The sequence below is a fragment of the Punica granatum genome, chromosome 4 (genome assembly GCF_007655135.1).
Source record: "Punica granatum isolate Tunisia-2019 chromosome 4, ASM765513v2, whole genome shotgun sequence".
NCBI lineage: Eukaryota > Viridiplantae > Streptophyta > Magnoliopsida > Myrtales > Lythraceae > Punica > Punica granatum.
In genome coordinates this window covers 12450546-12509117 of record NC_045130.1, presented here as the reverse complement: position 1 = coordinate 12509117, position 58572 = coordinate 12450546, and the positions used below count along the sequence as shown (strand labels likewise).

Below are 58572 nucleotides of genomic sequence, written 5' to 3'. Positions count from 1 at the left end.
ATTGGTTAGGTCAGGGGGGTCCGTATTTGATCAATATATTGCCTTATGTATTAGGAACACGCTTTCTCATATAGTCGTCTGCGTTTAATATAAGCATAGTTTTCTTGAAAATCAATATGTATTCTCATTTCAATTTTGTGAAAGATAATTTACGTAGCACAAATATAATATAGCTGGAATGCAGAACTACCACATCTAAAGCACAAAACACAGTTATTTATGCGTCTTTTCGAGATTCGCGATCATCTAATTTTCGAAAAGCTGCAGAAATGATAAGGGCGTTTTGATAATTTGGGTTTATGGCTTAGGCGGTTAGGGACATTTTGTGCATCCTAAAAAGTCAATAAAAATAATTATCGAAAAAAAGTGACTATGAAAATGAAAAGGCGGATCCAGAGAATTTTTCTTGGGAAGCAAAAAGGCTATTATTTCAAATTTTTATATATAGTAATTAATTAATATATATCAATTTGGCCAAAAAATTAATACATACCAATAAGTTGTATGGATTTTTACCTAAAAATGGCCTATGGTTTGTCCATTTTGTCAAATTTATCCTTTTTTTTTGTCAAATCTATCCCATGGTTTACTTTTTGTATCAAATCTATTACGGCGTCATCTTTTCCGTCAACATCTAACGGCCGTGTTGACGTGGCACGTGGAGAGATAGTGGGGCACACTTGCCACATAGGCCCCACGTCAGCACAGCCGTTAGATGTCGACGAAAAAGATAACGCCGAGATAGATTTTATGCAAAAAGTAAACCATGAGATAGATTTGACAAAAAAAAGTATATGATAGATTTGACAAAACGGGCAAATCATGGGTCATTTTAAGTAAATACCCCTAAGTTGAAGGGACAAAAGATAGATTTCGGGCTAAGGTCATCTCCTCTTATGTCAGGGAAATTATTAATTGAGTATTACTCATCCACTTTACCAATCAAAATATTTATACGTGAAAATTTGTGGACCCGTTTTAGGGCTAATTTTTCACTTTTAGATATTCTAGTTTGGTATTACACAACTAAGTAACTCAGCAATATCCTCGGAATATTTGCTCTTATGTAGAGGTTGGTTAGCCTTACTTTTGCTTGTCAACGAGTTAAGCATTGGCCAAAAATATACTTATTATCCGCCAGACAAAAAGGCATAAACTTGTGCATCCTGAAAAGTCACTAAAAATGATTATCGTAAAAAAGTGACTATAAAAATGGAAAGGCGGCACCAGAGAATTTTTCTTGGGAAGCAAGAAGGCTATTATATTAATTTTTATTATATTTAGTAATTAATTAATATATATCAATTTGGCCAAAAAATTAATACATACCAATAAGTTGCAGGGGCAAAAGATAGATTTCGGGCTAAGATCATCTCCTCTTATGTCAAGGAAATTATTAATTGAATATTACTCATCCACTTTACCTATCAAAATATTTATACGTGAAAATTTGTGGACCCGTTTTAGGGCTAATTTTTCACTTTTAGATATTCTAGTTTGGTATTACACAACTAAGTAACTCAGCAATATCCTCGGAATATTTGCTCTTATGTAGAGGTTGGTTAGCCTTACTTTTGCTTGTCAACGAGTTAAGCATTGGCAAAAAATATACTTATTATCCGCCAGATAAAAAGGCATAAACTTGTGCATCCTGAAAAGTCACTCAAAATGATTATAGAAAAAAAGTGACTATAAAGATGGTAAGGCGGATCCAGAATTTTTTCTTGGGAAACAACAAGGCTGTTATATTAATTTTTTATATATATAGTAATTAATTAATATATATCAATTTGGCCAAAAGATTAATACATACCAATAAGTTGTAGGGGCAAAAGATAGATTTCGGGCTAAGGTCATCTCCTCTTATGTTAGGGAAATTATTAATTGAGTATTACTCATCCACTTTACCAATCAAAATATTTATACGTGAAAATTTGTGGACTCCTTGTTGGGCTAATTTTTCACTTTTAGACATTCTAGTTTGGTATTACACAACTAAGTAACTCAGTAATATCCACGGAATATTTGCTCTTATGTGGAGGTTGGTTAGTTTTACTTTTGCTTGTCAACGACTTAAGTATTGGCCAAAAACATACTTATTATCCGCTAGACACAAAGACACAAACTTGTGCATAATGAAAAGTCACTAAAAATGATTATCGAAAAAAAGTTAATATAAAAATGGAAAGGCGCCTCCAGAGAATTTTTCATGAGAAACAAGAAGGCTATTATAATAATTTTTTATATATATAGTAATTAATTAATTTATATCAATTTGGCCAAAAAATTAATACATACCATTAAGTTGCAGGGCAAAAGATAGATTTCGGGCTAAAGTCATATCCTCTTATGTCAGGGAAATTATTAATTGAGTGTTACTCATCCACTTTACCAATCAAAATATTTATACGTGAAAATTTGTGATCCCGTTGTTGGGCTAATTTTTTACTTTTAGACATTCTAGTTTGGTATTACAAAACTGAGTAACTCAGTAATATCCATGGAATATTTGTTCTTATGTAGAGGTTGATTTGTCTTACTTTTGCTTGTCAACGAGTTAGGTATTGGCCAAAAATATACTTATTATCCGCCAAACACAAAGGCATAAACTTGTGCATCCTGAAAAATCACTAATAATAATTATCGAAAAAAAGAGATAATAAAAATGGAAAGGCACATCCAGAGAATTTTTCTTTGGAAGCAAGAAAGCGGTTATATTAATTTTTTATATATATAGTAATTCATTAATATATATCAATTTGGCCAAAAAACTAATACATACCAATAAATTGCTGGGGCAAAAGATAGATTTCGAGCTAAGGTCATCTCCTCTTATGTCAAGGAAATTATTAATTGAGTGTTACTCATCCACTTTACCAATCAAAATATTTATACCTGAAAATTTGTGGAGCCGTTATTGGGCTAATTTTTCACTTTTAGACATTCTAGTTTGGTATTACACAGCTAAGAAACTCAGTAATATCCACAGAATATTTGCTCTTATGTAGAGGTTGGTTAGTCTTACTTTTGCTTGTCAACGAGTTAAGTATTGGCCAAAAACATACTTATTATCCGCAAGACACAAAGGCATAAACTTGTGCATCCTGAAAAGTCACTAAAAATGATTATTGAAAAATAGTGACAATAAAAATGGAAACGCTCCTCCAGAGAATTTTTCTTGGGAAGCAAGAAGGCTATTATATTATTTTTTTATATATATAGTAATTAATTAATATATATCAATTTGGCCAAAAAATTAATACATACCAATAAGTTGCAGGGGCAAAAGATAGATTTTGAGCTAAGGTCATCTCCTTTTATGTCAAGGAAATTATTAATTGAGTTTTACTCGTCCGCGTTACCAATCAAAATATTTATACGTGAAAAATTATTGATCCGTTGTTGGGCTAATTTTCCATTTTTAGACATTCTAGTTTGGTATTAAAAAACTAAGTAACTCAGTAATATCCACGGAATGTTTGCTCTTATGTAGAGGTTGGTTAGTCTTACTTTTCCTTGTCAATGAGTTTAGTATTGGCCAAAAACATACTTATTATCCGCCAGACACAATGGCTTAAACTTGTGCATCCTGAAAAGTCACTAAAAATGATTATCGAAAAAAAGTGACTATAAAATAGGAAAGGCGCCTCCAGAGAACTTTTCTTGGGAAGCAAGAAGGCCATTATATTAATTTTTTTAAAATATAGTAATTAATTAATATATATCAATTTGGTCAAAAAATTAATACAAACCAATAAGTTGTAGAGGAAAAAGATAGATTTCAAGCTAAGGTCATCACCTCTTATGTCTGGGAAATTATTAATTTAGTATTACTCATCCACTTTACTAATCAAAATATTTATACTTGAAAATTTGTGGACCCGTTGTTGGGTAATTTTTCACTTTTGGATATTATAGTTTGGTATTACACAACTAAGTAACTCAGTTATATCCATGGAATATTTGGTCTTATGTAGAGGTTGGTTAGTCTTATTTTCGCTTGTCAACGAGTTAAGTATTGGCCAAAAACAAACTTGTTATCCGCCAAACACAAAGGCATAAACTTGTGCATCCTGAAAAGTCATTAAAAATGATTATCGAAAAAAAGTGACAATAAAAATGGAAAGGCGGATCGAGAAAATTTTTCTTGGGAAGCAAGAAGGCTATTATATTATTATTTTTTAAAATATAGTAATTAATTATTATTAATCAATTTGGCCAAAAAATTAATACATACCAATAAGTTGCAGGGGCAAAAGATAGATTTCGGGCTAAGGTCATCTCCTCTTATGTCATGGAAATTATTAATTGAGTATTACTCATCCACTTTACCAATCAAAATATTTATACGTGAAAATTTGTGGACCCGTTGTTGGGCTAATTTTTCACTTTTAGACATTCTAGTTCGGTATTACACAACGATGTAACTCAATAATATCCACGGAATATCTGCTCTTATGTAGAGGTTGGTTAGTCTTACTTTTGATTGTCAACGAATTAAGTATTGGCAAAAAACGTACTTATTATCCGCCAGACACAAAGGCATAAACTTGTGCATCCTACAAGGTCACTAAAAATGATTATCGAAAAACAGCGACTATAAAAATGGAAAGGCGTCTCCAGAGAAATTTTCTTGGGAAGCAAGAAAGCTATTATATTAATTTATATATATATATAGTAATTAATTTATATATATCAATTTGGCCAAAAAGTTAATACAAACCAATAAGTTGCAGGGGCAAAAGATAGATTTTGGACTAAGGTCATCACCTCTTACATTAGGGAAATTATTAATTGAGTATTACTCATCCACTTTACCAATCAAAATATTTATTGGTGTAAATTTATGGACCCGTTGTTGGGCTGATTTTTCACTTTTAGACATTCTAGTTTGGTATTACACAACTAAGTAACTCAGTAATATCCATGGAATATTTGGTCTTATGTAAAGGTTGGTTAGTCTTACTTTTGCTTGTCAACAAGTTAAGTATTTGCCAAAAACATACTTATTATCCGCCAAACACAAAGGTATAAACTTGTGCATCTTGAAAAGTCAGTACAAACGATTATAAAAAAAAAAGTGACTATAAAAATGGAAAGGCGGCTCCAGAGAATTTTTCTATGGAAGCGAGAAGGCTATTATATGAATTTTTTATATATAGTAATTAATTAATATATCTCAATTTGGCCAAAACATTAATGCATACCAACAAGTTGCAGGGGCAAACGATAGATTTCGGGCTAAGGTCATCACCTCTTATGTCAGGGAAATTATTAATTGAGTATTACTCATCCACTTTACCAATCACCGTTGTTGGGCTACTTTTTCACTTTTAGATATTCTAGTTTGGTATTACACAACTAAGTAACTCAATAATATCCACGAAATATTTGGTCTTATGAAGAGGTTGGTTAGTCTTACTTTTGCTTGTCAACGAGTTAAGTATTTGCATAAAACATACTTATTATCTGCCAAACACAAAGGCATAAACTTGTGTATCCTGAAAAGACGCTAAAAATGATTATCGAAAAAACGTGACTGTAAAAATGGAAAGGCGGATCCAGAAAATTTTTCTTGGGAAGCAAGAAGGCTTATATATTAATTTTTTTATATATAGTAATTAATTAATATATATCAATTTGGCCAAAAAATTAATACATACCAATAAGTTGCGTGGGCAAAAGATAGATTTTGGGCTAAGGTCATCTCCTCTTATGTCAGGGATATTATTAATTGAGTATTACTCATCCACTTTACTAATCAAAATATTTATATTTGAAAATTTGTGTACCCGTTGTTGGTCTGATTTTTCACTTTTAGACATTATAGTTTGGTATTACACAACTAAGTAACTCAGTTATATCCACGGAATATTTGGTCTTATGTAGAGGTTGGTTAGTCTTACTTTTGCTTGTCAACGAGTGAAGTATTGGCCAAAAACATACTTATTATCCGCCAGACACAATGACATAAATTTATGCATCCTCAAAATTCACTAAAAATGACTATCGAAAAAAGGTGACTATAAAAATGGAAAGGCGCCTCCAGAGAATTTTTCTTGGGAAGCAAAAAGGTTGTTATGTTAATTTTTTTTATATACTAATTAATTAATATATATCAATTTGGCCAAAAAATTAATACATACGAATAAGTTGCAGAGGCAAAAGATAGATTTCGGGCTAAGGTCATCACCTCTTATGTCTGGGAAATTATTATTTGAGTATTACTCATCCACTTTACCAATGAAAATATTTATAAGTGAAAATTTGTGGACTCGTTGTTGGGCTAATTTTTCACTTTTAGACATTCTAGTTTGCTATTACACAACTAAGTAACTCAATAATATCCACGATATATTTGTTCTTATGTGGAAGTTGGTTAGTCTTCCTTTTACTTGTCAACGAGTTAAGTATTGGCCATAAACATACTTATTATCTGCCCGACACAAAGGCATAAACTTGTGCATCGTGAAAAGTCACTAAAAATGATTTTCGAAAAAAAGTGACAATAAAAATGGAAAGGCGCCTCCAGAGAATTTTTCTTGGGAAGCAAGAAGGCTATTATATTAATTTTTTTTTATATATAGTAATTAATTAATATATCTCAATTTGGCCAAAACATTAATGCATACCAATAAATTGCTGGGGCAAAAGATAGATTACAGGCTATGGTCATATCCTCTTATGTCTGGGAAATTATTAATTGAGTATTACTAATCCACTTTACCAATCAAAATATTTATACGTGAAAATTTGTGGTCCCGTTGTTTGGCTAATTTTTCACTTTTAGACATTCTAGTTCGATATTACACAGCTAAGTAACTCAATAATATCCACGGAATATTTGCTCTTATGTAGAGGTTTGTTAGTCTTACTTTTGCTTGTCAACAAGTTAAGTATTGTCCAAAAACGTACTTATTATCCGGTAGACACAAAGGCATAAACTTGTGCATCCTGAAAAGTCAGTAAAAAAGATTATCGAAAAAAAGTGACTTTAAAAATGGAAAGGCGGCTCCAGTGAGTTTTTCTTGGGAAGCAAGAAGGCTATTAAATTAATATTTTTATATATAGTAATTAATTAATATATATCTATTTGGTCAAAATATTAATACATACCAATAAGTTGCACGGGCAAAAGGTAGATTTCGGGCTAAGGTCATCACCTCTTATGTCAGGGAAATTATTAATTGTTTATTACTAATCCACTTTACCAATCAAAATATTTATACGTGAAAATTTGTGAATCCGTTGTTGGGCTAATTTTTCACTTTTAGACATTCTAGTTTGGTATTACACAACTAAGTAACTCAGTAACATCCACGGAATATTTGGTCTTATGTAGAGGTTGGTTAACACAAAGTCATAAACTTGTGGATGTTAAGTATTTGCCAAAAACATACTTATTATCCGCCAGACACAAAGTCATAAACTTGTGTTTCCTGAAAAGTCACTAAAAATGATTATCGAAAAAAATTGACTATAAAAATGGAAAGGCGGATCGAGAAAATTTTTCTTGGGAAGCATGAAGGCTATTATATTAATTTTTTTATATATAGTAATTAATTAATTTATATCAATTTGGCCAAAAAATTAATGCATACCAATAAGTTGTCGGGGCAATAGACAGATTTCGGGCTAAGGTCATCTCCTCTTATGGCAGGGAAATTATTAATTGAGTATTACTCATCCACTTTACCAGTCAAAATATTTATACATGAAAATTTGTGGTCCCGTTGTTGGGCTAATTTTTCACTTTTAGACATTCTAGTTTGGTATTATACAACTAAGTAACTCAGTAATATCCACGGAATATTTGCTCTTATGTGGAGGTTGGTTAGTCTTACTTTTGCTTGTCAACGAGTTAAGTATTGGCCAAAAATATACTTATTATCCGCCAGACACAAAGGTATAAACTTATGCATCCTGAAAAGTCACTAAAAATGATTATCGAAAACAAGCAACAATAAAATTGGAAAGGCGCCTCCAGAGAATTTTTCTTGGGAAGCAAGAAGGCTATTATATTAATTATATATATATATAGTAATTAATTAATATATATCAATTTGGCCAAAAAATTAATACATACCAATAAGTTGCAGGGGCAAAAGATAGATTTCGGGCTAAGGTCATTTCCTCTTTAAGTCAGGGAAATTATTAATTGAGTATTAGTCATCCACTTTACCAATCAAAATATTTTTACGTTAAAATTTGTGGACCCATTGTTGGGCTAATTTTTCACTTTTAGATATTCTAGTTTGGTATTACCCAACTAAGTAACTCAGTAATATCCACGGAATATTTGCTCTTATTTAAAGGTTGGTTAGTCTTACTTTTGCTTGTCAACGAGTTAAGTATTGGCCAAAAACTTACTTATTATCTGCCAGACACAAAGGCATAAACATAACTTTATTGTGACGATGAGATTATTTTCTAAAAGCGTGGTGGATTTGAGAAATTTTTTGGTGGTTCTACATTGTTATATATTTTTTGGTAAGTCTTATCTCGTTATGTGCATTGAAGAGTATTAGTTATTGAATGAGCGTGTAAACACATTTGACTTGATTCTACTTTGTTATATATTTTGAGATCTTTCGAATTAACACTAGTATTATAGCCCGCAAAGCGGGCGCTGGGTCAGGTGGCTATTCAAGGTTAGCTCATGAATTTATAGTCCCTCCGTTGGGAAAATTAAAAGAATGAAATTTTCTCAACTCGTCGAAGCATGTCGGTATGAGCTCTCTGCATGATTTCAAAATACTCGATTGCTTTAAAAGGTGAATTTGCGCGTTTAGATGAAATTAACACTAACGTTGCAAATTTTCAAGTTTAAATCCAGCATGATCACATAGGAAAGAAAGAGATGGTAGACCTTTTCAGTTTATTTTATCAATTTTGAATGATCAGTTTGTGCATGAGAGTGCGATAAATTACTTCTCGGGGTATCGAGTTACGTCACATGTTCATTTTTTTATGACGCGGGCTGGTTTTGCCTGAGAGCACATGCACACCCGACCTATGTGTTGAGAAAGAATCACCAAACACCAATACGCAGCGAGTTGTTCTTTCTCGTCTTGTGTGATCAAAATATAATTCAAATATACAATAAGGAAGATAGATTAATACCAAGATTTTTAATGTTAAAACTCCGATGTGGGAAAAATTACAGGAATAACTCCAACCCAACTTCACTATTTCCATATAGAATAACACTAAGATTTTTAATGTAGAAACTCCAACATGGGAAAAACCACGGTACTGATTCTGATCCAACTTCACTATATCTATAGTGATTACACTTTGTTTGTTCATCAAGCACAAGCCTTTGGATCAACCAATCTCAACCGAAAAATCTCTCGGATCAACAATCCAATAATTCGTTGCCTACAAGAGATGGATAACAAAACTATCAGAAACAGCACCTAGACGGCTCCAATTAATATTCTGACCCTTCAAAACCTAGCGCCAAAAGTCGCAAGGCCGCTGCCAAAATTTCGTCCCGATCAGAGTTGATTTTATGTCCCGATTGAGGCTCAATCTACTGCTGGTCGCTGCCCTCTGCAACCCGAACTTCAGCTCAGGTTTCTCCGCTTCTGTGCTGATCCGTTGCTGTCCTGCCGCTGATCTCCAGCTGGTTAGCTGCTACCTTGCAGCTTGTATACGGCTGCTCTGCGGCAAACTGATTTGCTGCCCCCCATTCTTGATTATATTACTGACAAAGAGTAGCTCTCGATGTTGGATTTTGGGCAATTTAAAGACCCGATCAAATCCCCAATAATATTAAGCCCATCTCTTCCTCCAAATCCAAATAGGAGGGATACCCCCAACACGATGCTCACCTAACGGAATCATTTGTCTCGTTCACCTCGATCGATTGCGCAATGGGTGGAATCTGGCCTTGCATCTGGCCCTTTGCAGGAGACCTTATGCCTAATGTTATATGTATGATTTTGAGCTTCCTAGGATGAATCAATGAATGAACCGTTGGTGGAGAGAAACAAAGATGGTTTTGTATCCAATTTCTACTTCAGGAGAATGGATGCTCTGCAACAAATATCTCGGCTCAGGATGAGTAACCTGTTCAGCACGAGCTGAGGCATACAAGTGCATGATCCACTTAGGAACTGGTAGAGGATGGTTAACTTGGAGCTGTTGTCCGAGGAGAGACCCATTTTGAAGGAGTCGCCTCTTACAATCTTCCACAACCACGAGTACGAGGTAATAAGCATCCCATGATTTAATCCGCTGAATTTCAATGTAGAAAACAAAGCATGGAAGTGGATATATATCATATGGCATCATCCGCTGCACTGTTGTTTCTTGCAAAGTGTACAACCGAATGTATGCATAACGATGGGAATATCGCCTTGATAAGAGCTTCCATCAATATTTCCACAGTGAATGTTTCTCATTCGTGCATTTTCCTGGATTCCTTGCAGGGTAAAAAAGGATTTTATGTATCTCGAGTGATCACGAAAAAAAGACAAACATGCGATGGACAGAGTCAGGTTGCCATTACCGCAAGCACTTTTACTATAATCCGTTGCTCTTAATTGAGTTCATGATCATGAACTCTTGAAACAGCATTTACATCACAGACGATGTCCCGAAAATACATTAACCAGCAATGGGAGTTATTCGTTACTTAGGAAGGTATGTTTACCAATTGAACACATTCAGATACTTCCCTACATACAACGCCTACCCTCCGGTGTCGAAGACCTCTCCTCTCAATGATAGCCGATAGGTGCAGGAGCTTCCTTCAGCTCGCAACCCTGATAGTGTATGTCCTGCACAGTTCATTGCAAAAGAAAGCCAATGAGGAACAAGTGACAACATCAGATAGACCCTACTAGCATGTGCATGCGATTCCAATTCCGATAGCCACATTTGGTTATCTTAGGTACGCTGCTGATCACAACAATCGAATTACACTGGAATGATACCGTAATGATGCTATTATTCTCATGGTATCTAGGCAGATTTATGCAGAAATGTCTGAACCAATGCTGCAAAAGAATCTTCCAAGGGAGGAACCTTACCGATGCGAAGTGGTTCACATCACGGTGGTGAGCCTCATCGGCTCTCACCACCATTACGACATCCCTGAGGGTGGAACCAGGGGGCAGGCGCCAATAATCAACAGCAATCGCAGGTGCAGGGACGTTCTCGATGTTGCCATTGTCCAGCTCCTTAAGGAACTCTGTGTAAGAGTGGATGGCCTCCTCCTCCAGGTACCCAACCACACGGTGCGCAAACTTGGGGGAGATCATGTACCCGACGAAGTAGGCATTGAAGAAGATGCCCTGCACTGCAAATACGAGGGCCCGTTCATACCACCGTTGATTGGAGACCTCCATGAAGGTCATGAGGTGCATGCGCTCATTCTCGGCCTCCTCGAGCAGGGCCTTGATCCATCCTCCACTATGCTCGAACCTGCGCAGGGACTTGCAGTGCAGCAGCATCCCACCTACCATCCCGGGCACTGCCGCCACTGTCTCGAGCATCATTGCTCGGCAACCATACCTTTTCTGTTACATGGAGGGAATTGTTATACTATGTTCTGAAAGCCGTTCTTGTACAATTTCGGGGAAAAATAAACTACTTTCCCCTATAATCATGCCGATAGCACATGGCTGCACTAATGTCAACAGGGCAAATAGTTGATGCTAAAACATAGATGCATTTGTGATATCACCAATCGACCGATGTGTGATCTAATCTCTTTTAAATGAACTGTAGAACTTGATGACTTCAGTGCACGACACATCCAAAAACTCATGCTTGGCACATTAAATCAGACCAAGCAGAACCTCTGTATCAATTAATGGTGACTATCTTTGAACTGGTCAAACAAAAATATCCACATATAACATATGTACATCAAAATATAGGTTACCTGAAAGAAAATGTCAGTAGGATATCTCATGGCTTTGACAGTCCAGAAGGCCAGCTTGTCCAAGAAGGTCAAGGGGGCATGGTGTTTCTTCAGATCTATTGACAGGTCCGCCTCGTACGTCTCCCATGGCTTCAATTCACCCCAAAACCATAGCATTCATCAGTTACAAAGATTGACAGAATATGAGAAAAAAGGGTCCAACATGCACTAAGACCTCGAGGAGTTATATAAAGATGATGAACCTACCTCTGCCAGATACTATTTCTTGCCAGGCCCAAATTGATGCAGATGAAACGGTCATAAGAGCTATATAGATGTGATATTATTTGAAACTCAAGTAAAAATGATTGTATCATATTAAAGCTCAGTTAATGAATGATGCTCTTGTATGTTGAAAATCCTAGTCTGCCTTCTTCATCACATCTATGCCTAATCGAATCGTTGACAGAATTTCATAGTTTCACCATACCGTTCAACGCCTGATATCATACGCCCCCTTTTACGAGAAAATCGGAGCTGACATGAAACGGGGGCGAAAACAAAAATTTCTCCTAAGGATTGAACGATTTCTTTTCGTTAGACAAAAATAATTGCGTGGCTGCATCCTCCAGCCACCATACTCGGCCTCCTAATTAACCCTGAGGAATTTCATACAAACAATATTCAGATCCAATGATTCACACAAGTTAACATATTAAGTCTATAGAGAGATAGAGAGATGGGAGGAATGTAATTAGCCCAATACCCTGAAACAGTTCCATTTCCACTTAGTTCCATCTTCTTTGGTGACCTTAGCAGCCGATACGCCCCAATAGCTGACGATCCCTTTCCCTTCACCGCCTGCTCCCGCTGATCCAGTTCCCTCCGCCGTCTTCTCATCACAGCTATACGACTGCTCGGCCCTGTCTCCTAGAGTAAGTGAGCTTTCATTCCTCAGCCTGATCGCAGGAGCCCTGACCCATGAAACCGTCGTTGTGCATACAGGACCAGTCTTCACCAGAGCTTCCCCGCGCAGGACCGCCATGGTGAAGAAGCGTTGCTCCACCGCAGCCAGCCTGCCACCGTTGCGGCCGATCATCATCATCTATGACGGATGCGAGAATGTGGAAGGGTTTGCGAGGATGTTTGTCAGAGACGTTTCGGAAGGCTCTTTGGTTATCTCACGAGGAAACGTAAGGGTTTTTGGCGGGTTTTTATAACTCCCGCCTGTGGGTCCCACACTCCAATTTTATATTGTCAGTCCGGATTATTTTTTCTTCGCCTCTGATCCCGTAGGGAAAAGAGGTTTCACACTCTATTCCAAATGGCGTAATTCGTAATCTTTATTAATTATTAAAATTTTTATTTCATTAAATTTACGAGCAAGATATCATTCGTGCTTCTTTATTAATTATTAAAAATTTTATTTCATTAGATTTATGTGTCTCGCTTATAGCCCAAAAATATTGATTCATCATTGACCATAAGATTTGTAAATCTAGTACCGAATTTTATATGGACAGTGCAGATCTGCCCCAATTGTTCAATTGAGAATACCTTATTTGCTATTAACCATTCTACGTGTGTTCGGCAACCATGCGATAATTTTTACATTTGAGAGTGAATGTATGAGTTGGCTAACAATTACGTGGACAAGATACCAGTGCAATCGAAGAGAATCTTAAATAACCTTACATTATAATAATGTAGTGAAAAAGAACCAATAACTTATATAATTGAGAATCATTATGATAATTATTTAAGTGATTAATACTCATTCTCTCGTTTGTTACAATTTGATTCTTGCATCTCATGTTATATGACGAAATAGGACCATCAAAAAATTTTGGTACAATAGGCACCATATTGGACAACTTGATTTCCTCTTATTGGACAGGCGATACTCGGGAAGAAAGAAAGCTTCAATAAATCCTAGAATTTTCTTTTGATCGATCTCTTTACATAGAGATATGCACATTGCAGAACCCGCCTTACGTATTAGTAAACGCTTTAGGATTATCGTTCTTCATCTACATGCATATAAGCATAGTTTTCTTGGAAAAATATGTTTTCTCATTGTAATGTTGTCAATGATAATTTAATGGCTGGATGAAATTTTGACTGGAATGTGGAAGTACCATACTCGAGCAGGAAATGTGATATATATGTGTGCCATTTTGAGACTTATGTTTAATTTGTGAGGGTTGCTATGGTTGAAGAATTGCTTCTTTTTTATTTATTGATTTTTAAGTAAAAGTAGTGTTTAATGAATTATTTGAAAATCACGATTTAATTAATTTTAATAGTTGAAAATTTAATAGGCATTTATAAAAATTATTTCCGCTAATTCAAGTATATTTTTTAAATATAGTTGTTTCAACTTTCAGATTGTTTCTTTCGAACACTTTAATTTATGTTAGATCAATATTTATTTTTCAGTTATTATATTTTGGTACGATGACATTTTTTGCTAAGTAATAGGGGTCGGGGGGGCAACCGGCATAGCCAGCCCTAGAATTTGAATCCCGCGTAAAATGTCTAATTTGAGCCATAGTTACACCAAAACCGATGGCCTAAGCTCAGAGGAATACAACTCATCCGATGCTATAGTCGGAGTACTTTAAATCTCTAACCTAGAACTTGAAATACTAGCGTGTTACCAACACAGCTACACCAAATTGGTTTTTGGTAATAGGGGATTTACACCTTGAGCACCTCGCTAGCATTTTAGTAATTTGGTATTTTCTGCCCGAAAAGTGACCAATTATGGCAAGGCAATTCCAAAGAATAATTCTTGGGGAGCAAGAATATAAAATATACAGCTATCAAATCATAGATTAATTTTATTTTTATATATACTAATAAATTAATATATACCAATTTGGGCCAAAAGAAAATTATTAATAAATGATAATAATGCGTGGAGGTTCAGATTCGGGCTAAGGTCATTGAATTTGTTTGCCAAGTGGCAATTTTCTAACATGTTCGTCTACAATTTTTCTTTCTCTCATCATAATAAGGTGAAGTATCACGAACTAATAATGTAGAGGTAGGCAAGTCCAACTTTTGCTCCGTCAACTAGTTAAGTACTGTCCAGAGAAAAACTAACAAAAACTAGTTAAGTATCCGCGAGAGGAAAAATTACTTGATTGATACAAAACCTTTTAAGTTGTAATGCGAACGGTACATAATTTTTTTTGTAACAATTTGATACAAAACGTATCAAATTGTTTTAATCAAGTACCATTCGTTAATTTCCGTCGACGCCGTTAAGAATTTCTGAAGTAGCATATGACGTGGCAAGCCTTATGACACGTGACTGGATGCCGTTAAAAATATCTGACGTGACACGTGACGTGGCAAGTCTTATGACACGTGATTGAAAACTTTTAGCATGATGTAACAAATGGGTACATAACCTTATTAAGATGTAACAAATTTGTACAAAACTTTATTACGATGTAACAAATGGGTACAAAACTTTATTAAGATGTAACGAAATGGTACAAAACGTTTTATATGATGTAACAAATTGATACATATAGCGAAACAAGTGACAACTACACTTAATTAAAATAATAAAAGGGGAGATCCGTATTGAATGGTGCTATGCATATCCAACGATGGGAAGACCTGTATTACGATAATATAGAGTCATATTATCATGAGCGAAAAAAATATCTGGTAGTATGAATTTGCATCATAAATTTTGGTCCCTCTAGAGAAGTGCATAAGTTCGAAGGGAAAATTATTTAGATGATACAAAATCTTTTAAGTTGTAACGAGGACGGTACAAAATCTTTTTCTGTAATAATTTGGTACAAAACGTATTAAATTATTTCAATAAAGTCAAATCCATTAAATTCCGCTAACGCCGTCTAAACCTGTTGACTTGGCAAGTGACGTGGCAAGGTGGCACGTGACGTGGCAAGTCAAATCATATGTAAGCTCGAAACTTTTAGCATGATGTAACAAATTGGTACAAAACTTTACTAAAATGCAACAAATTGGTACAAAACTTTATTAAGATGTAACAAATTTGTATAAAACTTGTATTAAGATGTAACGAAATTGTACAAAACTTTTTAAGTCTTATCATACTTCGCAATTTCATGGCTGCAATAAAAAAATATCCCCCAAAACTTATCCAAATAAATATATATACTCCGAACTGCTTTCTCCCATAGCCCATACAACATACGGTTTTCTAGCCAAATTTTCGATTCTTACAGCGGGAAAATAGGCAATTAAACAAATTACGAATGCCGCTACATACAGTCGGGATTAAACCAAAATATTAATTTTAAAAAAATAAACATATGACACATACAAAACCTTTGAAGTTGTAACGCGGATGGTACAAAATCTTTTTTTTTTGTAACAATTTGATACAAAACGTATCAAATTGTTTCAATAAAGTATAATCCGTCAATTTCCGTCAACGCCATTAAGAATTTCTGACGTGGCAAGCCTTATAACACGTGGCTAAATGCTGTTAAGAATATCTGACGCGGCAAGTCTTATGACACGTGGCTGAAAACTTTTAGCATGTTGTAACAAATGGGTACAGAACCTTATTAAGATGTAATAAATTAGTACAAAACTTTATTAAGATGTAACAAATGGGTACAAAACTTTATTAAGATGTAACGAAATGGTACAAAACGTTTTGTATGATGTAACAAATTGATACAAATAGCGGAACAAATGACAACTACACTTAATTAAAATAATAAAATGGGAGATCCGTATTAAATGGTGCTATGGGATCTATGCATATCTAACGATGGGAAGACTCGTATTACGATAATACAGAAATTGACGGATTGTACTTGATTGAAATAATTTGATATGTTTTGTATCAAATTGTTACAAAAAAAAAGATTTTGTACCATCCGCGTTACAACTTAAAAGGTTTTTTATCATTCAAGTAATTTTCTGTCATATTACCATGAGCGAAAAAAAAATCTAATTGTATGAATTTGCATCATAAATTTTAGTCCATCTGGATTTCGAGAGAAAGTATATAAGTTCGAAAGGAAATATTGAAAGAGAAAATAAATGGAAGATCTTTCATTCCAAAAATTTCTGACGTGACAAGTAACGATCTCGTCGCTTGAGAATTTTGCCATTTTTCATGACAGGGCAAGTTAACACAATTAACGTCACAATTATGGACAAGACTTGGGGGATGTCCTGTTCCTTGAAGAGATGGCTCGCACTCGGACTCATGGCCAATTTTTTATCCGAGCGCCAACAAGAAAGCCTGCCTCGTGAGCCATCTCTTCAAGGAACGGGACATCCCCCATATATTTTTTTCGCTCATGGTAATATGATTTCATATTATCGTAATACGGGTCCTCCCATCTTCGGATATGCATAGATCCCGCAACACCATTCAATACGGATCTCACCTTTTATTATTTTAATTAGGTGTAGTTATCATTTGTTCCACTATTTGTATCAATTTGTTACATCATACAAAACGTTTTGTACCATTTCATTACATCTTAATAAAGTTTTGTACCCATTTGCTATATCTTAATAAAGTTTTGTACCAATTTGTTACATCTTAATAAGGTTCTGTACCCATTTGTTATATCATGCTAAAATTTTTCAACCACGTGTCATAAGACTTGCCACGTCACGTGCCACGTCAGATATTATTAACGGCATCCAGCCACGTGTCATAAGGCTTGCCACGTCAGAAATTCTTAACGGCGTCAATGGAAATTGACGGATTGTACTTGATTGAAACAATTTGATACGTTTTGTATCAAATTGTTACCAAAAAAAAGATTTTGTACCGTCCGTGTTATAACTTAAAAGGTTTTATATCATTCAAGTAATTTTCCCAAAGATCTTCCCTTTATTTTCTCTTCCAATATTTCCTTTCGAACTTATGTACTTCTCTCGAAATCCAAAGAGACCAAAATTTATAATGTAAATTCATACTATTAGATATTTTTTTCGCTCGTGGTAATATGACTCCATATTATCGTAATACGGGTCTTTCCCTCGTTGGATATGCATAGATCCCGCAACACCATTCAATAGGGATCTCCCCTTTTATTTTTTTAATTAGGTGTAGTTGTCATTTGTTCCACTATTTATATCAATTTGTTACATCATACAAAAAGTTTTGTACCATTTCATTACAGTTTAATAAAGTTTTGTACCAATTTGTTACATCTTAATAAGGTTTTGTACCCATTTGTTATATCATGTTAAAAGTTTTCAGTCACGTGTCATAAGACTTGCCACGTCAGATATTCTTAACGACATTCAGCCACGTGTCATAAGGCTTGCCACGTCACGTGCCATGTCAGAAATTATTAACGACGTGGACGGAAATTGACGGATTGTACTTTATTAAAATAATTTGACACGTTTTGTATCAAATTGTTATAAATAAATAAATAAAAGATTTTATACCATCCGCATTACAACTTAAAAGGTTTTGTATCATTCAAGTAATTTTCCCTCCGCCAGACACAGCTGCATAAGCAGTGACTAATAACACGGCCTATGGCGATGCTATGTTTATTTTAAAAAAAACATAAGTGGATTCAAAAAATTCTTTGGTGACTCTACCCAGATGTATGCCTTCGAGAAGGTTTTTTTGTTGATTAATCTTATCCCGTTTTGTGAGAAATGAGGCAATGTGAGGAAAAATCCATATGCCTACTTCGGACTCTGATCTATCCGCAAATTAAAAACTTAAGCCAATAGATTACTAAACCATTGTCTCTTATAAATTTATGAGTTTCCTTATAACTTTTTTATGTAAGATTACCTCCAACACCCGCCCTCACCATTCTTCATATAAGAGAAAAATCGCCCCAACAATTCTCTCCCTTATCGACTATATAGAGGACTTCATCTTAAGTCCCGTAATACGACAGCAAGTAACACACTATACACAACTAACTTCGAGCCGGGATTCCACTTCCATACTCGGATATCAATTGTTAAACCCTTCACTAGCCACGAGTTTCACACTCGGGCTTGGTGTGATGTGGGTTTCTACGCATAGTGTGTGCGTTTCCCCGTGATCGTCACATTGGACTTTGATATCACTTGTTAGGAAAAATTCACAGGTCTAATTCGGACTTTAATATATCCACAATTCAAAAACTTAAGCCAATAGATTATTAGACCATTGTCTCTTACAAATCTATGGGTTTCCTATCAATTTTTCCATGCGAGATTACCTCCAACACCGCCTTCACTATTTTTCATAAATGAGAGATACCGCTCCAACAGGTAATGACAAATTATTGCGAGGCTTAAGGTTGTGGCTACTATAATAACAAATAGCTATAAAGAGCACTTCTCATTCACATTGCTTGGGGAATACTACACGGCTGTATAATACAAGTAGCTAAAGATACTTCCTAGTATGCCTAATATTGTTTCTATTTTCCTATAGAGAGTAGGGCTATACTCAGAATTCATCAGGGAAAAAAAGAGAGCATGTACTCAAAAAATCTTATCATAACATCATTCAAGTTCCTTAATGTCTTCATAAACCTCCTTAAATTGGAGTATGAATATCCAGAATTCACAATTTGCAATCAAGAAATTGGAATCGATCTCATCCGAGGGCTTCAGTATATATGTCAGCAAGTGCAATTTTTTTTTTATTTCGTCTAGATTCGTTTTTTCTTCTTTTTTTTTATTCTTTGCGTTTCAATAGATGTTAATTAATGTTAGTTCTCCCAGACTACCTGAGAGACCAAACTGATTCCGCTAAGCTCGGCCATACCCGAGGCTCATTTTCACTTTATAAGCTTCTCTGTCACTCTCTTAACCTTCTAAGATCAACGGACAATGAATTGAGGACCCAACTTAAATCCATCTGATGATCAATATTGACCAAATTTTCACCCAAAAAAGATATATATATATATATATATATATATATATACATATTTACTAAAGCTGCTTCCTCGTAATTCCATCTCGTTTGATTTATCATGTTTGTCAATTTGAGCCAATATTATAGGCCTATATTACGAAACTGAACTATATATATATTAATTACAATGAAGATTTATATATTAATTACAATGAAGATTTATGTGTCTAGTACAATGAAATAATAAATTATAATAGCTAATTAAGGGGGCGTGAATAATCAACAAATATCAAGTTTAGAACATCTTGATTACCAGATAAAAGTGTAAATTACTGCGTTGCACTATCTTAAATTGCTATTTTTTTAAATGTATTAACCATAACTTCAAAGCAAGAACAAGTGTCTGTGTATGCGTTTGTAATAAGCGGTGGAGTTTGTAAATATTTTTTTCGTGTTTTTGTGTTATCCGGTGGATCCTGCCATCGGGACCTATTAGGTGCCTCATCTGTACTGTCCTCTTATGTTGAATGAAATACTATTTCGGGATTAAAATTTTTTTTTTTTTTTGGGTAGATTGCTTCTTTTTTTTCTTTTGTTATGACTCATTATCGCCATTCCAACGATAAAACCTGAAAAGGATGAATAAATTGCCTTCAACTGGTCGAATGTATTATGGTTCACACTCATTACACATACACATGTTTGTACAAGTTCCTATTGATATCAATTGATAAATACCTGAGAATAAAAGCCTACGCAACGGCTTTTTATTCATGAGAACAAAGAATAAAACAATATTGACAACTCTTTACAAGACATCACAGATGAAAAAAGAAATTAAAAATTAATACGAAGCTAATAATTAACTCCGTAATCCCACGTCAACTTTTCCACAATCAGTGATACCCAATTGGAGCAGGGGCTTGCTTTAGCTCCTGCCCTTGGCATTGTATGTCCTGCACAAAACAATACCAATCAAATCATGTCAACTTAAATTCAACTTTCAATTCATCTCCTTAAGCAAAAAATGTAAAATCTCCCCTAGCTAGCTAGCTAGATGAGTTCCAATACTTACCGATGCATAGTGGTTGAGATCGCGGTGATGCGCCTCATCAGCTCGGATCACCACGATCACATCCCTGAGGGTCGAGTCCGGGGGCAAACGCCAGTAGTCGATGGCGATAGCTGGAGCGGGCATGTTTTCGAATGTCCCATTGTCCAGGTCCTTGAGGAACTCGGTGTAGGAGATCACGGCCTCCTCCTCCAGGTAACCGACGATGCGGTGGGCGAGTTTTGGGGAGATCACGTATGCGAGGAAGTACGCGTTGACAAAGACGCCCTGGACTGCAAACACGAGGGCCCTCTCGTACCACTTGGGCCGGGCCACCTCTATGAAGGTCATCAGGTGCATCCGCTCGTTCTCGGCCTCCTCCAACAGGGCCTTGATCCAGCCCCCACTGTGCTCAAAGCGCCGGAGGGACTTGCAGTGAAGGAGCATCCCTCCGACCATTCCGGGGACTGCGGCTACGGTCTCCAATAGCATGGCATGGCACATATGGCGTCTCTGCATTAGACGCGATCAGCAAGTATTAGGAAGATCAAGATCAGACCCGATATGGAGGATCATTCTCAAAAGAATAGAAATGAAGCAAAAACTCTTGGAATCGAAAAGAGGCTCGGTTCTGGTCTCAAGATTACAAGAGCTAATATTGTACCTGAAATAAGAGTCCAACTGGGATTTTGAGAGTTTGGACGGTGTAGTAAGCGAATTTGTCCATGAAAGTTTTGGGAGCGTGGTGCTTCTCCACCTCAATCGATACGTCTGCCGTGTAAGCTTCCCATGGCTATCATCAGAAGTCGGTAATTAGACAAGCATATCGAGTAACTTGATTCGATGATGATGTTTCGGGACAATCAATAAATATGGGTGCTACTTGCTAGTTAGCTGTTATAGTGTTGCGTACCCTGAAGCAGTTCCACTTCCAAGCCGAGCCATCTTCCTTGGTCACCTTCGGCGGAGCGATCCCCCAGTAGCTGACAATGGCCTTGCTGGCCGAGTCCGAGCTGACAGCAGAACTCGGCAGCACCGCTGCCTTCTCAGATTCCTTGGCATCGGGAGATGCCAGAGTGGCCTTAGTTCGAGTTCCTGCCATCGGAGCTCCAAGCCACGCGAGGCCGCCTCCTGGATGCCTCGAGCCTTCTGTAGCAAAAGCACGGAATGTGGATGTCGAGAGGGCCCCACGGCCTACCTGCCTCAATAGCAGCCCCGACAGCTTCATTGCGGCATTGTGATTCATGGCGACGCGAGAGCTAATTAACTCGACTGGGGAGTTGTAGAGAGCGAAGTTGTTGGTCCTTGTCTTGTCTAGTTGCGTGTTACAATGTTCTTGCGGGCAGAGACCATATGAATTCCCAGTTTTATAGGACGATAATTTACATAATTTTCTTTTTTTGGTTAGATATTATCTGTTGTTGGTGTGAAACATCCACCCATGGAGAAGACTTGACTTTATAGCTTGCGTGTTTCCTGGTTTGACACGCTCCAGCATTTGATTATCTTCTTGTTGTTGACTGGTCTATCTCATTGACAATTCAAACATATAATAAATTTCATCCTAAAAGATATATTCCACAAGAATTGGGTCGTTTAAGTTTTAACTCTTTTTTACATTTATTATTATTATTATTATTATGTTGATCACCCCTTAAAAGTATATCAATCAGAGAAATGGGTTTGAGTACAGTCAGGGATGGACCGAGGGGAGTCGAGAGGAACACTCGTCCCCCACTAAATTTCTCATTTTCTAAAGAAATGAGTATATTATCCTTCAATTTTTTATGAAATTACTGTTGTTCGCCCTCCAAAGTCGGAAAGTTTATGTTTCTATTTCCTCTCAAAGAATCTTAGCCCTCCTCTCGATCAAAATCTTGCATCCATACCTAAATACAACGATACGCACCCATCTAGAACGAGATGTTTTGAATTTGGTTTTCGTGATTGAAATTTTTCCTGTCCTTTTATTTATCTTTCCATAATTAGGCTCATGGACTAATTTAGATCATTGACCAAATTTTACATTAACCGATTTTTAAAATTATATATATATCAATTAGATCATTTTGTCAAGCTGGTATTATGTATTAAGATGTGAGCAAACAACAACCATTTTTCGTCTCTTACTTTTTTTATATCTCATTTCGTTCAATTTTGTATTGTATAGATGGCAGTCAAGATAAAGAAGTCTCATTAGGGCTGTCCATTCGGTTCAAACCGAACCGAACCCAAACTGACAAAATTGAATTGTATTTTTTCGCAGAAAATCCTAACTGACAATCGAACCGAACTTCCTGAGAACCGAACCGAAGAATTTAGGTCCGGTTTCGGTTTGAAACCAAATAAACCGAAAAAAAATCTCATTAATTCAGATGAAGCCTCAAATCTCCACACTCTTCCACCCTCTTCTGCAGCCTCTTCAATAAAACGAATACGTTTCCTTCTCGAAATGAAGATGAAGACGAAGATGAAGGATTAAGGTATTAAGGATCTTCTCAGGAAAAAAAATTCAAGGATCTAGATAATCTAAGGAATGAGTAAATGGCTATTGATGTACAACAAAGGATACTCTACTGTACAGAACAAATTGTTGGAGTATGAAACTAGGGCTGTCCATTTGGTTCAAACCATAAACCGAAAATATTTTGGTTCGGTTAAATTCGGTGTGGACCGAATTATGGACAAACCTATCCGAAAAGGTTGACTTCCAATTTCTTGGAGGGGAGGGAAATAGTTGTTAATCCTAATCATTATTTCACCTTTTGATTAATTTGAGTGATTCGATATTTGATCTCGTTAAATAAGATTTTGAATTCGAATATTATGAATGAAAAAAATTCAGGCCGAGAAATTTCTCTCTTAGGAAGCTAATTCGGCTACCCAAAGCATGTTGTTTCTGAATATTATGATGTATAAAAAAAATTCTAATAACGACAAAAAAAAGTGGGAAAAAGAAAGGAAATTATATTGCACTAACAGGAAAGCACATGTGTCTCCATCAGCAATGGCTACAATAGCTAGGAGGGACCCAGCCACCACCGGGCATCAGGTTCGACGAAGGCCCTCTCCTGTGGAGAAATACTATTAATATCAGGGGAACATGCATGATGTTTCCGGGCAATCGGATGTTATGCCGCCACTCTTTCAAGGAAATTAGTCCTTTATTATTTTTCTTTATTAAAAAACTAAATAATAACATAAGGGGGCTGCTGGCTCGAGTAGTTTGCAGCTTCTGATTGGGGATGATGCTGAAAAAATCTTTGGATTGCTCCTCCCGACTTCTGCCGTCGTCTCTTACCTGCAAGAAGGGCTCTCAGGCGACCCGAGAGCTCCGTCGGATGCCCAAACAAGAAGCATGATAGAAGTGTCTGTGTAAGAGTGTATCGAATTTCCTTATGTGTCCTCCATGGAGATGATGATGTATGTAGAGTATAGGAAAATCAATTGGGCATTGGCGATGGGGCTAAGGCCTTCATGGGTCATTATCAATCAAATTGGATTGGGACTTTCGCAGCATTATATGGGTCGGAATTTACCTACATATCAAGGAAGAAAAAAAAAAAGCTTGATTCATCAATTAATTGCCGATCCACAATTTAAGAAGCATGAATTTAAACGTGCGAGAGAAATACCATGTTAGTCGATTAACCTTTAACACTTTTTTTTTAAGTTTCAGTGTGCATCTTTTGCAGTTAATCGATCTTATACAATATATGGGTATGACTATGATATATCGGTCTCGGCTTCTTTAAATCAGTTGCATATTGTGCTTGAAGCAGGCGATAGACTTGAAGTATATATCGTAATTCGCAACTATCAAATTTTAAAATTTTGCCACTTTTCAAATGTAATATCTATATCTATCTATATCTATGTATAATATAAAGTAGAGCTGTGGTGGACCCAATCAAATGGTCTCAGAACGCTTGATTTTTTTTAATAAAAATGATTTTTTTTTAAATCACTAAATATATGATATGATAAATTTTGATTTTCTTCATTTTTTTAGTTTTAAAATTTTATGATAATTTTTAATAAAAATTGTATTTTTTAAAAAATCGAAAGATACTTTTTGACAAAATTAGAGTAAAGCGGAATATTTTCTAATTATCAAATAAGATATTAATGATGATAGAATATTTTTGAATTTTTTTTAAAACATTCTACCATCTATATAATATTTGATAATCTTGAATTTTTTATATTTATATATGAAAAACTATATATTTCTACTAACATTATTGCTCAAAATAAGCATGTATATGATATATAATACAATTGATAAAAAGAAAAAAGACAATATGTTCTATCTCGTGTAATGCATAGACTTCATGACCAGTAGATATTATATGATGCCCTCTACACATCCATATGGAAGCACAGAATTTGATGTAAAAACAAATTAAGAAACGAAACCAAAAGTAAGAGAGAATGGAAAAACAAATTAAGAAACGAAAAGTAAGAGAACTTCTGTGTTCATTGCTTCATTTCATGTAAAGGTCAATGGTAAAGTTATATTTAAACATGCTAACAAAAAAAACAATTAGGTGTATATCCTACAATCCAGAAGTTCGATGGATTCTCATTAATTAAGTTTTAACCGAGTTATTTCACTAAGAAATAAAATATTCCCAATTACGAAATTTTTCCAGTCAAAAGACTCGAATTTAAAATCTTTTTTATGAGAATTGAATAAACGCTGAACTATTTTGTCGGTTAAAGAACTATTTCTACTCAAATTTCCTTTTTTTTTCTCTCTCTCTCTCTTTCCCACCAAAGTTCCCCATTTTGGAGGAAGAAAATATATAAGACTTTGCGGAGGGGAATTGAACTTACGAATTTGTTTATTAATCTTTTTTTAAAGGAAAACAAGATTAGTAAATGGACTTTTCTCTAGGCAAAAAAAAAAGGGCAAATTACAAAAAAAAAAAACCTAAATTTTGTAAAAAGTCTCAGTTTTGTCATAAATTTTGTTTTGTAACAAAAAAACCATAAGTTTTCTAAAATGTCTCAAAAATGACATCCGTTATAACTTTCGTCAATTTTTGCATACGTGTGACTTACGTGGACTGTTAAAGGGACCCACCAGCCTACGTGTGACCTACGTGGACTGTTAAAGGAACCTACCATCAGCAGCAAAAATTGACGGAAGTTATAACGGATGTCATTTTTGAGACATTTTAGAAAACTTATGGTTTTTTCTGTTACAAAACAAAATTTAAGACAAAATTGAGACATTTTACAAAATTTAGATTTTTTTTGTAATTTACCCAAAAAAAAACATGAGGAATTTTTTCGAATTTTTTTATATTTTTGCAATATTTTAACATATCAAACAAATCTCAATTCCTACTTTTTAATATTATTTAATTTATTTTTTGAAATATTTTAACATATCAAACAAAACTCAATTTCTACATTATATTATTATTTAATTTTGAATAAATATTTTTTGTAAAATGAAATCATTTATAAAATATCTTTTGAAATTTTTAATTTTTCTTGTTTATCAATATAATATACTTTTAGTCGTTTCTTGATCTTTTTCAACTTTTTAAGAGGAGATTATGCTATATAACATCGACCTTTTCTTTTCAAATCTAGTCCACCCTTTAAAAATTATCCGAGAATATCAAACGTTTCATTTTCGTTTCAATTCTAGTCCGCTGTCAAATTTTCTTCCAAAATTGACAAAAATTCTAAGGAGGCACATTTGTGAAGTCCAAATAGATATACTTTATATTTAATTAAAAAAAAATTTAAAAGCAGGTGGTTACTTGCCGTGGGTGTTACCCTCATCGGCCACCACCTTCCTCGGGATGAGGTCGTTGGAGATGAGGCCACCCCTGGCAAGGGTCGGGCGTGGGTGATTTATTATCTTTTTAATCTTTTTTTCCTTGCATTTTTTGAATCATATATAAAATTGGGATATTTACATAATATTTCTTGAATGTTCGAGTGTTTTAATTTCCATATTTGTAATAGTATTCAGAAATTTTGAATATTTTAGTTTTTTGATCATGCAATAATAGGTCCCCAATTATCAAAATTCATAGAGAAATTTTTTTTTCATCAATAGTAAGAGATACACGTCAACTATATAGAATTCAAAGGTCCTCAAATTGGAGACTTTTAGATTTCCGAGGGTTATAAACATTTGGACTTTCATTTAAGTTAGGAGCTTTCCAAATTCTTTCGGTTAGTAACTTTTTTTACTTTTATAAATTAAGAGACTTTTGGTACTTCATGAATGATGTGGCACCACAATTTTATGCCACTTGTCAAAATTTTGTAGGTTAAGATTCAAAAAGTCACTCAATTAGAGTCTAAGCCCATCCTATGTGACTTCTTCTAATGTTTTATCTCGGCTTTTAATATTGTATATAGATATAGACATAGATTAGTTTGGTTTTATTCATTAATTAAATGGGTAAATTTGTAATATCATTATTTAAGTAAGGGCAAAATATAAGAAAAAAAATTGGAGAAACAACTATACTTCAAAGTATATATAATATAGATATAGATATATATGAAACCGAAGTGCAAGAGGTTGGATTGATTGCATTAAAATTTTAACTTTAACTTTAACTCAATAAACTACATAACAAAACATACTTTTCCAAATTCAAATTGGTAGGCCCCATATATTATTTAATATACAATCTCATACACTACACAACAAAACTGGTGGGGTCCACAAACCCTACTTTTTTGTCTTTTTCCACAATCAAAATCAAAGTTACAAATTCAAAACTTTAACTCTGAAATCAAACGTACTGTTACCGAGATTACCCAATGGGATTTTCTTGATTTTTGGAATTTTTTGGGTAAATTTTCTAAAATTATTTAATAAATCTCAGTTTTTTAAATTTTATGTATTTTTTAAGTTTAAATAATATTTTCTAATAGAATGAAATTTTCATAAAATATATTTTTATTCAAGTTTTGAATTTTCAAAATGATCTACTACATATAGTTTGAACGTTCCTTTTTTTCCATAATTTTCAAAAGATTAAATTAACAATTTGTCCCTCGAGATATTCGATGTTATATCATATTTGATCTCAAAAAAATTTGTATATCAATTTCGACCTTAACATATTAAATGTATATCATATTGCTCATTTCGTCCGTCTGCTATTCAAAATTCGACGGAACCCTCTAACGTGCCGTAATTTGACCTGACACGATGACTTTATTTTATTGTTTTTTCATATTTTATTATTTCCTCCATCTCTTCTATTTATTTCCCGTTGTTCTTTTTAATTTTGTTTTCCCCTCTGTAAACCCCAAGCCCTTGCTATCTGGACTCAATCCTTAACCCCCAAATCCGTATCCCCCAACTCCCTAACTCTAATCAAAGCACATTAATCAATCTCATCGATGAATCGACCTAATCGACCATGAAGATAGAATCCGCTGCAGATGTTCATTTGAGTCGATGCAGTGGCTCGAGCATGGTTAATGAAAGGAGCAGCCGGTGAGAGAAGGAGGACGATACCAGAGATAAGCAGAGGTTGCCGAGATGGTTGTCGAATTGAGAAGCCAAATCTTACTGAGGAAAGAGGCGGAGCAGACTGGAAGCAGCTGCTGCGGTGGTGGCAGAAGATGGAATGGGACAGAGGTCCGTTGGGTTGGGGGTAGGGGTTCCATAGCTGCCCCCCTCCTCTTCGGCTGTTGGAGAGACTAGGGAGGAGCCGTCCCCCAGGAGGGTGAACCCGGGGTCGGACGATCGATCCAGAGACTTCATGGTGAAGAGATCCTACTCTTTCAGGTGCGAGAGGAGCATCGCCTCGGAGAGGATGATGGTGATGGAGCCTGCGACGACTTCCCCATGCAGGTACCGCCGATGCGGGGGCGGGGGATTGTGGAGTTTGTTTTTGATCGATTTGAATTTATGAGTTTTGTTTTTCGTCATCTTCTTGGTGGTTCTGTGAAGAGAACAAGCACAAAACAAGAGTCAAGGTTGGCCCGCTTAATTATTTTCAAAGAGGCACAAAGGAGCTAAAGTATACACTATTTGATCAAACGGGTAGAATGTGTCCAAGTTCATCGGAAAGCAAACATGTTTTCTTTTAATCCTCGTCAACCCCGCCAAAAACACACTCCCTTCTATTTGCCCATTCCTGTGTCTGTCACATCCCGTTAAAAGACTGATACCCTTCGACAATTCACCGACTAACCGTACCTTTGTTAATGGTGCCGCCTTCTGCCATTCACCAAGAATGTCTATGTAATTAGACGAGGTTTGCTCTCTTCATAATACAAAAGGTCACTAAAATACCTGTATTTTCAATTCTAAACATGCATATCCACATTTCGTATAAAAGAAACGTGCTTCACGTATGGTCATGCCCTTCATTTCTAAAAAGGAAAGCTAGGAACTAAACACATTGAGTGTTATAATCTTCAAACATAATATTTGCAGATCAGATGTGGTATCTACTCTATATATATATATATATATATATATATATATATAAGGGAAAATAGTCCCATATAGCACCGTTTTTACCTTATTTTTACTTCCTAAAACGTTTTCAAAAATTATCACAATCTAGCACGAATCATAATTTTATTCTCGGATCTAGCACATCGTTAAACTCGGTCTAAAAATCGTTAAACACCGATAAACGGAGTTTAACGGTGTGCTAGATCCGGGAGTAAAATGGTAATTTATGCTAGGTCATGACAACTTTTAAAAAGGAGCTAGGAAGTGAAAATACGGTAAGAACTGTGCTATATGGGACTAATTTTCCATTTTTATTTGAAGATTCACCGCCCAGAAAAATCTAAAAATTAGTGTGAAGCTTTATAATAATATCAGGAACATTGTTAAAATTTTCAAGTATTTTTGAGATCGGACGGTTCACAAAAACTATCAAAATTAGAATACTGAAAAAAAAGAGGTAAATATTTTTTATCTGAAAATTCACTATCCAGAAAAATCTAAAAATATGTGTGGAGCTTTATAATAATATCAGGAATATGGGGTAAAAGTTTCATCTCGTTTTGAGATCGGGCGATTCACAAAAACTATCAAAATCAGAACATTGAAAAGATAGGTAAATATATTTTATCTGAAGATTCATCACCCAAAAAAATATAAACATATGTGAGGAGCTTTAAAATAATGTTAGGAACATGGGGAAAAATTTTCATCTCGTTTTGAGATCGGACGGTTCACAAAAACTATCAAAATCAGAGCACCGAAAAAAAGGGTAATTATTTTTTATCTGAAGATTCACCATCCAGAAAAATTTGAATTTTTGTGTGGAGCTTTATAATAATATCAGAAACGTAAGGTAAAAGTTTCACCTCGTTTTGAGATTGGACGATTCACAAAAGCTATCTAAATCACAACACCGAAAAAAGAGATAAATAATTTTTATCTGAAGATTTACTACCCAGAAAAATCTAAAAATTTGTGTGAATAACATCAGGAACATGAGATAAAAATTTCACCTCGTTTTGAGATCGTACGATTCACAAAAACTATCAAAATCATAATATCGAAAAGAAGGGTAAATATTTTTTGAGAAAATAGCCTCATATAGCACAATGTTTACCTTATTTTCAATTCCTAACACGTTTTTAAAAGTTGTCACGATCTAGCACGAATCACCATTTTATTTCCGGATCTAGCACGTCGTTAAACTCCGTCTAACGGTGTTTAACGATTTTTAGACGGAGTTTAATGGTGTGTTAGATCCGGGAATAAAATGGTAATTTGTGTTAGATCGTAACAACTTTTAAAAACGTATTAGAAAGTGAAAATAAGGTAAAAATTATGTTATATGGGACTATTTTCCCTATATATATAATAAAATGAGATGGAGTTTAAACAAAAAGTTTTGTAAACTGATATGTAGCTAAGTGTGTTAGGGGGACATCTGGTTTTGGAGTTACAATTTTACTCCACTCCACTCCATTTGTCCCTTAAATTAATAACATAATCATTATTAATTTGCACGTATCTTTTTCTAACCATTATTATCTATTTTGTCCGGAACCAAGCAAAGCCTTATACATTGACATGACACGGACGGACAGTAATCGCTGCTTTCTCGCCAAGATATACGCGAAGATATATAGGACTGTGATACATATTTTGATCTGTTTTCCTTCCATTATATTTTGTTCTATCAATATTCGATCTCTGATTCCCCCCATATATATATATATATAATCAGCTGGATCTCCACCGGGAGCCTGGCCCCATATATATATATATATAATCCAGGAGAAGCGCACTTTTATTTCGGGATATAATTAATTGATATGGAAGAGATAACTGAAATCGTTAATAATCAGGAAATTCTGATTTTTTTGCTGGATATTATTTGGTATTTTTTCTTAATTAAATCGTGGTATAAAAAGATCATGAATCAACCAGTCCTCTATGGTTCCACGAGTTGTCGTTCTCAGTTCAAATCAGAGAGATAGCACGCTCAGAATATGAAGATCGTAACATCAGCGGGAGAGGGAGAGACCGCTTTGCATGAAGGGAGTAATGCTGATGATAAGAAGCAGTCCACAGATGTCTCTTCGTTACCGTTACCGGAAGAGGTTTTGGTCGAGATTCTGCTTAGACTGCCCCTCGAGAGTCTCATTCAGACGGTGCGTGTTTGCAAGCGCTGGCGGCGATTGATTCTTGACAGCGAGGACTTCAAGAGGTCACACCATGGTCGCTGGAAATCTCGGTTGGGGATCATCTTCAACACGTTCACTTTCTTTCCGAATGACAACCTCATCTTCACATCGCTCGACCATGTCATCGAACGGGGGTTGAAGCATATGGCATGGATTGAAATTGAACAGTGTTTCCGGAATATTCCCTCCTTTACTGATGAGCGCCGAGTGCAAAGTTGTACCCCGGACTTTTGGGTAGTGGACTCCTGCGACGGGTTGCTTCTCATTGAGCTTGACGCAAACAGTTTCTCTGATAGGATTACTCGACTGCTTGTTTGCAATCCCGTGACGAGAGACTACGAGCTGCTTCCCGGCCCAGCGGGTTCTGCACCTGATTTAGTGGGGACTTGCCATTGGGTCTTGATGTATGATTCTCGTGACAAGCGGTACAAGATCGTAGGGATCACGAGGAACAACACCATGTCTGATGGTGTAGGCGGCGGTCGGAGATGCTACGTCTTTGAGTTGGGCGGCCAACGATGCTGTGGAGGATCAGGAGACTCGCCCTCGTGGATGGAGTTGTTACCTACAGTACCGAGCTCCGAAGGGTCAGTGCAGACAGCTCTGTTCAGGGAAGGAAAGCTGCACTGGCTGATCATAGAGATCGAGGAAGGCCGACGGTCGATTAAGACAACCTTGTTATCTATGGACATCGCAACTCGTGAGCTCCTGTCTACCGAGGTTTCTCCCTCTTTGCCAAGCGGTCAAAGTAGGACGGACCTGTGGCATGCATCGGCCGATGGAGCATTCCGCTATCAAATCCCTGTGTCTGGTGCAATAACAGTTTCGAAGTGTGGGTTTTGAAGGACATCCGAAATCCAATCTGGTTCCGATATTGTGTCGTAGAAGGAACTTGTCCCAAGATTCTCGATCGCCTTGGGGGATCTGAGCTGTTGATGGTTCTTGAAGAGAAAGCTGAGTTGATCATGAGGATCGACCGGAAGTTATGTGTGTACAGCATGGGCTCGAAATGGAGCCTCAAAACCGATGTCGCCGATTACAAAGATTTTACCGATCCGCTGCGTCCAAGAGATTGCTGGCGAGAGGACAGGGACAACCATGTCTTTCATGTTTCTCATGTTCCTAGCCTGGTCCGATGGAAATAATTTAGCTAGCTTAGCTAAAGCCTAGCAAGTCTCTAGGAATTATATCTGAATTTAGTTTTTCTTTATTTTTTTCTTTTTTGCAATTGTTTTTGGGTGAGTATCTTTTATTATTATTATTATTATTGCAATTAACTTATTCGATTTATATACTGCATCAAAAACACATGAAATTCTCCGAAAATGAACAAAATATTATATTACCACCTATATTCTTAGTAATTTATTATATCTAACAAATATCATATTACTACCTATTTTACATTTCAAAATTGATTTTACGTTCAAATTTTTCCCACTATCTCCAAATTCCTCGTAATCCAAAGATTCTAACAAGACAGCACCAGGGACCCGCGGGGTAAATACAAACTCCAACAACCAATCAACGCAATACACCACCAAGAGATTCTTTGTCAATCCTATCTCGCTACATGAAGTGAGAAAATATCAATTAAATTGTAATAAATTAAATAATAAGTATTAATCACTCGATTAATTGTGATAAATTTTCTTAATTAAAATAATTTTATTAGTTTTTTCTCGCCATATCATTATTTAAAATTTTTGCTTGATGCTACTCGCTCCATTTAATTTCTACCGGATATGAACCGAAACGTTGTGTATTAAACTGATCGGTCAATGTTTGGTCAGACGAGTTTGCTCAACGAGCGCGATGAGTGTAGATCTGTTTGATTACACTATGGGGATTAGATCGCTGGATTAATTAAGATCCAGCTCGGATGCCGGAAAATGAGTTTCTATTGTTTTGAATCTCTGTATCGTGTTCTCTTGTCCGTGTGATGAGCTTGCCTCTCCTACATTGAGGATGAACTTGTCATCTTAAGTTCTGCGAATTTTTTTATTTTTTATTTTTTTGGGCGGGGGGGGGGAGTGATGAGAATTTCATTGATCAAATTAAACTATGTACACGATACATCTCAGCTCATCCAAAGCAAAGCATTTGTAAAGCAAACAGAAACATTACATTTAGAAGAAAAATTATCTTCTAACTGAAGCTGGTGATTTTTCCGAACAAGTTCTAAGGCTGTGAGTTTAGGTGCTTCGCGTGCTTAGCTATATCTCGATGCAGTAGGATCTGGTCAACTCCCTTGCTTGTTTTTACTTTTGTTTTTCTCGGCTTGAAAGTGAAATCAAATATACAAAGACCATTTTCAGATTTACAAGTCTGGTTGGCTAATATTGCAGAAAATTTGCATATGTTTATATCGATACAAATCAATGTGTTTGTGTTATACATACAATTATTGATTATTGATGTGTTTGTGTTACACATACAATCATTAATTATGGTTTGAGATTAGTCAATTTCTTTGTTCTCTCTGTACCCAAGCTCCAAAATTGTCATAAGATTTTCTTCTTGACTTTCATCTCTTTCATGATATGATATAATACTTTAGATACATACATATGTATATTTTGGTTCTAGCAATTTCAATTTGAAGAAGTTTTAGGTATTAGTTCTTTGCAATTGTAAGGTTTATCATTTTCTAGCAATTTCAATTTGAAGTTGTTTTAGGTATTAGTTTTATGCAGTTGTGAGGTTTATCATTTTTCTTTTTCTTTTGTGATTCATTCATTAGTTCTAGAGAAAACTATCACTGTCATCCCTCTACTTGTACCTTGCTACCACTTAAATCCCTCATCAATTTTTGCCATCAATTTCGCTTAAACGTTGGGGTTTCGTCAATCAATTTAGTCCCAGCCGTCAATGTCATTAACGGATATTTGACGTGGCTGTCTCGTTGGACAAAACGGTGTCAAAAAAATAATTTTTTAATCTGATTTTTCAAAACTATCACTGTCATCCTTTTACTTTCCTTGAGCCACCAATTTAGTCCATATCACTGTCATCCTTTTACTTTTCTTGAGCCACCAATTTAGTCCCTCCTCGTTTTGGAAACTCTGATTAAAAATAATTTTTTGTGATTCATTCATTAGTTCTATATATCTCTAGGGTTTATTTCGCAATTTCATGTTTCTTTTTTTGGTAATTTACTCATGAAAGACGAACATGCAAGTTTGTATGGTCTTTACGTATTTTGTGAGATTGTTGCCTATGATAAATTGTGGCTGAATTAGAGAGTTTATATTATATGTAAAATAAAATTTTAATTAAAAAGATCAAATTAATTAAGAAGCCGAATGTGAAGAATTGATTTGATTTTCACATGGTGTGAACGAAATAAAAATCCTTATACATATCTATATCAGAAAATCATTAAATCAAAGACAAAATAGTCAAATCAAAGACAGAAAATCGTCAACTCACATTTTCATCCATCTCTCTGCCTCTGTTTTCCCTCTACGTTCTTTTAGTACTCTTCGTCCCTTTTGTTCAGAAAAAGAAAAACTATTGCGCCAATACTTTTCCGTGTAATTAGTTCTTTCAACTTTTATTATTCCTTTATTTTGATTCCTATTAAAAAAACTTACTAGATAGAGTATATATATAGCTATTCCCTTTTCATATCGATGGTACAGAGTTTAATTCTAACTAAAAATAAGTCGATTATATTAACATAGATTGGTTCAAACAGTTCCACACCTGTTTCGTTTAAGCAAGGTCTTAAACTCTCGTAAATGCAAAAGATCTATGCTGTGAGAACTTTACCTCTTAGTGGGTCGACTCGACTCGACTGGATTAATCGGGTTTCGAATACCAGGGTTTTTAAAAAAAAAATCGGTTATAGTTAAATTTACAAAATTTGTGTATATACGTCTAGTATTTTATGTGTGTGTGTATATATATATATATATGTACATTATAATTTCGTCCATCGTAAATTATACCCGAGTAGCTCATATATTACATCATTAAAGGTTTGGAACTTTGGATTCTGAAATGATAGTGGTGGTGAAGCGTTTGAGACGTCGATGTGAGTTGTAAGTGTAATTCTGGTGAATTGGAATATTGGTAGAGTGGTATAAAGAATACATATGAAAAGGGCTAATACGTAAAATTTAAAAAAAAAAAAAAGAGTACTACCTTTGCTCAAATTCTCAATTCTTACACGATATTTCAAAAATAGCACAAAAAGGCATGACATTTTATTTTAGTCTCAAATCTAGTACATCATTAAATATTCTGTCAATTCTAACAATATTGGTTGACTAGGCATTAACGGTGCTACGTGTCGCCATATTATTCGATGAGTGGACCTCAAATTATTTTATTTAATAAATAATAATTCTGAAATTTTTTTTTTAAAAAAAAAGGGAGGCGAATGGTCGACTGAAGACAAAGGGAGGAGGCGGTCCGGCAATGGTGGCCCCAATCACGCCGCTGACCCCGATTGGGGGGTGGTGGCCACAATCAAGGCCACTATTGCAGGAATCGAAGAAGACTCGAAATTGGAGCTCCTTCGATTGCGGCCACCACCCCCCTCCCCCACTCCCCAAATAGGGGTCAGTGGCAACCCTTGTGATGGCCACCGACCCCAATTTGGGGGTGGTGGCCCTAATCGAGGCCACCATCTCCGGCCTCCTTCCTCCTTAGCTTCCTCCCAACCCTCCTCCTACCCCCCTCCCTTTTCTTTTTCTTAAATTTTCAGCATTATTTTTATTAAATAAAAAACATGAGTTTCACTCATTGAATAATATGATGACGGGTGACACCGTTAATGTCTAGTTAGCCAATACCGCTAGAATTGACGAACTATTTAACGGCGTGCTAGATTTAACACTAAAGTCATATATTTTTATGTTATTTCCAAAAGATTGTACAATAAACCAATATGGATTGATGCAAGAGATTTATCGCTTGTTTTTCTTAAGCAATATCTCGGATGCAAGCCTTGTGAATGGAAAAAATTCATATGGTGAGAGCTTTACCCTTTTAGTGGATCGAGCCGGCTCGAACTGGATTAATCATGGCCCTTTGGGCTTCTGGATATACTAGAGTACACACACGAAAAAATTGGAAAAGGTCATTCAATAACAGCCTCATTGATCTGTTGATCTATCTATCTATCTATTCGTTATAAGTAAAGCCAAAACATTTCGAATATTTTGCTGGAGAATACATTTTTTTAATATTATGCAAGTAAACTTTGCCATATTTACTTAATGATAAGTTTTATTTAGTTATGACATAAGTCTTACGTAGCTATAAAGCAAGTACGAGATAAGTCCAATTTGAATTCTAAAACTACAATAGAAAATTTGATCCAATAAGATTCAAACTTATATGTTGATATAAAAAATTTTAGCAAAGAAGTATTATTTATGGATCCCAATTGAATTGCAACTATTAGAAATACAATGATCCTTGAATGTGAGCAATAACCTTGTCTAATTTTCTTATATAACACATATTAAATAAATAAATAAATAAAGATTCCCTTGTATGCACGGATTACTCCACTAATATAAATATTAAATTATATATGTTAATTAATAAAGGGGAAAAAAGGTCGAATTCCCATCAGAAAAGAAAATTGATAATAATTTTCCGCGTCCCAAAATCGACCGACAATCTTCCCCTGCAAGTTTTCTAGGATAGATGGAGGAACTGGTCGGGTCCTTAATTATGTGTATAGATAGAGTACTGACTGCCATAGCTTTCACTCGTCGGATATTACTCGAAAGAAATATACTATTAACATCACGCCACAGCACTCGGAAGCTCAAGATGGCCCGTCAACAGCTCGCCCGCGGAGAAGGTACCGTGACCACAGTGGAAGTCGAAGAAGAGCTGCAGCAAATCGGAAGAATCAGGAGCGCTGATAGCGGCATCTTACTTCCCTATAAATTCATGTCCCTCCTGTAACAATATTGTGCGATCCATTTCTTCCAGAACATGGAGAGTAAATGTATCCTGTTTGTCCCAAAAAGAGGAAGCAAATGGTACACGAGCGACTTTACGCATATTCGTCACATTCCTCCAGCTTCCAATTGATGGCGCGGAAGAAATCGTTAAATTTGTAGCAATATAACATTAATGGTGCTAATATCACACACACGCAGAGTATACATTAATCACATATCTGTATTATTCGGCCAAAAAAACCACATATCTATATAATAATAATATAACTAGCCAATTCACCATCGCTTTGCGTAGAATTGTTATTTGTGATAATTTGTAGTTTATCATTTAATTTGATTAAATTTTATTAAGTTTATAATTTATCTATTGGTAACTTTCAAATTAATATTGAGTATAAAATATTTATTAAATGTAACATAGTAGACTACCTTTATTAAAATACTCAAATATCTAAATTTATATAATTTCTAAATAAATTAATATAATCTAATTAATAACCTCATTTTAATTAAAATTAAGGTAAATAATTAGATTTTTAGTTTCTAAAAAAACTTTTGAAGTTTTAATATCAAAATTATAAAAGCCACTTTGATTTTTAGATCTCACATCTTCTAAATAATAATAAATCAATCATAAATCTTAAAATTTTGAACTCAAAGAATTTTAATTTACATAGAACTTTAATTAAAATTATTTACTTTTTAATAATGAGACAATTTAATTTCAAAATGTATTTAGTTTTTCATGAAAATTAAAATGTTATTAATTTTCTAAAAAGCTCTTTACATTTTCAAGCAAATAATTAGTTGTGAAAAAATTATTTTGAGATTTAAATTAAATTTGTAAATAATTTCAGTCTAGTATACTTATAAGTTAAAATTCAAAATATTTTTCCTTAAGATAGTAAAGTATACAACTTTATATAATTTTAAAATTCACGATTTCGAATAATTAGTTTATTTCTAATTTTAATATGAAAATTTATGTTTATTTTGAGTTTTAACTTAATCTATAATTATTTCATTCTAATATACTAATTTAAAATTTGATATATTTTTATGTAATAAGATAGTAATAAAGTATATAAATTTTATGTTATTTTCAAAATTCATGATTTTTGAGTTTGTAAATCAATTTACTATAATATACTAAGTTTCTTTTTAATTATCATATTGAACATTCATGCCATTAAAATTATCTTATTCACAATAAGTATTAAATACATATTATTGATTAACGTGGGCAATTACAAACGAATGAGAATGCTCCATTTTGTCAAATATGTGTGGGTGGCGACCTCCGACGATTACTTCAGACTTTATATAATATTATATATAGATGACACATTCACTTAATCAGGGATGGATCGGGACTGAGATGGAAGTCGTCTCCCATTAATTTAAAATCTTAAGAAAACTTATACACTATATTTTAAAATTTAACAAAATTTCTTTTATTCATTTCCTTGAGAAAAAGAATATATTTGCCTCCCTCAGTCCAAATCTTGCATCCATTCCAGTGCTTAATTGATAAATCATAAAAAATCCTTGGTCTTAACCTTACCATGCAAGTTTTGCAGAAGGATTGGACAAATAAATATTTTCGCAAATTTTATGATACACTTTTTCTTAGACTTTTTGCCCAATCGCAGGCGAAGTGTTCCTGAATGAATAATGAAATGGATTACGTTTGGGCAGTTATAAATATCTATTAGCCTAATATTTGAAAACTGGGGGCATATCTTTGATGAGTATTTTCAATTTGTTCATCCAAATACCAGATATAACCTGTATGAGAAACTCATACGGGTGATCTATTAGCCTTATCTATGGCTAAGGGTCCTCTTGCGATAATTTACCACATCATATGGCATCTTGGGCGGAGGATCCTCGTGCAATATACCGTGAATTTCTTATAATGATTTTATCAATTTAGGAGTGCGGTCAAAGGTTGAATAAGTGATTTTCCACAATTTCTTAAGCGGAAATAGTATTTTCTAGAAAAATTCAAAACCAAATTGGGTCATTGCAAACATGAGCAGGTCAATAAGTGTCTATGAAAATTGCTTACATTTATTCTCTCTATTTTAAGTACTTCGGCAATTTTAACTTATGGAGTGTTTGATTTTTGAGTTGAGATTTTAACTAAATTCAACTCAATTTTGGGAAATAAAAAAAGATTAAAAAAATAATTATTATAAATATTGAAAAATATATGAATGTGTGAGAATATATATGTATGTATATATAGATATAAAGTAAATATGAAATTTATTATTAAAAAATTAATTATAAAAATAACTAGATTAAAAATATGAGTAAAATATTATTATTTAAAGAAAAAATAAATCAATAATGATTGTAATGTTGAATTTGTGAAAGAATAGAGTTGAGTTGAGTATAATAAAATTTTAATTCTAAAATCAAACAAGCCATAATAGTATCTTTAATATAAAATTAACACGTATTTTTCAGCAATTCTAGTTCCGCATACCAACAACAGCCGAAATTCGATTTCTCCATAAAGAATAAAAAGGCAAACTGAAAACTCCAACTTCCAAGTGGGCCATTCTATGGGCTTGAATTGTCTGACCCGGATCTGATTATTATTCATAGACCGTCCTGTCAGAACGACAACTTGTGCATCGATTCTCCCGCGCCGGATCAAACTCCATAGTCCATAATCAATGTCGATTAGTCCCAGCGCGAATTCATCACGATGATACGTAAGAATCCGCACCTTGATTCCTGCTCGATAAGTTCCGACTTCATGTTGCGGTCCATTAGGAGTACTAAATTTAATTGTATTCTGGTAAGGCCAGGAGTCTATAAACTTACTTTTTTTTTTTTGGTAAGTAAACTCAGGGATCCATTTCTCTACTAGAATATAATGAGAAGGCAACAGCTAATTAAGAAGATTAGGAATTTTCAAAGAGATTCTTTCGTCTCCTTTTTTTCGATGGAAAAAAAAAATAGGATTCTTTCGTCTCTTTTTGTCATACGTAAGAAAGATTCCAATGGCTTCATCTTTGACTTCATAGGCATCAACAGCCTCTGATTTCAAGTCTCAATTATTAATCACTTTGGCATCGTCCGACAAGGAAGGAACCGACGGGGAGGCTCTCTCTGTAAGTCCGGATTCGCTTGGTGTCTTTCTTCTTGTCACCATCGACCTGATAGGAAAAGGAACCGGTCGAGTTCATGCTATGAAATGAGAGTGGGGGAGGAGGACAGAGAAATATACAACAGCGGGGAGGGAGTGAAGTGAAATCTTGGCCCCGCGTTGTCGATGGCGGCTGCCACTAACTCGTTAACGCAGTGCCCGCCTCTGGGATTCGGGGCCAAGTACTATCACGTGTCGGCGGACGGAGGGAGCTGTGTTAGGGACAGCAGCTTCTTCGGGGGGAAGCCCGTGCTGAACCAGGGAGTTGGGTACTCCGTGATTCTCGGGTTCGGGGCCTTCTTCGCCGTCTTCACCTCTTTCCTGGTTGGTACTTCGTATTTCTTCCGACTTCCTTTTGGCTTCGCCAGCGGTTTTATTCCGAGCAGTTGATGTAGTTGTCTCAAAGATAACGGTTTTCAATCATATCCATCCAGAAAAAGGCCTTACTGGAAAGCCGTCTGTACCATAATAAAACTGCAGAGCTGCTGAATCTTTTTTAATTTATTACCGTTTATTGTTCTGTGTTTCTTGAGATTCTCTGATTCCTGAAACCTTGGATCCGTTGATAGATAACGTGGCAGGATTTTTGTTAATTGATTCTGCTGATGATTTGTATGGGGGAGAGTTAATAATTGAGTATTCGAAATTCTCATTTGATCCACCTTCTTTGAGTATCAGTCCAACCGGATCATCTGCGGTTTGCATGACTGTGCAGATGATAAACGGACAGTCGGGATTGATCTGCACCAGAATGATTCTTCAATATTCTTTTTCTTGCATTCAAGAATTTTCCGTATTTTGAACATTTCTAGGCCCTTACATTGATGGTCGGGAACAAGCATTGCGACCTTCGATACAGTCAGTCATCATTTGAATCTGCCACTGATCTGAGATCTTGTCGCTTGAGAATTAACTACTGCGAATTTTCTGGAAATGGGTTTCCTAATAGACTAATCCTCAAAGGACACAGAGGAACATAGTCCCCGTCATTTAGGATTCTTCTTGACTTATACGAAAGAAAGTTTCTTCTTAAAATTGTTGGTCCAATTTCTGGGATGACACGACCAAAACAAGTACCTTACTTGCTGTAATCGTAAAACCTTTTGTTGATAAGGTTTGGCTAGAAAAACGTTATGTTGGGTCACGCCACACCTCGGAATGGTTCAACACAGCTGGAAGGAGTGTTAAGACAGGGCTCATTGCCAGTGTGATTGTATCGCAGGTGATATCTTTAACTTCAGAACCCCTGATTTTTTTTGCAGTTCGAGAAATATGTACCTTATAGTTATACTCTGCTGAATTAATTTGTATTTTTCATGGATGATGGCTCGTGCAGTGGACATGGGCGGCCACGATCTTGCAAAGCTCCAATGTTGCCTGGGAATATGGAGTTAGCGGACCCTTCTGGTACGCCAGCGGAGCCACGATTCAGGCAAGTTCACATATAATGTCGACCAATCCATGAGTTCATAAAATAAAAGACTAAACTGGCATATTAATTTTTGCAAATGCTAATGAAATTGAAATAGGTCCTCTTGTTCGGGATTATGGCCATAGAGATCAAAAGAAAGGCTCCTCATGCTCATACTGTATGCGAAATTGTAAAAGCACGGTATGTTACATACGACTCTGAATGGCTGTTTGAAGCTACAGGGACCATTCGTCCTAGTAAGCTTTTCCCTGTTTTTCATATTTCTCGTATCGAAAAAATGGAGAAAACAAGTGTTTCCATATTTTCCTCTTCTGCAAAGGTAAAGAAACTTAGGGAACAACAGGCTCAAACCATGACTAGTCGACTTTCTCTTTCAGATGGGGGACTCCGGCTCATATCGTCTTTTTGGTCTTCTGCTTCATGACGAATATAATTGTGACCGCTATGCTTCTCCTCGGTGGCTCTGCTGTCGTTAATGCTCTCACTGGGGTGAACATTTACGCCGCTAGCTTCTTGATCCCACTTGGGGTGATAATCTACACGCTAGCCGGTGGTCTGAAAGCCACCTTCTTGGCAAGCTACATACATTCTGTTATAGGTACTCGTATCTAACAATGAATGACTAAATTTGTATCTTTCCACGAAGTGGAAAACAAAAATTGGAAAACCGATAATCTTTTTTCCATGTCTTCTGGATCATAATATTATATCTTTATGTGAACTCAATACTAATTCTACGTTTTTGTTTCTCAGTGCATGTGGTTTTAGTCATCTTTGTGTACTTAGTATACACTGCTAGTTCTGAGCTCGGAAGTCCTAGCGTCGTATATAGGCGTCTTCTGGAGGTATCAAGCAGATCGAGGATATGCCAGGAGCCGATTTCCCATACGGGCCAATCTTGTGGTCCTGTGAGTGGCAACTACAAAGGGTCATACTTGACCATGTTGAGTTCTGGTGGGCTTGTTTTCGGAATCATCAATATTGTTGGGAACTTTGGCACAGTTTTTGTAGACAATGTAAGTTCTGTAATAGCAGTTGCTATGCAGTGCGTCTATCCTAAGTTTTGAGATTGGATTCTTCGTGTCAAATTACAAAAAACTGCACGATGCCTTCACTCGAAAGCTCCCAGTTCCTGATATTGTTAATCTGCAGGGATATTGGGTAAGTGCGATAGCTGCACGACCTTCGTCGACGCATAAGGGATACTTGTTGGGCGGACTTGTATGGTTTGCTGTTCCATTCTCTTTGGCGACCTCGCTTGGCCTTGGAGCTCTGGCCCTCGACTTACCAATTAATGCAAGTGAGGCGAGCCACGGCCTTGTCCCTCCAGCTACCGCAATTGCCCTGATGGGAAAATCGGGATCTGTATTACTCCTCACTATGCTCTTCATGTAAGACACTTCAGTACTAGCTCTTCTATTTCCTTCTAACCATAGGCTCGTCATGGCTGTAATTTACTGTAACGAACCACGGGATTCTTGTCAAACCAGGGCCGTGACTTCTGCCGGTTCCTCGGAGCTAATAGCAGTGTCCTCACTCTGCACATATGACATCTACCGAACTTACATTAACCCGAATGCAACAGGCAAGAAAATCCTGCTAGTCTCTAGGAGCATAATCCTTGGATTTGGGTGCTTCATGGGATTGTTAGCAGTAATCCTCAATAAGGCTGGAGTCTCGCTCGGGTGGATGTACCTCGCAATGGGAGTCATAATCGGCTCTGCAGTCCTTCCAATCGCATTCATGCTCCTGTGGAGGAAGGCGAACGCGTTTGGAGCAATTCTCGGGACGATTATTGGATGTCTCATTGGGATCATAACTTGGGTATCTGTTGCAAAAATTGAATACGGGCGAGTCAACCTGGAAACAACTGGTAGAAATGCTCCGATGCTCGCTGGCAACCTCGTGTCGATCCTCTTTGGAGGGGCTGTTCACGCCATTTGCAGTATGATTTGGCCACAGAACTACGATTGGGAGACCACAAAGGATATCACGACAGTTGAGAAGGTCCAGAGCGAGCTGCCGGCCGAGGAGTTCAAGGAGGAGAAGCTGGTGAAAGCCAAGGCTTGGATTGTTAAGTGGGGTATCGGGTTTACCCTCGTTATCGTGGTCGTGTGGCCTATCATGTCTCTTCCTGCAAGTAAGTCCCTTTCCGAGCCTCGGTTGGTATCATTTGGATCAATATGTGATATGAACAGCCAAATCTTATGGCCAATTTTAAGTATATTATCTTTCCTATTCTTGTTGCAGGGGAATTCAGTAGAGGGTACTTCACATTCTGGGCTGTCATCTCGATCGCATGGGGAACAGTAGGCTCCGCTGCGATCATCGCACTGCCTCTGATGGAGAGCTGGCAGACGATACGGAGCGTGTGCATCGGAATGTTCACCAATGACATGCTTATGGAGAAGATTGAGGAGATCAACCTCAAGCTGCATTCCATCGTCACTTCGATGCCTGAAGCCGAGAGGTTGTACCTTCTCCAGAAGGAGAAGATCAAGAAGATGGAGGCAGCCGAGCAACAAGTCCAACCCACACCCTAATTGCCCGTATGATCATGTTAAGAAAGTGTTAAAAGCCAGCGCAAAGTGATCAAAAGGTGTTAAAAGTCCGCGCAAAGAGAGTGACCGATGGCCCAGCTCATTTCGTGTGCTCAAAAGCATCCTGTTAAAGGGCTTTGTTGATTACAAGGGTGTCGCCAATCTGTACAACAGTTCCCATACACAATGTAAATGGAATAAATCACGTCTTTCCCTAGTATAACACAATGATTCTGGTGTATGTCTCTCGTGCTATAACTGATTGACCAGAACAAATTTCCCCAATGAAGAGATCAATTATGCGCGGGTCAATTATGCGCAGGTCGCGATACATGTTCATAGCTGAGGCATCAATTCATCTACAAAACCAAAAACACAGCCACATTCGCTTGGGCGCATCAAGCCATAAGCTGCATTCGTAGTGCAGCAGTAAATGTTCACAGACAACATCCTTGCATTGAATCTACTTTCAAAAGCACGTTTTTTAAAGGCTATATTAGCTACAAAGAAGCGGAAAGTCGAAAACCAGAGCAGCAAGAAAGAAGCGGAAAGTCCATGACAAAAGGCATAGCTGCTGATAAGATTAAGCGATGATTCCGGCAGATGGATATTTCAAGCATCACACACGAGAGTACATCGGTTTAAATTATTACATTCTACTTTCAAGTTCTGAAACATTAGAGGCCAGAGGGGCAAGAGAAATACGCAGCATGGAAACATCAAGCAGAGGCAGCAGCATCCTCCAGGAGCTGCTTCACCTTGGTGATGTAATCGCCCATTGCTTCCTCCTTCGATTTCCCTGCCAAATAACAAACACGGATTCAAATTATTCTCAGGAAGATACACAACCCCAGAACCATAACGCCCTTAACACCAGAATCTATAGCCGAATCCGCTTACCCTCAACGGCCTTCCAGGCATCCCACTTTGCTCGGTCCCTCATGTTGAACATTCCAGGGCGACCTGTTTATGAATTGTACATCGGTATCAGAATTGTACAGATCTTGAATATAGAAGTCAAAGTAAAGAAACAAAAGCATCATATGGTGGATGGTGAAGGATATACTGGTGTTGACGGGTCCGACAGTGGCCTGCTTGTACAGCCCGTAGAGGATGAGCTTGTTCTCGTTGGATGTGTTCTCAGGCAAGGTCATTGCCTTCTTGGCGTGCTCCTCGAACTCCTCCTGCCACAAGAAACGGTAAACCGGTGAGATCACACAGTTCCAGTACATCTCCTTCGAAAAACCCGAATTTGAACGACACCTAAGAATTTCAGTGGTGATGGAGACACTTTTTGGATTCGGCATGATCACGCCGATGAATGCAGCTAATGGCTTAGACTCGGCTGATTAAGCAGAGATGCATGCACCATCACGTATATGCTTCGGCAACATCAAGATTGCCGACCAAAATGGAGAAATTTGAGATGAAATTGATCGACAGAAGATGGAAATTCCGAGAAATTATTTCAGAAAGGGTGTCCATAGAGACCGATCAAGACATGAAGAATTGGTCAATCAAACACCATTTCATTCAACGAGCGAACAGTCAAGTACGGATCCAAATAATTATCGACAACTGGAGACAGCAGAAGTCAGATTCAGTCAACAATCAAGTAAGGATCCAAAATAATTATCGACAAATGGAGACAGAAGAAGTCAAATTCAGTCAAGCCTAAGACCATGCAAGAAGACGAATCAAGCGGAGAACTCCGTGCAACATTTGAAAGGAACGTCGATCAGCGCGACACGACATGACAGAGGAATGCTCGGATCGGTTGGGAAAGGAGGAGCAGAGAAACAGAGTAGAAGAAGAGGGAGAAGGGATCAGACCTGCAAACCCATTGCAATGGAAAGCTCTTCTCTCCCCTTCGCTTGCTGGCTTTGGCTGAGGAGATTCTTCTGCGTCGACGGCAAGTCCGAACCAGAACGGTAATGGCCGTTTAAAAGACAGAGACAGAGAGAGGGAGAGAGAGAGAAAGGCTTGTATTTTTCTTTTAATAAATATTCATTAGATATATGCTCTAGTCACCAAATACTTTCAATAATTTTTGCGAAAAAGCTTGTATGTTTTATTTGAATAAGATAAGAAAAAAATTGTGATATCGATTGCTCATGTTGTTGGCACTCCTTTCTCCAAAATTTCGTGATTCAATTTCTGTGAATAACTTGTATTAATCGGAGATCATTGAACTAATGGATATTAGGTAATGCATATCGAATAGAAAATATTGATTGCTCCCACTATCTTATTCGCTTTGGGACAGTCCTACATCGGGTAATTATTCGATAAATCCACCTTGCAATTTTTGAAATGATCCTACTTGTCAAATGACATGAGAAAAAAACCAGTAAGAACCAATAGGAACGTCTGTAAATAAAAGAACATGCAATAATAATAATCAGGCGAATATTCGATTATCATTTTGCTTAATCGTAGGTGAATTGATAATTTTTCAACTCAGGATAAACTCGATCCCATTAATTAATTTTTTATTGGTTTATTTCCCGTTTCTTTATATATCGGCTATGCTAGACTTTAGATCTAGATGCAGCACTAAGATATATTGAATTGAATTGAATTCCTGAATTTTCTCCCTTTTTTTTCCCTCTTAAATATAGCGATAGCCTATATTGAATTGACATTGCCATGTAGAATTTTAGGGAGCCAAGTAGCTAACAAAGGCAATAAAATTGGGAAAAGAAGGGGGCAAAAAAAAACCGTATCCATGGACAACCACACCGACCGACGATTATTTATGCGGATGCGATGGGTGTTGTTGAGCGACATTTAAGAATCACTCTTGATGTTTGGCTTGATTTGGACGGTTAATAAAATTGGGCCCTATCTAACTACTACATTGACACCGTGTGCACGGTAATACATCTGCCACCTTCAGCAAGTAAATGACTCTTTGATCGATGTGAATTAATTCAAGTGATTCAGTACATAATTCTCTTAATTAATGTCCCAAATTCTAATTTTGTGAATGGAGAAAGTCAACGATCGAGAGATATTTACTTTTTAGTTAATTAATTGAATTCAAACTAAATTAATCGAGACTCGTTCAATTTTCGCTTTTCGAATATTAGGATGCAAATTGAAAAACTCCTTCAACCTCCCCCTTGCCCTTCTTTCAAAAACATTTCAGAGGCAGCAATTGACGTGTCGGAAAGATCCAAGTTCCCAGTTGAGATTCACGTCATTTCCATGAATTTCGTGTTCCAACATAATTACATTGTATAAAAACATCAATTAAATTAAGGAAATAAATTAATAAATTAAAACTAATTTTAATTGTGACAATTTCTAATGATTATTGAAAACATATATTTTAAAATTTCTAATCATTTTCTTGGCGGGATTATCCATATCATTTTGTTAGTTATTAGAATTTCTATTTCATTGTGTTATATTCATGAACAATTCGTAATGTTTTTTTTATTTAATAAGAAAGCTTCATGAATGTAGTACAGTAAAATAGAAATCATAATGGTTAATAAAAAGGATTCGGCCCGCAATCACTTGGTTATCAGGTGAAGTCGTGCACCACTACGGTAAATTTAAGTCGGGAAGTTGTTTGAAATAATTTAATTCCATAAACGTTGTAGACCCGGCGCAGATGGCGAGTTAAGCCCAATAAATTCTACCTGTTTACGTCCCCCGCCAAAAAAAAAAAAAAAAGGTATATATTCCTCATCTAATTTAGGGTATAGATTCCTTATGGAAGTGAGCATCTTATAATTTCCTAGGCCCGACCCATGTGCATCATCATCATCAACATCATCCACTGTATGTACTGTAAGGTGCTTCTTTGCACAAGGCAAGGCAGATCAACATGCACAAGACACACACTTGCAACCATCAATGTTATTTATCTAACAAAATACATGGACAGACGACTCTTTCCTCTGAATTACAGCTCAAGAAAGGAAAAAAGAAAATACAAATTGTGTCTGGAAATACAGATAATCCCCTCTGTATAATGTTTTGTCATTAAGTATTCCCTTGCGCACTTAAACTTGGGAACATTTTATCTTTTGAACAAAGACACACAACTTAACTCATTCATGCATGCATGCACTGGACCAATCGAGAATCACGCGTGAACAAACTCGACCAGGTAATGATCAATTCGCTATAGATGGATATAACCAAACTCGGGAGTAACCAAGAAACAGAGGCGGCGGCGTCGACAAAATATCTACTTAAAAGATCGAGCTTCGGGACGTTACTTGCATTTCATAGCTGATAACAAAATAACAGGCACATCCATAACAAATGCACCATATATTCGCATGACACCAATTATATTAAGAAACGTTCTAACAAAACTGAAACAGCATTCATCATAGGAAATTGATGATGAACCACTAAGTCCTCTCCCCATGGTTTTTACTTCTTCTTTGGCTTCTCAGCCTCGGTTGCATTCCTCAACCTGGCATAGGATCAATGTGGATCTTGTTCATGCACTCCACATGGAGCTTGGCACAGGCACTGAACGATTTCATCTTGTCCTTGATCTTGACGAGCTCAACTGCAGGCTTCTCCCTGACAATAAGCACGTAAGGGCCTTGCACCTGGTTTTTTTTTTTTTTTTTAAAGAGTCAAATACAGACATCAGTTACAGCAGGACCACAGGGCTTGATCTAGCTACATGGTCTGATGAGATTGTTTCCTGAAAATAACTGAGACCAGACACACACGTAAAATATAATCGAGCAGCAACAACTTAGATAAAATAACTAAATCTAGGTCGTTATATAAAAATAAAATAAAAACTAAATCTAGTCACCGTATTGTTGTGCTTCACCGTGACTTACCTACACGACGAGCACAACACAGTCTCAACTCCTTCACTTACCTTATGTATCGGCGTAAGAGAACGCCATTCAGTAAATCAGGCACACAAAATGAGCAAGCACTTACACGTATCGGCTTCCTCTTAGAAGGAAGCAACTGGGAGCAGGAGACATCAACCAACACACGACCATTTAACTATATATATATATATATATATATATATATCTGAGCGAAATTCCACATTTGAACGCCTTAATTGCGATACTAAGCATAATGCAAAACCGGCCAGGTGGGCTAGGACTGCTGATTAACTAAACATTACCAGATAAGAATCGATTCAAAGGCAATAGCAAAACAACTTGGGACCATTAATAATATGGTTAAAGTTAATATACATTGTACGATATCTGAAAGTTCCCGATTCCAGATCAATAGAGTGCTACTGCTATCAGACTACGCTCTCTCTGCTTTTACGTTAACTATACAACCTGTAACAAAAATAAAATAAAATACTATACGATGATTCTGGGACTGCATCCCCTCATTCATATAACGATCTTTTAATATATGACATGGACGTGATATAAGTAATTTTTTACAGGAAAAGTGAGATCGGAGATGAGTTGACTTCATATTAGTAGAGAGATGCACACGCTGTCATTGAATATATCTTAACTAGTGTTTCGCTTAAAAAAAAAATTCATGGAGAAAATCTGTTGTGAATGAAGGAGCAAGTGCCAGCATGGATGATGGTGGAGGTGTCAAGAGAAGGAGCTCACGTCAGAAGATTCCTCCTCGAAGATTTGATGATTTCGTTTGAGACCCGAGTTAGTTAGAAAAGTGTGTGCTAGCATATGTGGGCGGGGAGTAAGTTGTTATAATAAGGAGGTGAACGAAGGAAAGGGCAGACAGTCTGTTGAGTAATATCCTCTTCTCTCATCCCCTGAGTCTGCTCTCTGTATTTCTCATCTTCTTCTGAATTCTCATCTTCTTTTCTTCTGAATGTTATGCTGTGAGGATTGCAATTCTCCCTAAGAGTTGTTGATTGAATACAAAGCATATCCATCGTTCCTTCCCTGAGTATTGCTCCATCAGTTCATCTGTCATAAGTGAATTCACTACATTGGTGCTTTCATTCCGTTCTCATCTCCTATGGCCGAGGGTACTCGCCTCAAGGTTCTCGATGATTCCCTAAAGGCTGTTCAGGAAGCTCAACTCCAACACCAGAAGGAGTTTGAAGGCTTGAATTCCACCGTGATGGATCAGCAAAAGCTATTTCAAGAGGTCTTACACCGCTTGTCTTCCCTGGGCACTCAACTGGACGATTTCATGGCGACTCCGGGTAAATCTCGTTCTGCTACTGCTGATTTTTTGGGCCAAGGATCGGGGACCAACAACACTCCGACCTTACGTCATAGGCCGGCTCCGGTTGACATTGGCCGTTTCAGCGGCACCAACCCAGAAGCTTGGACATTTCAGGTTGAGCGTTACTTCGAGTTTTATAAAATCAGCCCCGATCATCAGCTAGATCTCGCTTCCTTCTACTTAGAGGGTGCCGCTCTTGAGTGGTATCGCTGGATGTTTCGTAATAAGCAGCTGGTTGATTGGCCGCATCTTGCTGAAGTCCTCGTTACTCGGTTCCGTAAGAAGGATTTTGAAGCTCCTGAAGGGCGGCTGGCTAAACTCCGTCAACACACCACTGTCACTGAGTATCAGGCGAGCTTTGAAGCTATTTCCAATGAAACTATGGCCTTACCCGGTACGTTCTTGCTCCATTGTTTTATTTCGGGCTTGCGATTGGATATCAAGACAGCAGTATTGGCCCATAGGCCCACTACACTGGAGGATGCTATCACCTTGGCCCATCTACATGAACAACGCTTGGCTCTTGAGAAGGGTTTTATTCGGCCTTCGTTAGGTCGCTCCCCTCCGTTGCTTCCGACGCCATCCACTCCTCCCAGCTCCGTGGGTTCAACGATCACCACTCCTACAACACTTCCGAGGAAACAACCAGTGAGGCGACTGAGTTATGCCGAAGCTCAGCAACGGCGTGAGAAGGGTCTATGTTTTTATTGCGATGAGAAGTATACCTTCAATCATAAATGTGCCTCTCGACCGAAGCTGTTTCTCTTTGAGGATGAGGGTGGGCAACACAGCGAACCTGTCTCGCAGACGTCCAATGATACTGCCTTGGCCGAGGAGTTACAGGTCCAAGAGGTACAAGCCCTTTCCACTATTTCTTATCATGCACTGGCTTGGAGTATTTCGCCGACTACTCTCCGATTTACTGGCCACATCCATGGCATGCCAGTTCAGGTTCTGGTGGATGGGGGTAGCACGCACAATTTTGTGCAAGCTCAGGTGGCGAAATTTCTGGGGTTACCCATTGAACCTTCACCTGCATTTTCAGTATTAGTTGGGAGTGGCGAATGATTGTTCTGTGAAGGACTTATTCGAAGTGTTCCTCTGTCCATTCAAGGCTGTGAACTTCCACTCAATTTTTATGTCCTCCAATTACATGGGTCTGATATAGTTTTGGGCGTCTCTTGGCTGGCCACCTTGGGTCCGATTCTCACAGATTATGCACATCGTCGCTTTGAATTCGATTTTCAAGGGAAGCGGATTTGTTGGAAAGGAGACTCTTCCCCTGCAATTCAACCTGTCCAGTTACAGTGTTTGCGACGAATGCAGGATACTGATTCTATTGCTTCATTTTTTCGTCTGGAATTATTAACTACGAGAGTGGAATGCACTCCAGAGTACCCACCAGACCTCTCTGAGTTATTGACGGTCTTCTCGGATGTCTTTGCTAAACCACATGGCTTACCGCACTCGAGAGCACAAGATCATTCCATCCACTTGCTGCCCAACTCTGGTCCTGTAAATGTGAAGCCCTATCGGTATCCACACTTCCAAAAGCAGGAAATGGAAAGACTGGTGGCTGAAATGCTTCAAGAGGGCACCATTCGACCCAGTACCAACCCCTTTTCTTCCCCAGTTTTGCTCGTTCGTAAGAACGATGGTACATGGCGCTTTTGCGTCGACTATAGGGCTCTCAATGCTATTACAGTTAGGGATCGATTTCCCATTCCAACTATTGATGAGTTATTTGATGAGTTGCATGGTGCCTACTATTTCTCCAAGCTGGACTTATTGGCAGGATATCACCGGATACGCATTAAAGCTGGAGATGTGGAGAAAACGGCTTTTCGTACTCATGACGGGCACTACGAGTTCTTGGTAATGCCCTTCGGCCTCTCCAATGCTCCTTCGACCTTCCAAGCTCTCATGAATGGGGTTTTTCGGCCTTATTTGCGCCGGTTTGTTCTAGTATTCTTCGATGATATACTTGTCTATAGTCCTACTTGGGCGACCCATTTGGATCATTTACGGTTGGTTTTGCAGTTGCTGAGAGATAACCACCTTGTGGCCAAGCAATCCAAGTGTTTATTTGGTCAAACTCAAGTGGGTTATTTGGGGCATGTTATCTCCAAACAAGGCCTAGCGGTTGATCCGGACAAAGTTCTCACTATTCAGCAGTGGCCTCAACCACAAAATGTCAAGGGAGTCCGTAGTTTTCTGGGCTTAGCTGGGTACTACAAGAGATTCATTCGACAGTATGCCCATATTTCTGGTCCTTTAACTGACCTGCTGCACAAAGATGCTTTTTGTTGGAATTCAGTGACGCATGAAGCATTCGACTCCCTGAAGCAGAAGCTCAGTTCCACGCCAGTGTTAGCCTTACCCAATTTCTCTAAGGACTTTCAGGTTGAAACTGATGCTTCTGGTATTGGTATTGGAGCTGTGTTGTCCCAGGACGGTCATCCCGTGGCTTATTTCAGTCAGAAGCTGTGTCCACGAATGCAACGAGCTTCTACTTATCACAGGGAAATGTATGCCATTACCCAAGCAGTAAATAAATGGCGGCAATATCTTCTGGGGCGCAAATTCACCATTGTCACAGACCAGCAATCTTTGAAGAATTTACAGGAGCAAGTGATACAAACTCCTGAACAGCAGAAATGGCTTAGCAAGCTGGTTGGTTATGAATGCACTATAGTGTACCGTCCTGGCAAGCAAAACTCAGTTGCAGATGCTTTATCCCGAGTACCTGCAGCTACTATGATGGCTTTCTCTAGTCGAAAGTTTGCTTTAGCCGATGAGTTACGCAAGGTTAACAAGGAGCACCCCGAGTTATTAGAGTTGCAGCAGCAATTGCAAACAAACCCCTGCTCCCTACCAGGATATGAATTTAAGGATGACTTGCTATTTTTTCGTGGAAGACTAGTGATTCCTTCGAGGTCGCCTCTCCGTCTCACACTTCTAGAAGAATTTCATTCTTCACCAGTTGGAGGGCACGCTGGAATAGCGCGAACCTTCCATCGATTATCCTCTAACTTTTCTTGGAAGCATATGCACAAGGATGTTCAACAGTTTGTTGCTGCTTGTCAAGTCTGTCAACAGATGAAAGATAATTTCCAGCGTCCAGCTGGTTTACTTCAACCTCTTCCAATTCCGGAGATGGTATTTGAAGAAATCTCCATGGATTTTATTACAGGTTTGCCTAGTTCCAAAGGGAAAGCAACTATCTTGACGGTCGTCGACCGATTATCGAAGTACGGGCACTTCACTACTTTACCAACGCACGTCACAAGTAGACAGGTTGCTGAGGTTTTTGTGGCAGATATCATTCGATTGCATGGGGTACCTCGGGTGATTATAACTGATCGCGACCCAAAATTCATGCACTCGTTTTGGCAAGAGATTAATCGACTCCAGGGCACCACGTTGGCTTTCAGCACTGCCTACCACCCGCAGACAGACGGACAAATGGAGGCGCTAAACAAATGCGTGGAAATGTATCTACGTTGTTTCCTTGCTGATTCTCCACATAGCTAGGTGTCAATGCTTCCGTGGGCAGAGTATTGGTACAACACTTCCTTCCAAACATCTGCTAGAACGACACCTTTTCGAGTTCTATATGGTCGAGACCCCCCCACGATGGCACGGTATGTTAAAGGAAGTAGTTCTAATGACTTGGTGGAGCAACAGCTGCTGAATCGAGATGAGGTTCTTGTTGGGAATTGGTGTATGCCCTAGAGGCAATCTATAATCAGTTTTGTAATGTGATATCTATTTCATTATAAAACGAGGCATATCTGTTATTGTGTAGATTGCGCTAAATATGATTTTACACAATAATGTCCTTGGAATAGTAGGTTCAATAGGCATCAAGTGTGACTTGATTGTGAGATCCTATAATTACTGAACATTATTCCTAAATGTCCATAGTCAAAGTATTATCGTTAATTAGGACAACGGTAATACGGTTAGACTAGTGTGAGTGTTGATTGATGACCAAATCTCATAGGTCATGGATATGGAGATATCAAATCACACCACATGTATACATTAAAAGTAATGTGTATTGGACTGACCCGCCATGAGATTGCTACATGGGTTGTTACGTGACTGTCATTAGCATATCTCAAAGTGACTATAGTGTAATGGTCCTTTGACTTGAGGTCACCATGGATTCCTACGTGTAATGTCGTATATTTTGATACTGTCAAACGCCACCGTAACTGGCTGGTTATAAAGATAGTTATTGGGTATGTCACAAAGCATGGAAAAGAATGTGAGTGACTAAGATAGGATTTGTCCCTCCTACGAAACGGGAGCGATATCTCACGGCCACTTGGTGGTTAAGTCTAAAAGTGTATGCATACCCAAATGAGTCGATATAATGATATCGAGCTCATTTGCTCTGATAGACTTACCCGGTAAATCAAGAAAGAGAGATATTAAGCCATACAAGGATGTCATCGACCATGCCTTGGGCTCAATAGAGATATAGAGGACAATGGATTATATTACACAGTAATATAGGTCACGAGGTTCGTCGAGAAATTGACTTTCCGATTACTTGAGTAACAGTGATGCATTGCTAGATGCCGCTCACTGTTTGTAATATTAAAATAGAGATTTCGATATTACTATCAACGTAATTGGGAACCTACAGGGTCACACACTACGACTAACTTGACGAGATATTTTGAAACAACAAAATTGTCTAATAAAGATTAGATGATTTATGGTGCGACCGATTAATCGGATATTTAATGAGATTAAATTTGCCGATTAATTAGACCCGATTTATTAGATTTAATGGTGTGCTAAGTGGTTATTTTTATGGAACCACTTGGAGCCAATTATAGAAAGAAACATGGGCCAATTGTATGATAACACTTAGCTATACACATGGACTAATTAAATGATGTCACCTAGACTTACACATGTCACTTGGAGCCTTGATTCTCCTTAATCCCACATCGGTGGGGCTTTGAATTTGTCTTCCCCATATTGCTTATAAAAGGGGCAGCATGCATGTTTAGATATAAGAGATATATATATACATGTATATGGGTGTACGTGTATAAGTGTAAGGAAATTCAAGTTGAATTGTTCAATTTGAATTAATCCTACTAGTCTAATAAATTTCGGGTGTTGCATCGGGATGTTTCTTTCGAGTGTTGGTCGCTAGCACCGCCGATCTCGAAAACTCGTCGACAAAGTCGGTGTGGATACCAGTAGAGGCGTCACGCGTGGGACGCTCGGTCGACAACTTTAAATATTCCAGGTACGCTTTTATTTACTCTTACTCTTCTAGTAGGTCTTGGAATTAGTTTCACGGATAGGAAATTTTGAATTTATGTTCCTTTTACGCTTCCGTTAGCCCCGTTAGCCCCGTGGAACTAGCAATTGGTATCAGAGCCTAGCTAGTTAGAATCTGAGTAGATAATAGCATAAAATATGATTTTATGCTTGGTACTCGTGTGATTATGTTTGATATTTGCGGTGCATGACTGTTAGACATGGACAATGTCCTAGTTGTGTTAGTATAATAGTTATGCGTTTGGACTATTATGTAATTGTTACATAATAGTGTACGGTGAGATCGATTAAATGTTAATAAAATCCCTCAAAATATTAAGTCCATATCCTTCCACCATGTAACGCTCGTCAAGACCAAGATCGATGAGTGTGTAGACCTTGCCTTCGCATGATGCCCTCATTTATCCTAGTAAGATGTGGTGTTTACCAGTGGGTCGGACTTAACTGAGCAAGCCTAATAGGATTAGGAGTTCAGAGGCATGTAGTTGGGCATCGATCTACAATATAGATTTGAATAAAGGAGTTATTCACCCAACTAATCAAGAGTTGCATGTGATGCAATTGGGAAAGTGAGTTCCCTACCTAAATAGCCAGTTTTGGGTGAATCAGCCCTCGCTGACTCAGAGCTTGGTGAGATATGGATCTTGAAGTATTATGAGAATGATATTCTCTGAATCAATGTTCAGGGTCATTGATTTGATATAAATAGTGGGAGCAATATTTAATAGAGTCCTCATTAAATATTGTAGTGTCATAATACTTATTTTGCATATTTTTTTGTGGTAGTTACCATGGCAGGGAGCACCTCTAGTACTTTCTGTTTGCGATCCGTCCTTGATAAGGACAAACTGTCAGGGAATAATTTCCTTGGTTGGTATCGAAACTTGAGAATTGTTCTCACCCAAGAAAAGAAACTATATGTCTTAGAGCAACCTCTTCTTGCGCCACCACCTGACGATGCCCTCCAAGCTGAGAAAGATGCTTATAGTAAGCATCATGATGATGCCGTAAACGTCGGATGTCTCATGTTAGTCACCATGGACTCGGAGCTTCAGAAGCAACATGAGAACATGAAGGCGTACGATATGATCGTGCATCTCAGGCAGCTCTATCAAGAGCAGGCCCGACATGAGAGATTCGAGATCTCTAAAGCACTTTTTCAGGCAAGGTTGACTGAGGGTAGCCCGGTGGGTCTTCATGTACTCAAGATGATTGGGTACGTCGAGACTCTGGGAAGACTGGGATTTCCTCTGGGTCAAGAGTTGGCCACAGATTTAGTCCTACAGTCGCTGCCCAGCAGTTATAGTCAGTTCATCATGAGCTATAATATGAATGACTACAATAAACCATTGCCTGAACTGCTTAACATGTTGAGAACAGCTGAGCATGATATCAGTAAGGGGACGTCTGTTCTAATGGTCCAGGGGACCAAAAGAAAGGGCAAGGGCAAGAGTAAAGGCCAGAGGGCTAAAGGTGCATCCAAGTATGACTTGGGTGCGTTGAAGCCTAAAGCCAAGGTGGCAAAGAATGATTACTGCTTCCATTGTGGCAACACTGGACATTGGAAGCGGAATTGTAAGGTATACCTAGAGGAGTTGAAGAAGAAGAAGGGAAGTGAGACTTCTACTTCAGGTATCCATGTTATAGAGATCAATGTATCTACTACTTCTACATCTTGGGTATTAGATACCGGGTGTGGTGCTCATATTTGTGGAAATATGCAGGACCTAAAGAACAGTAGATCGTTGGCAAAGGGCGAGGTGGACCTACGAGTTGGAAATGGAGCAAGAGTTGCTACATTAACTGTAGGGACTTATCACTTAGTTTTGCCTACTGGGCTAGTATTAGATCTTAACGACTGTTATTATGTACCTGCTATTAGTAGAAACATAATATCTGTTTCTTGTTTGGACAAGAAGGGATTTTGTTTCACTATCAAGAACAAGTGTTGTCCTATGTACATGAATGATGTATATTATGGCAGTGCACATTTAAGTAATGGTCTGTATGTTCTTGATCTAGATACGCCTATTTATAATGTGGAAACCAAACGGCTCAAATCTAATGATTGGAACCCGACTTACCTCTGGCATTGTCGTTTAGGCCATATTAGCGAGAATCGCATCTCTAGACTCCATAAGGATGGATTACTGGACTCGTTTGATTTAGAATCGATCGAGACATGCGAACCTTGCTTGATGGGGAAAATGACTAAGGCCCCTTTTACCGGAAAAGGTGAGCGAGCTAGTGATCATCTGGCTCTCATACATACTGATGTATGTGGACCAGTGAACAAGCTTGCTAGAGGTGGGTATCTCTACTTCATTACATTTACTGATGATTTCAGTAGATTTGGATATGTGTATTTGATGAAACACAAATCTGAATCCTTTGAAAAGTTCAAAGAATTTAAGAATGAAGTGGAGAATCAGTTGGGTAAGAGCATTAAAGTTCTTCGATCAGATCGAGGAGGTGAATATTTGAGCTATGAGTTTGCTGACTATCTTAAACAGTGTGGGATTTTATCTCAACTGACTCCACCTGGAACACCACAGTGGAATGGTGTAGCTGAGAGGAGGAATC

At 37.2% G+C, this 58572-nt stretch overlaps 4 protein-coding genes and 1 long non-coding RNA gene across 5 annotated transcripts; 1 reads left to right on the top strand and 4 right to left on the bottom strand.

The window, feature by feature from the left end:
* Positions 1-10487: 10487 nt before the first annotated feature.
* Positions 10488-13072, bottom strand: LOC116206205 (ubiquinol oxidase 2, mitochondrial-like). Its single transcript, XM_031539015.1, has 4 exons — positions 12642-13072; positions 11897-12025; positions 11040-11528; positions 10488-10787 (listed from the first exon to the last, which is right to left on the bottom strand). Exons 1-4 carry the CDS (start codon positions 12978-12980, stop codon positions 10728-10730), a joined length of 1017 nt encoding a protein of 338 aa, XP_031394875.1. The 5' UTR covers positions 12981-13072; the 3' UTR covers positions 10488-10727.
* Positions 13073-20375: 7303 nt separating this feature from the next.
* LOC116202485 (ubiquinol oxidase 2, mitochondrial-like) lies at positions 20376-22140 on the bottom strand. Its single transcript, XM_031534056.1, has 4 exons — positions 21701-22140; positions 21452-21580; positions 20812-21300; positions 20376-20692 (listed from the first exon to the last, which is right to left on the bottom strand). Exons 1-4 carry the CDS (start codon positions 22031-22033, stop codon positions 20633-20635), a joined length of 1011 nt encoding a protein of 336 aa, XP_031389916.1. The 5' UTR covers positions 22034-22140; the 3' UTR covers positions 20376-20632.
* Positions 22141-23734: 1594 nt separating this feature from the next.
* Positions 23735-29045, bottom strand: LOC116205538. The gene is made up of 2 exons (XR_004156524.1): positions 28295-29045; positions 23735-24326 (listed from the first exon to the last, which is right to left on the bottom strand). It is a non-coding gene; the product is annotated as an uncharacterized LOC116205538 (long non-coding RNA).
* Positions 29046-40427: 11382 nt separating this feature from the next.
* Positions 40428-44815, top strand: LOC116204429 (urea-proton symporter DUR3). The gene is made up of 9 exons (XM_031536498.1): positions 40428-40863; positions 41654-41761; positions 41876-41971; positions 42069-42151; positions 42349-42569; positions 42725-42987; positions 43124-43362; positions 43462-44111; positions 44222-44815. The coding sequence occupies exons 1-9, from the start codon at positions 40666-40668 to the stop codon at positions 44512-44514; spliced, it is 2151 nt and encodes a 716-aa protein (XP_031392358.1). The 5' UTR covers positions 40428-40665; the 3' UTR covers positions 44515-44815.
* Positions 44816-44973: 158 nt separating this feature from the next.
* Positions 44974-46500, bottom strand: LOC116204430 (acyl-CoA-binding protein-like). The gene is made up of 4 exons (XM_031536499.1): positions 46344-46500; positions 45578-45695; positions 45412-45474; positions 44974-45310 (listed from the first exon to the last, which is right to left on the bottom strand). Exons 1-4 carry the CDS (start codon positions 46353-46355, stop codon positions 45231-45233), a joined length of 273 nt encoding a protein of 90 aa, XP_031392359.1. The 5' UTR covers positions 46356-46500; the 3' UTR covers positions 44974-45230.
* Between the last annotated feature and the right edge of the window lie 12072 nt (positions 46501-58572).

Excerpts from the sequence above, each read along its gene's own strand:
- LOC116204430 (XM_031536499.1), bottom strand. Across the intron at positions 45,475-45,577 it reads TGTCGGACCCGTCAACACCA|GTCGCCCTGGAATGTTCAAC; the intron begins GTATATCCTTCA and ends ATTCATAAACAG. Across the intron at positions 45,311-45,411 it reads TGCCTGGAAGGCCGTTGAGG|GGAAATCGAAGGAGGAAGCA; the intron begins GTAAGCGGATTC and ends GTTATTTGGCAG.
- LOC116206205 (XM_031539015.1), bottom strand. The coding sequence starts at position 12,980 with ATGATGATGATCGGCCGCAACGGTGGCAGGCTGGCTGCGGTGGAGCAA. Across the intron at positions 11,529-11,896 it reads CTACTGACATTTTCTTTCAG|AAAAGGTATGGTTGCCGAGC; the intron begins GTAACCTATATT and ends TCCATGTAACAG. Across the intron at positions 10,788-11,039 it reads ATGTGAACCACTTCGCATCG|GACATACACTATCAGGGTTG; the intron begins GTAAGGTTCCTC and ends TGAACTGTGCAG.
- LOC116204429 (XM_031536498.1), top strand. The coding sequence starts at position 40,666 with ATGGCGGCTGCCACTAACTCGTTAACGCAGTGCCCGCCTCTGGGATTC. Across the intron at positions 43,363-43,461 it reads CTCCTCACTATGCTCTTCAT|GGCCGTGACTTCTGCCGGTT; the intron begins GTAAGACACTTC and ends TTGTCAAACCAG. Across the intron at positions 44,112-44,221 it reads TATCATGTCTCTTCCTGCAA|GGGAATTCAGTAGAGGGTAC; the intron begins GTAAGTCCCTTT and ends TTCTTGTTGCAG.
- LOC116202485 (XM_031534056.1), bottom strand. The coding sequence starts at position 22,033 with ATGAATCACAATGCCGCAATGAAGCTGTCGGGGCTGCTATTGAGGCAG. Across the intron at positions 21,301-21,451 it reads CAGTTGGACTCTTATTTCAG|AGACGCCATATGTGCCATGC; the intron begins GTACAATATTAG and ends CGTCTAATGCAG. Across the intron at positions 20,693-20,811 it reads ATCTCAACCACTATGCATCG|GACATACAATGCCAAGGGCA; the intron begins GTAAGTATTGGA and ends TGTTTTGTGCAG.